The 72,089-nt window shown below is 35.2% G+C and overlaps 1 pseudogene; it reads left to right on the top strand.

Moving 5' to 3' along the window:
* Window positions 1-16,205: 16,205 nt before the first annotated feature.
* LOC131148429 (GLABRA2 expression modulator-like) lies at window positions 16,206-47,108 on the top strand (annotated as a pseudogene).
* The last annotated feature ends 24,981 nt before the right edge of the window (window positions 47,109-72,089 follow it).

Here is a 72,089-nt window from a genome sequence, read left to right as displayed (position 1 = left end):
ATTTACAATGTACTACATTAGCCATGCAATTGGTGTTCAACACAAGCATGTATTCCAGTAGTTCAATACACAATTCATATAACATAATACCATCCATCAAGAAAAATATTATGAGGAAACCTTTAAAACACAATTCAACTAAGGTTTTCTAGTTTTGTCCAAAAGGTTGCTTCTAAAGCATTCTTGATGCAGCTTTGGTTAACGTTGTGCATGAAGTTGTTACTTAGATCGTGAGAAGACTTGTGATAGATTGAGTTGGGGTTTCTTGGATTCAGTTATGGACATAAAAATTTTTGGTTATAGATTGAGGAAATAGAATATGATTTGTTTTTATTCTATTCAGTGATGGTGGTGGAATCCTGGTTTAGAACTTTTTAAGATTGCCTTTGCTTTGTTGGAGATTTTTTAGCTTGTATTTGGTCCTTAGGATTTAATTTGCTAACTTGAGTTTGACTATAAAAGTTTTCAATATATAGGAGGTTTTGAGTTGTGATTCTTCAATGGGTGTTGACTTATGAGTCCAATCCTGTTTTTGATAATGACAAATCACATGGTATTTGATCTGTGCATTGAGTTTGTGAACATGACTTACACTGAGCATGCACGGAAAGATAACGAGTCATGGACGCCATAAAGTAAAGCTTATACATTTTAGAAAGCACCATGGAACTCAAAGAGTATGAGAATCAAGATGCAAGCAGCAAAATTCAAGAATGTCTTGGGAATGGGTATTTAGAACTCATGTACTTACATTTTCGTATGATTTATCTTGAGGCTCAATACAACTTAGAATGATTTTAGGATTCATGCATTTCATGTACATCATTAGAGTACTTACATGGGCTTAGAAATGTTTTTAAAGTCATAAAAAACTTGTTTTATAAAAAAACCCAAGCAAAGAATCAAAGTAGATTTTAAACTGGAAATGAATATGTGTGAAAAAGGGGACTTCGGTAGCCTGAAGTTATCCTCAAGCGCCTGAAGAATTTTTTCGGTAGCCTAAAGATTAAGTTTGGTAGCCTGAAGAATTAAATAAGAAAGACAGAACCTGGAAGAGACACCTCGGTTGCCTGACCTTGGAACCTCAGGTGCCTGAAGTTGCCACTTCAGGAGCCTAAAGTCGAGTTCGGTTGCCTGAACTCGCGGGAAAGCCTAAAAATCATATTTTTATTAAAAAGACTCATGAGCTATCTTATTGATCCAACGGCTGAGATCAATCCTAAGGGTAATATACTATATATTATGAATATCTAAACCCTAGAACAAGAGTTAGACACACAAGAAAGAGAAGAACACACCTTGTTGAAAGTAGATTGAATTTTTGATCCTAGTGTTATACGATTGCCAACACGCTAATCTCTAATCTTCAAGCTTGGGCATATCAAATCAGATTTTCAAAAGGAACTTGTTTACTCTATTGTACTTCAATCTAGTATTGAGGTTTGATCTTTCAAGTTATTAGTCTTGTGAACTTTTCATATCATCTCATTATTTGTTCTTGACTAGTATTGAAAAGTATTGATCTTGAGTGTGCCTTTCGTACAAAAATTAATTTTCTAAGAGATCTTTACTTGAAAAAGTTTATCTAACTTGGTAGATTAAATTTTGATTCAAGAGAATATAAATATACATATATTTTCTCAAAGAGCTTATTATTGAAAAACCTAGTTTGATTAAAAGGGTGATCTTGAAAGTACCTATACATATACATAGCTATTTTAAACAAAATCATTATTTGATTTATGGTGTGTGATAGATTGAAAGGTTTGATTCAAGTGTGTGTTTTATAAAAGAATTTATTTTTAGATACATTAGAGCTTGATTAAATATCCTTGGTACTTATAACTATAATTTTAATTGAGGGATATTTTCTGAAAATTAATATACTCAGTTTGTGATTGAGTACATGAAATAAAACTTTGTGATTTTGATTGAGTTTATATCCAAGACAAAGTTTTTTCTAACTAGTTCACTTCAATTATATAAGTATGCATTTTGCAAAGTGAACCAAGAACCTTAGTTTATTCCAAAACAATTTGAATTTATCTTTACTTGAAAGTTTGTTAAAAAGGGATTCGTGTGTTGAAGCATATCATACATAAAATGATTTTATCGTTTTCATACATTCATGAACTTCAAGTTATATCATATGTTAATGTTTTAGGAATTTGAATTGTACTCACCAGCTTTTGTTAGAAGCATTGCTTTTGAGTGTATTTTCTAAATTTTATTGTATACACGGTTTGGTGTGTGAACCGGTGTGAGGGGAGAGAGTTGTATCTCTTGTAAGCAGCGGAGTAGGAGGAAGCTGTGCCTCTTGTAAGCAGCAGATTGTAAGGTAAGCTCCGTCCCACTTTAAGGAGCAGGGTTTTAGTGAATCCTTGAGTGGTTGCTCAAGGCAAGGACGTAGGCCAAGTAGGCCGAACCTCATAAAATTGTGTTTGCCTTCTCTTTTCCTTTTACTATTTATTTTCAGCATCGCATTTAATTTCCTACTTGCTTGTGTATGTTGAATAACTTTATACGTCCTTAATTGGGTAAAAAGGAATTCATTGATAAAATAACTTTGATTCAGTCATAAGTTCCTATCATTAATTAGTTAAACCTAGAAATAGGAATTGATTGGTAAATAGGTTTCAAAGAATTTTTTAAAATACCCAATTCCCCCCCCCCCTTCTTGGGATTACACATTAATCAACAATGGGTTTTAACATTCATAAGTGGCTTTCATTTACTTATATGGCATTTAGTTCTTGACCTTTCACTGTATTCTATACATTGTTATTCTTAGCCATGTGTTTTAGATTTTGAATGATAAGCCTAAGATCGCCTCTTTTCTTACGAATATCAACAATTGAGAGGCGTGAGTTAGAATGATTTTAAGTTTTTACTGATCATGCATACGTTTCTTTGTACATGGTTTAATGTGGAAAAACTTTACCAAAAATTCGGCAGCATGCCGTCTATAAATTAGACATTTTCCAAAAAATTCCTGCACTAAAACTTGTTATATTAGAGCAAACAAATCACAATAATACGCATCATGTAGATACCAGTGAGTTTGAGCATGTGGGAACCTAAAACCACTATCAGCAGGCAATTCACCATGTACTGCATCAGTCATGCAGTTGGCGTTCAACAAAAGCATGTATTCCAGTAGTTCAATGTACAATTCATATAACATAATACCATCCATTAAGAAAATATTACGAGGAAACCTTTAAAACACAATTCAACGAAGGTTTTCTAGTTTTGTCCAGAAGATTGCTTCTCAAGCATTCTCCATGCAGCATGGGTTAACGTTGTGCATGAAGTTGTTACTTAGATTGTGAGAAGACTTGTGATAGATTAAGTTGGGGTTTGTTGGATTCAGTTATGGATATAAAAAGTTTTGGTTATAGATTGAGGAAATGGATTATGGTTTGTTTTTCTTCTATTCAGTGATAGTGGTGGAATCTTGGTTTAGAAGGTTTTAAGATTGCCTTTACTTTGTTTGAGATTTTTGAGCTTGTATTTGGCTCTTAGGATTTAATTTGCTAACTTGAGTTTGACTATAAAAGTTTTCAATATATAGGAGGTTTCGATTTGTGATTCTTTAATGGGTTTAAATGTTCATAAGTGGCTTTCACTTACTTATATGACATTTAGTTCTTGACCTTTCACTGTATTCTATACATTGTTGTTCTTAGCCAAGTGTTTTAGATTTTGAATGATAAGCCTAAGATCACCTCTTTTCTTACGAATATCAACACGTGAGAGGCGCGAGTTAGAATGATTTTAAGTTTTTACTAATCATGCATACGTTTCTTTGTACATGGTTTAATGTTGAAAAATTTTACCGAAATTTCAGTAGCATTCTGTCTGTAAATTGGACATTTCCTAAAGAATTCCTGCACTAAAACTTGATAGATTCAAGCAAACAAATCACAATAATATGCATCACGCAGATACCAGTGAGTTTGAGCATGTGAGAACCTAAATCAAATACCTGCATGCAATTCACAATGTACTGCATCAGCCATGCAGTTGGCGTTCAACACAAGCATATATTCTAGTAGTTCAATATATAATTCATAAAACATAATACCATCCATTAGGAAAATATTACGAGGAAACTGTTAAAATACAATTCAACTATGGTTTTCTAGTTTTGTCCAGAAGGTTGCTTCTTAAGCATTCTTGATACAACTTGGGTTAACGTTGTGCATGAAGTTGTTACTTAGATTATGAGAAGACTTGTGATTGATTGAGTTGGGGTTTCTTGGATTCAGTTATGGACGTAAAAATTTTTGGTTATAGATTTAGGAAATAGATTATGGTTTGTTTTTCTTCTATTCAGTGGTAGTGGTGGAATCCTGGTTTAGAAGGTTTTAAGATTGCCTTTACTTTGTTCGATATTTTTGTGCTTGTCTTTGATCCTTAGGATTTAATTTGCTAACTTGAGTTTGACTATAAAATTTTTCAATATATAAGAGGTTTCGAGTTATGATTCTTTAATAGGTTTTAATGTTCGTAAGTGGCTTTCACTTACTTATATGGTATTTAGTTCTTGACCTTTCTGTGTACTCTATCCATTGTTGTTCTTAGCCAAGTGTTTTAGATTTTGAATGATAAGCCTAAGATCACCTCTTTTCTTACGAATATCAATAATTGAGAGCCGCGAGTTAGAATGACTTCATGTTTTTACTAATCATGCATACATTTCTTTGTACATGGTTTAATGTGCAAAAACTTTACCGAATATTCGGCAGCATGCCGTCTTTAAATTGGACATTTTCAAAAAAATTCCTCCACTAAAACTTGGTAGATTCAAGCAAACAAATCACAATAATATGCATCATGCATATACTAGTGTGTTTGAGCATGCGAGAACCTAAATCTACTTCCAGCATGCAATTCACAATGTACTGCATCAGCCCTGCAGTTGGCGTTCAACACAAGCATGTATTCCAGTAGTTCAATATACAATTCATATAACATAATACCATCCATCAAGAAAATATTACAAGGAAGCCGTTAAAACACAATTCAACTATGGTTTTCTAGTTTTGTCCAGAAGGTTGCTTCTCAAGCATTCTTCATGGAGCTTGAGTTAACGTTGTGCATGACGTTGCTAGTTAGATTGTGAGAAGACTTGTGTTAGATTGAGTTGGGGTTTCTTGGATTCAGTTATGGACATAAAAATTTTTGGTTATAGATTGAGGAAATGGATTATGGTTTGTTTTTCTTCTATTCAGTGATAGTTGTGGAATCCTGGTCTAGAAGGTTTTAAGATTGTCTTTGCTTTGTTGGTGATTTTTGAGATTGTATTTGGTCATTAGGATTTAATTTGCTAACTTGAGTTTGACTATAAAAGTTTCAATATATAGGAGGTTTCGAGTTGTGATTCTTTAATGGGTTTTAATGTTCAAAAGTGCCTTTCACTTATATGGCATTTAGTTCTTGACCTTTCACTATATTCTATACATTGTTGTTCTTAACCAAGTGTTTTAGATTTTGAATGATAAGCCTAAGATCGCCTCTTTTCTTACGAGTATCAACAATTGAGAGGCGCGAGTTAAAATAACTTTAAGTTTTTACTGATCATGCATACGTTTCTTTGTAGATGGTTTAATGTGGAAAAACTTTACCAAAATCTCGACAGGATATCGTCTGTAAATGGGACATTTCCATAAAAAATCCTGCACTAAAACTTGATAGATTCAAGAAAACAAATCACAGTAATACGCATCATGTAGATACCAGTGAGTTTGAGCATGTGAGAACCTAAATCCACTACTAGGATGCAATTCACAATGTACAACATCAGCCATGTAGTTGGCATTCAACACAAGCATGTATTACAGTAGTTCAATATACAATTCATATAGCATATTACCATCCATCAAGAAAATATTATGAGGAAACCGTTAAAACATAATTCAACTAAGGTTTTCTAGTTTTGTCAAGAAGGTTGCTTCTCAAGCATTCTTGATGCAGCTTGGGTTAACGTTGTGCATGAAGTTATTACTTAGATTGTGAGAGGACTTGTGATTGATTAAGTTGGGGTTTCTTGGATTCCGTTATGGACATAAAAAGTTTTGGTTATAGATTGAGAAAATGGATTACAGTTTATTTTTGTTCTATTCAGTGATGGTGGTGGAATCCTGGTTTAGAAGGTTTTAAGATTGCCTTTGCTTTGTTGGAGATTTTTTAGCTTGTCTTTGGTCCTTAGGATTTAATTTGCTAACTTGAGTTTGACTATAAAAGTTTTCAATATATAAGAGGTTTTGAGTTGTGATTCTTTAATGGGTTTTAATGTTCATAAGTGGTTTTCACTTACTTATATGAAATTTAGTTCTTGACCTTTCATTGTATTCTATACATTGTTGTTCTTAGCCAAGTGTTTTAGATTTTGAATGATAAGCCTAAGATCGCCTTTTTTCTTATGAATATCAAAAATTGAGAGGCGAGAGTTAGAATGACTTTAAGTTTTTATTGATCATGCATATGTTTCTTTGTACATTGTTTAATGTGGAAAAATTTTACCAAAATTTCAGCAGCATGCCGTCTGTAAATTGGACATTTCCCAAAAAAAAATTCTTGCGCTAAAACTTGACAGATTCAAATAAACAAATCACAATAATACGCAGCATGCAGATACTAGTGAGTTTGAGCATGCAAGAACCTAAATTCACTACCAGCATGCAATTCACAATGTATTACATCAGTCATGCAATTGGCGTTCAACACAAGCATGTATTCCAGTAGTTCAATATACAATTCATGTAAAATAATACCATCCATCAAGAAAATATTACGAGAAAACCGTTAAAACACAATTCAACTAAGGTTTTCTAGTTTTGTCCAGAAGGTTGCTTCTCAAGCTTTCTTGATGCAGCTTTAGTTAACGTTGTGCATGAAGTTGTTACTTAGATTGTGAGAAGACTTGTGATATATTGAGTTGGGGTTTCTTGGATTCAGTTATAGACATAAAAATTTTTGGTTATAGATTGAGGACATGGATTATGGTTTGTTTTTCTTCTATTCAGTGGTAGTGGTGGAATCCTGGCTTAAAAGGTTTTAAGATTGTCTTTGCTTTGTTGAAGATTTTTGAGCTTGTCTTTGGTCCTTCAAATTTAATTTGCTAACTTGAGTTTGACTATAAAAGTTTTCAATATATAGGAGTTTTGGAGTTGGGATTTTTCAATGGGTTTAAATGTTCATAAGTGGCTTTCACTTATATGGCATTTAGTTCTTGACATTTCACTGTATTCCATACATTATTGTTCTTAGCCAAGTATTTTAGATTTTCAATGATAAGCCTAAGGTCGCCTCTTTTCTTATGAATATCAACACCTGAGAGGCGTGAGTTAGAATGATTTTAAGTTTTTACTGATCATGCATTCGTTTCTTTGTACATGGTTTAATGTGGAAAAATTTTACCGAAAATTTCGACAGCATGCCGTCTGTAAATTAGAAATTTCCCAAAAATAAATCCTGCACTAAAACTTGATAGGTTCAAGCAAACAAATCACAATAATACGCATTATGCAGATACCAGTGAGTTTGAGCATGCAAGAACCTAAATCCACTACCAGCATACAATTCACAATGTACTGCTTTAGCCATGCAGTTGGCGTTCAATACAAGCATGTATTCTAGTAGTTCACTATACGATTCATATAACATAATACCATCCATCACGAAAATATTACCAGGAAACCGTTAAAACATAATTTATTATTGCTCATAAGACTTGCACATCTAATGAGAAAATGCATATAATGATGTTGATGCATACTAAGAATCTAACAAAGGATATAAATATTACCATCTAACAAAATTTATTCATTTTTTAAGCATACACAACATATTTGAAATGGATTTTTTTTAATCTTCTAATATTACTTTGCAAGGACACACGTACTAGCATACCCATGTATTTCATGTATAAGTTTGAAGCTCCTTGTCGTAAAATAGTTAAAAGTTCAAGGCCGCTTCTACAAAAAAAAATATATATATATATATATATATATATATTTATGTATATATGCACACATACACTATACAAATAAATTATGTGTAGTGTGATTCCAAATCTTTATGTGATGATGAATATATTTATGTATAGTGAGATGCCTAATTAATGTGCATGAGAATATGCAGCAACATGCATACAAAATTAAGTTAATCTTTGAAATTAATATGTAGCAAGAATATGCTATATATCATGAAATAAACTTTTTTTACCTATAAGTTCAAACATGCTTCTAGACGAATTTACCTATCAGTTCAAACATGTATTAGAGTATTATCTAAAAATTCCGACTCTATGAGGTATAGATGCTAATTTTTCAATGCACAAGAATAGAACAATGACATACCTTCTAATGAGAGGAACCACCTGCATCATCTGATCGAGATTGGCGCATCATTTCTTCGAACTACGCTCGCCTGTTCATCATAGCTGGGAGCATGGCTTCAAATGTGGACACCTTTTCTTTCAAACTCTGGTTCTCCAATATGACATTATACACCAAGTGTATTAGCTCCTGGTTCTCCAGCTCCACCGTTTGCACCCGTTGATCCATCTCGTCCGCACGAGCATTGGCTTGTCGACACGCTTGTTCTAGCTTAGCATGAGCTACCACACCCATCGAAGACGATGATGTGGGGGTGATGTATCCACTTCCAAGCACTTTCACCTAGTCCCCCCGCTCGTTCCCCAAGCACTTGAGTGGTTATCTGGTAATCCGTCATTTGCTGGCTCTCCTCTTCAACAGGTGCATCTCTCAGCTCGACCATCTGCACCTATTTTTAGTCATGAAAATGATAAAAAAGAAGAAATGAGATTACAACTTCGATGTTTTGAATCAAATTATAAACTACATTTTTAATTTGACTTACATGTTTGCTCTGCACACCGTCGCACCACTCCCTCGATGGTCGTTGGTGCGTTCTCTAATAAAGATATACCAGCGGCTCCTCGGCGCCAATTGTAGGATCACGCTACATTATCATATAAAGCATCATTAATATTAATGGCGTATGTATTCGTCATATAGTGTTATATATAGCAATTACCCATCGATGATTGATGAATAACCTTGACCCACCGCAATGCGTTGTCGGGAGTTTGCTGCGGTTCGCAGTATTTTTTACACATATAGCCTACAAAAAAGATGTCAAGACTTCTTATTAGCCACTGTAAAGCTTAAAGTAGATATTATAATACAAACACATCAACTGATAGTGTGGGTCGTGGAAATGGCGACACACCACGTCCCAATCCTCTTAGGATATCTTATTTTATGGGTGGGTTTCTGCTTCATCTCCCATCGCATGAAAATGTTCGCGCATTTTCGCATGATAGGACTTAAATATATTGCAAAGTTGGACGTCCACCACCCTCTTCACATGGTTCGCATGGAGAATGTCCATATCGAACTTCTCCTGCATAGGTAATACATTTAGAATGTAAGAAGTTGTTTGGCTAGTATATTAAAAGTTATAAAAGAAAAAAGAAGGTTTGAGATTACTTACCAAGATGCGCATGTAAAGAACCATGCTCTACGCCTCAGTCACCTGCAGCCAGCTGAAGGCGATGACTGGAGCATATTGTCGACATATAATGCCGAGCTCTCACATCCATGCTGGACACCAATCGTCACACGGGGCGCTAAAGCCTGGAGGAATGTTGATCTTAATGTGCTGCCTCGTCCTCTGAAGGTGCTTCTTTAGTGTCGTGTTCTTCATGACGCCACGACCTGACCTGGCCGTGGATGTCGATGCTGAAAGAATAGTTAAATTAAGAACAATATTTTAATCATACACGTGAATAAAAATTAATAGTTTACATCGAAATAAATAAAAGAAAACCTTACCAATGATGCTGATCATGGTGGGCAACTCACCCTACGTGTCATCTCGAGCTGGGGTATCCACATCTGGCCAAGGTGCCGATGGCTTAGACAATGGTGCCGCCACATCAGGACCGACGGGCTCCGTCGATCTCGAGGATGTCGGATCATCCTCATGCAAAGTAGTGGAGTGCCTGGAAGGAAGTCGGCCACGTCTACCTCTTGGTGCCATGTCTGTAAAATATTAGACAAGTAAATATAAGAAGTACAAATATTAGATGGATGCATAATGCATAAATTTTTAGTTATTTATACATGTTAGATACATAGTGACAAACATAACATACGTCCTCAATATTGGTATCATCTTCACTTTCTAAAGTGTCTTCCTCTTCACTACAGTACTCGACCCTTATTTCATCTTCCCCATCAGTTTCCTCATCATCGATGAAGTGAACGTCTACAGAAGGTTCAATTGTAATGTCAACAATCTCTACGTGTTCTGCCATGGCACCATCCCTATTCAATGGTATAGGATCGGCTCCTTTTTCGACAACATTGAAAGCAGATTACGCTGCTGCATTGACAGATGGCTCATCTTCTTGGAATGCAGCCTCACTGGCACTATTCTCCCCATCCGCAACTTCTGTAATAGCATACAAACTTCGGGGAGAAATCTTTTGGGTCACTTTCCATTCACCCTTCAATTTGGCGTCTTTAAGGTAAAACACTTGTTCTGTCTGTGTCGCTAACACAAAAGGGTCATTTTGATACCAGGTCTTACTAAAATTGACACTGGTAAAGTAGGCATCCGTGTTTATCCCAGTATTTTTATTGCCAATGTCCCACCAGGTACACTTGAACAGGTGGATGAGTCTGTTTGCTCCATAGTTAAGCTCTATAATGTCATCCAAGACACCAAAGTAGTCAATTTCTTCATCTCCTTCTGTGTCTAGCACCGCAACCTCAGAATTTTGGGTTCTTCTATTCAGTTTGAGAGAGTTTATATGAAATCGTAACCCATTTACAATGCAACTGCTGTAGCGGTTAACTCGTTGATCGGGGCCACATGCCAATGCGTACAAATCTTTACTTGCCGTTGGTTCTTCATTGTAATACATGACTTCCATCTATTAAATAAATAGGAGTTTAGATGAGTAAACCATCAACATTGAAAATGTACATTGCTTCATACTTAGACAATATTTGTTGCTTACACAGCTGCCAAACCAATTGACAAATTCCTTCTTATGTCTGTCGTTGACATTCCATTCATTTTGGGCCAGAAGTTCAGCTTTATGTTCGCTATATGCAACAATAGTACATGTTAATGTCAAGTAAGTACATAAATATGCATATGTAAATACATTGCAAAGTAAGGAGTTTCGAACCACGTATTTGTAGGTCGGGCATATCCATGAAATTGTAAACCCGTGCACCGAACGACCGAACATTTTTTCAAAATATAGAGCTCCTCGGTTCTTCATCTTCGGCATTAATAGCATGAACGTCTGCATTTTGCTCCTCGTGAGTAAACCTTGTGTCAATGTCATGCAGATACATTGAGCAAAATGCAAGATATTCACTGTCAATGCATGTCTCAATGATTGAACCTTCTGGTCGTGCCTTATTGCTCACATACCCTTTCAAAGTGGACAAGAACTTGTGCATTTTACGTAACATTATTGAGTTGTAGACACAAAAAGGAAAAAAAAAAAATGAGGTAATCACGTGACCATTATAGAAGGAGTTTAAAATTTACCTTTCAATAGGATACATCCAACAATATTGGACCGATCCTCCAATTATGGCCTCCCTAGGTAAATGGACGGTTAAGTGGACCTTCACATCAAAGAATGCTAGCAAAAATATTTTCTCCAGCTTGCATAGTATGATAATGATGTCATCCTCTAGCCGTTCAAGTACGTTTACCCTTAATTTTTTGGAGCACAACTATCGAAAAAAGATCCCCAGCTCAATAAGCACCAAGTGAACATCTTCGGTCAAGTGTCCACGAAGGAAAATGGGTAGAACCCGTTATAGAAAGACGTGACAGTCATGACTTTTCATTCCTAACATCTTCCTTTCGTTCGTGTTTATGCATCGAGCTATGTTCAATGCATATCCATCAGAGAACTTCACTGATTTCAACAATTCAAAGAATTTATTCTTCTTATCCTTCAAAAATGTGTAACAAGTTGATGACATGAGAAGTTTGTCCCCATCATGAAACAGGTGCAACTCAGGTCGTATTCCGATATCTTCCATATCCCAGCTTGCATTTGCAGTGTCCCTTGTCTTCCCAAATATATCCAACAATGTACAAATGACATTCTCAGAAATGTTCTTTTCGATACTCACATGAAGTTAATCAGTGGCACATTCAGAGTTAATGCAGTCATATAAGTTCGAGTATAAACAAGTCAACTATTGAGGTGTGTGTGATGTGTGTGACTCAGTACACCTAGGATACCAGTGGACACCTACAGAATGGTCGCTTTGACTCGGCCTAACTGGTATACCCTAAAAAATACTCAAAGAAGATGGGTTCACTCGTCATATGTGAGGAGTGTCGCGATCAAACATCCCACATATTAAAAGGAACAAACGCTAAGTATATGGAGTGGACTAGTCTGGAAAGGATCTAACCTATCTATGAGGTGTCAGGTCCTTCACCCTAGCATCTTCTCACCTACTCGCCACATCCAACCGAGACCACCCTAGATCAACTTACTCACAAACTTGTCGTGAATGCATCTGAGGCATTAATCGGTTGAAAAATCTTCATACGTGAAAAATGTGTGTCATGTCCTTGATTCTTTGTGATATGTATGTGGGTCAAGCATTAGCGTTTCATCTCATGCGCATGTTTATTTCTTTTTCTTTCTTCTACTCATTCTTCATTTTTTATCTTTTCTTGATCAATTAGGACAATCTTAACACTTCTTTTGTAATCTTCATACAATCAATGAGAATTGAGCTCGAATACTGGTCCATGAACTAAGTCTATCTCTAGGGGTGGCTCGGCCTTCACATTTTGAGTAGGCTACAAGACCTAGGTTTCTATCTCCCCATTAGGCATCACCTCTAGGCTAGCAAATCAAAGATAGAGACTAGTGTACAAAGGATATTAAAAAAAAAAAAGGAAAGTTGAGTTTCATGAACTCTGAGCTGATGTCAAAAACTCAAAAGAACGATAATTGACTCAACAATACCTCACAAGGTGTCATAGTCATCACGGGTGCTCTCTCAGTGCTCATAGGAATCCTAAGTGCAATGAATCACATGAATGTTTTTATTCAGCCTCGTGAGATGTCGTGTAAATACAGGAAATTATATAACCAAATTAACATGAATGTACTACCACTCAATTCTTCATGGAGTCATAAAATCATATAAAGAGAAACTACGTGTGATTGACTCAAGTGTGTAATTCGTAAGTTATACTCAAGTATATGAAGGGTATACGCAGTGTTAAGCATGGCATGGCATAATGCAGTGTCGTTCTTCAGTGCTCCTCCTTTCTTTCTGTCTCTTTCTTTTTATCTTTTTGAATTTTTTTTTTATTTTTTTTAATATAAAACCCGGTAAGTGTACGTGCACAGTGTCACATGTGAATGCTCACCCCCCCCAACTAAAGTGGAACATTGTCCTCAATGTGAAAGCATAGGGGAAATAGAAAAGATTGTGCACGGGAAAGGTAAGGCGTACCTGAGTGGCGAAATAATGGAAAACAAAAATCGAACTACGAGAAAATAGACCTGAAAACTAACTAAAAATAAAATAAGATAAAATAAAAGGAAAAGAAGGAAAAGAAAAACATCACAATTGTCTGGCGAAGGCTCAAGAGGAATTTCTTCTGGTGGCCACAGGTATATAAACTGCATCGGTGGGTCTCCAAATTTGAGCCGCCACAGTGGAACAGTCTTCATACCTGCACGAAAATCAACCTCAGATAAATTAATGCGTGTCAAAATACCAAACAATTTGTGTGCAGGTCGACCCTCTTGTGTTGACAAGAAATGGTCTTTATTCAACATCGTTTCCAGGAAATTTGCTTCTTTACGAACTAATGTGTGATAGGAAGTTATTGGAGCAATTATATGTAGTTTTTCAGAAGCATTAACATTAAAGGTTTTACCTGGTTCTTTGAAAATTTTATGCTCACCAGACTGGTCACCCTCTTTATTGGGTGTACATATCATCATATCACTGCAAGAGTTTGCCTCCACATTAGGCTCCTTAACATCTGATTCAGGCGGAAGTGACAATTTCACGGTTTCTAAGCTCGGAGTATAAGGTACCATAGGTTGGTACTCCATATGAGTATCAGTCTCCTCATCAACTAACTGCTCTACTTCTAGCCCCGTTTCCTCTGATTTTTCTTTGACCTCTTCTGGTTCAACCGTGACTTCTAGTGCTGGGACAACTGGTTGTCCGACGATGAGCATCTCAGGTTGGGGAAATTCTTTCTCGCTTCTCGAAGTAGTGGTGGTCTCTACTGTCTCAAGAGAAACATCGTATATTTGTTGGTGTGGCTGCTGGTACTCTTGAGGACTAGACTAAGGTTCCATGGGCAATTCTTCGTTTTCTAAGATGTCCAACTACGTGCTTATTGCATTAATGGTGTCCCGCAATTCATTATTATGATCGACTTGAGTTTGCATGAATTGCTGGAGCATGTTCGCCATCTGTGTTATGCTATCCTCCAAAAATTCTGACGGCGTACAACTCTGAGGGATCTGTTGTGGCTGGTAATGAGGCGGAGGAATATCTGGGTGGTTCATATGCATCACCACCACTAATTGTGCTGATAGGGTGTGCAGTCATGGGTGCCTGAGTGTATCGTGTGTTGCACTGTGGGACATTGTCAGCTAAGTAATCAAAGAATGATAATACTTGATCTGGATTCTCGCTGACGGGTTCTCCATTACACATTGTCTGGACAAAATACTTGCAATTAGGGGTAAGAGTAGTATAAAAATAATCAGATAACCTCCATAAGTCAAACCCGTGATGTGGGCAAGTACTTAGCAGATCCTTGAATCATTTCTAGCAAGCCCCAAATGTCTCATCATCCTGCTGCACAAAATTATGAATTTGTTCTTGCAAAAATTGAGTTTTTATAAGAGACAAAATGCATATAGGAATTCACGCTCCATACCAACCCAATTAGTGATAGAGTGAGGTCTCAAGGAATGAAGCCAGATCAGTGCCCTATCCTGCAAAGTAGTAAGAAATAAATTCAGTCTAATAGATTCATCAGTTCTAGCATGAGAGAAAAACATGTTGCAGGTTAACTCAAACTCTGTTAGGTGCTGATAAGAGCACTCAGATTTCGACCCGTAGAACTAGGGTAGCAATGACGTCCTCCCGCGCTGCATCATGAAATTAAGTTTGTCATAAGGCAAAATAGTGGAAGAGGATGCAGTGGCATATTCAAGCTACAAAAAGTCCATTATTGTGCACGGTGCAAGTGCAGCCATTTTTCAAAACTCAAAAAAAAAAAATTTCTATTTTTTTTTTATGATTTTTTTTTTCTTTTTCATAAAACTAATAAAAATGATGAGAAAAACGCGAAATTGAGACTAAGAATGACATTCCCCGGTAACGGTGCCAAAAACTTGACTCACTCAAAAAATGAGCAGCTCAAAAGCTATCCCAAGTATAGAAGTTACGTCGTGTAATATTCAACCAAAGGGCTAGATCGTCTCCTCAGGGAATGCGTTTTAATCTCAAAATTTACGTTCATCCAATCAAAAATAAAAAATGCACTGAACTTGGTTCATATTCAGAGTTTCAAGATTGTTGATTTTACTTTTACCAAATTAAATAACACGCAAATTAAACCCTAAAACTAACACACTGAATTAACGAGCAAAGATGGAAATTCTAATCTACTCAAGGAAACACTGAAACACGCATTAATCAAATATGACAACCCAGAACTTAGAATCAAAAACACACAATAGAAGCTAAACCAAACACACACACGCGCAATAAAAATCGCACCTTTCTAGAATATTTAAATGATGCGAATTAATTCAACACTAAAATTACTTGAGAAAGCAACTAATTAATTAAAATGCAATGATACTAAATTAATTTAACAATCCTCAAAACTCAATTTTTTCAATAAACTCCAATAATCAAAATCACTGTTTATGACTAACATAATAATAAAAAAAGAAAGAAAAGAAAAGCATAACCTTTAATAACAAAAATAAAAAAATAAAAAAGTATCCAACTGTAATTTAAAAATAAAGAGAAAGAAAAGAGAAGAAAAGAAAAGAGAAAAGAAGAGAAAACAGAATAGAAAAGAAATATAGAGATAGAGAAATAGAGAGAGAGAAGAACAGATCCATGGAGCTGTGGCAGCAGCTGTGGTCTCGGGTGGCTGGGCTTCGGCTGATAATTGCTATGCTGCGGGTGTTTGCTGCGATGAAGCCCGGAGGAGCTGTAGTGGAATGGCCGTCGAGAGAGTTGCAGAGGATGGTTGTCTGTGGTTGTGCTCTGTTCTGTTGTGGAGGCCGAGAGGCAGAGGTGGCCGAGAGTTGTGCTGTATGCAGCGCTCGGGGTGCTGTTCTGGGTTGGAGTTGGAGCTGCTGGTAGAGGAGGCTCTCAGAGAGGGTGGCTTACGGCTACTAGAGGGAGTTGCAGAGGGAAGAGGGAGACAGAGTAGGGAAGCTGAGAGGATAAAAGGAAAGAGAGATAAGAAAGAAAAACAAAGCAACAAAGAGGGAGAGAGCAAGAGAGAACAGAACAAAGTAAGGGAGAAAGAGAAGGGAAGAGGGAGAGTTTGAGGGAGAGAGAAGGGTGCCGGAGGCACACCCTACATAGGAGAAGAGGGGAACTTAAATAGGAGGGGCTGCCCTAAACCCGGATGGAGATAACCCCACCCAATTGGGTCTGACCCGGCTTGCATGGCCGGGTCACATCACATGACCTCATATATATTTTTTTCATTTTTTTTTGTTCTATATTCATCACCAAATTTGACCCTTCTAGAGCTAGTTTCTCACAAAACTTAAAACAAAAAAAGTTGTAGATAATCCTTTCCTCTTTCTCCATAAATTTGAATCGTCTCGATCGGAGTTTGGATAGAAAAGTTATGCACAAAATACGAACAGGTGTCGGTTTTGGTTCCCAGGAATTTTCCTGCGACAAAATATTGCCAAAAATTCATAAATTGCACAATAAAACTCAAGAATGATAATTTTGGAACTTTGTTAAAATATTGAACAAATTTGGATACTTAATTAAAAATATAAGTCGTAAAGACCGGGTAAAAGTGCTTAATTACGCAGTTTTGATGCGTAATCAGTGCATGACATCCAAGTTGTGGCATAGTGGAAGATCTTTCCTGTATGACAACTTGAAGAAGATGTTTCTCTTTGTCCAATTCAACTCCCACTCAGCATGTTTTCTTTTTCTACTGGTTGGTGGTTTCCCAAATTTCATATCTTCGATCAACCTGAGAATCTTCCCCACTTAGTCATTTTGGCTGCAACCTTCATTCAAGTTTTCCATTAAAGCTTTTGACGCCACGAGTCCTCTAAGGATGTCTAGGTCGTGGAAAATGATGATAGCACATAACGCATAACTTGTCTCCATGCTTCAAGGATAATGACCCAGCATCCTTATTATAGACTGAGCATGCTAAGTAACCTTTTATGCTCCAACCTGACAGGTTGTCATAAGCGGGGAAATCATTAATTGTCCACAAAACTACAGCATGCATTCGAAAGGTTGTCCCGCTTTTCACATCGAATGTCTCCACTCCTTTTTCCCATAGTTCTATCAACTCATCAATTAACGGACGTAGGTACACATCAATATCATTACCAGGTGCCCACGGTCTGGGAATAAGCAGCGACATATAAATGAAGGGTTCTTTCATACGCCATGGTGGCATATTATATGACATCATCATAACTGGCCACATGCTATACAAGTTGTTCATGTTACTGAAAGGATTGAACCCATCTGAAGCAAGGCCAAGTATGATGTTGTGAGGATCATTAACAAAACACAGATGCATTTTATCAAAATTGGCCCAAGCTTCAAAGTCCGCTAGATGACTAAAGGTGTTTCTGTAACGACCTATTACGTATATCATTTTTTTTATTCATATATATATATATATATATATATATATATATATATATATAACATAAAGCCAATCTGTCTGTAATACTTCTGAAAACATCTCAAGCCCAAAAGAGCACTTAGGAGACTCTATACTCCATACATTCCTAAGCAGTGGTATACAAGATACTGTAAACATCAATATACAATACTAGGAAACTATGATTCCCAAAACACATATATATCACAAAATTCCCAGTGACGTCAACAAAAACCTGGGTTCTACCCAAACCACTAATACCATAAAACACCTACCCTTCTAGTAAAGGCAGCGTAAGCAATCCTCTACTCACGAGCCTGATCCGCTCGCCTAACTGAATCTTTTGAAAAATAGCAAGTCACTAGGATAAGACAACGCTCAGTAAGAGAAAATATGTTATTACTAGTGTATGGCGGCTGTTTTACACATTTAATATACATATATAATTCTGATCCTGTAAAACAAGTATGCTAGTATACTGTACAAAACAGTCGTAATACAATTTAAAATACAACTGTGTGTCTAGGTTTTCTATTCATACATACTTTTAATACTATAATATAACTACTGTTGTATGATATATCTATACATAGGAACTTCTGTGATAATACCCTGGGATCTGTATGTCATGATTTAACCCCTCATGACAGGGTTGTGAGGCCCGTAGGTGAGACCTACTCCAGTTGGCCTACCTGGCAAGTCAATCCATATCTCTATCAACCATCTGGCCCACTGCAGTCTCTCCGGGCAAACTCCAAATCTATCTCGTCTAACTGGCCACCTCAACCCAGCTTTCTGGGGAGACTACAATCTCTCCTAGCACGGTTAGATGGAATCCACACACTATTTGAGATATGTGATTACACTTTATCTGAAATAGCAACGGTTCCATGCTCTGCTGTCTGAATCTGTCTAAAATATTCACAGGGATCTGATACTGTGTAATACTAATATATATATATATATATATATATATATATATTTATCTTGCTATTTGAACATGATTTCAAAATAACTATAACATTATAAATCTGAGCTGAAATATCTGAAATATTTGACTAAAATATCTGTAATATCTTTTTGTGTGTTATGGTTTTAGAAATCATGTCATTTTGAAAAATACTATAAATTATACTTTCTGCTAATATACTATATAACTGGATATCTGTAAATTGTATAATCATCATACTAAACTGTAATAAACTCGTGCCACACAAATGAGTAATTAAAATTTCATACTCAATTTCGGTAATTTCACTGAAATAATAAACATAATATTCTAGAAAATTGACCAATACACTAACATATATATAAATAACCATGGCATTCTGATATACATTCTAAAATCCCTAACATAGCATATTTCCCTTACTTGACTACTCGAAAGCCCTTGGTATGACTGGTCCTACACCAGCAGGATTCCCCGATAAACACCCTGAAAACAACATCCCCCAGAACAAAACTTCAGTATTTCTCTATATACTACATTTCTTATAACTATGGTAAAGTCAAATGTTGAATAAAAAGTCTTACCCTAGATTTGAGATGGAATTCAAGTTAGTCCCACCAACGATCCACTCGAGCAGACTTGAAGAGAACTCTCCCAAAAGTGTTGTGGTAGCAACGAATCGTTGATCCAGCGAAAAATAGAGTCGAAATTTAAGAGAGAAGGAGGGAGGGACGAATAGAGGAGAGAAAGGAGGGATTTGCGCATGGATTCCAACTGAAAAATTAAGTTTAGGCTATTTATACACTAGCCTTTGTCAACGAGCCACGTCACCTCGTTGACGAGGTCAAGAAGGAAATTAGTTGACGAATGCTTATCCTCGTCGACGAAATTCAGAATTGATATTTATCCTTTCGTTATCTTCTCGTCGACGAGACACATCCCCGTCGACGAGCCCCTTATGTGTGCTCGTCGATGAATCCCCTGTGTTCGTCGACGAGACCCTGTTTAATTTTCCAATTTAATTCCTTTTCTCTCCTTCTTCTATTATTAAATTATGAAAATTATCCGGGCCTCTACATTCTCCCATCCTTATAAAAAATTTCGTCCTCGAAATTTACTATACATACCATACACCACTTTCTGAAGAAAATTGTTTACTTATTTTATTACTAACCCTCACTTATGGCGGAGGAATACCGTGGTTACATTTTAAGTTCTGGGAGATTACACATATAAAACTAAAAGACTACTTACTGACTAAATTAATACATATACCTGCAAAAGAAATATTACCTAACTATTTACATTTTACCTGGTTATAACCAAACCTCTTGGAACAATTGGGGATATTTCTGTCTTATCTTTTCCTCGAATTCCCAAGAAACTTCCTCTATAGCATGATTTCTCCACAAAACTTTCACAAGCTGAATTTCTTTGGTGCGCAATGCTTGTGTCTTTTGGTTTAAGATCTGTACTAGTGCTTCCTCGTAGGCTAATGAATCTTTAAGCTCTATTTTTGCATAACTTGCTCTATTTTTTCTCATAATCCATCTTAGAGGAGCTACCTTCAAGAATACCCGATCCCCCACATCAAATTCTAAATCTCGGCGGCGAGTATCTGCGTAACTTTTCTGTCGAATCTGCGCAGTACTGATTCTTTCTTTAATTAGTCGAACCTTATCATACGCCTGTTGTACTATCTCTGGACTCAAAACTTGCCTCTCACCTACCTCATCCCAGAAAAGAAAAGAACGACACCTTCAACCATACAATGCCTCATAAGGTGCCATGCCGATGCTAGCCTGATAGCTGTTATTATAAGCAAACTCAACTAGCGGCATAAACTGGGTCTAGTTACCCCCAAAATCTAGCACGCACATTCGAAGCATATCTTCTAACGTCTGGATCATCCTCTCAGTCTGACTATCCGTCTGAGGGTGAAAAGCAATGCTAAATGCTATCTGTGTACCCATAGCTTCCTGGAAGCTTTTCCAAAATTGTGTAGTAAACCGAGGATCTCGATCTAAAATATGGATACCAGTACACCACGGAGATGAACTATTTCCTGAACGTTATTTCTTCTAGTCTGTTCGTGTAATAGCCGATTTTAATTGGGATGAAATGAGTGGCCTTAGTCAGACGGTCAACGATCACCTAGATAGCATTTAATCCCTGTCATATTGGTGGTAACCCAGTAATAAAATCCATAGAGACGTGATCCCATTTCTACTTTAGAATGAAGAGTGGCTGCAACTGCCCTACGGGTCTCTGGTGCTCAGCTTTTATCTGCTGACACGTCAAACACTGATTTACAAATTTTGCAATATCTTTCTTCATACCGCTCCACCAAAAGGATTCTCGTAGATCCCAATACATTTTAGTACTACTTGGATGTATGGTGTATAAGGATCTATGAGCCTCCTCTAGAATAGTTCTTCTAATTTTGACTTCTACAGGAATACATAGTCTAGTACGAAACCACAGAGTTCCGTCATCTGATTTACTAAACTCCTCTCCCTGACCGTCTCGTACTTTGCCTATTACCTCTGCTAATTTTGCATCATCACCCTGAGCAGCCTTAATATTTCCATATAGTGTAGGCTGCACCACTAGACTGGTAATAAATACCTAAGAACTATCCTCTACCAATTCTATACTAAGTCTCTCCAGATCCATCAGGATCGAATGCTGAACCTCCATAGCTGCTAGAACTGGTCCCACTGATTTCCTACTCAGAGCATCAGCTACCACATTCGCTTTCCCTGGGTGGTAACTAACAGTGCAATCATAATCTTTAATAAGTTCTAGTCACCTTCTTTGTCTTATATTCAACTCTTTCTGGATAAAGAAATATTTTAAGCTTTTGTGATCCGTAAAGATTTTGCACTTCCCACTATAAAGATAATGCCTCCAGATCTTAAGAGTGTATACCACTGCAGCTAGCTCCAAATCATGCAAATGATAATTCTTTTCATATTCTTTAAGTTGTCTAGAAGCATACGTGATAACCCTGCCGTGCTGCATCAACACACATCCAAGACCCTTCAAAGATGCATCACTGTATATCACAAACCCATCCTCTCTCGATGGAATAGCCAATACTGGGGCAGTAACCAACCTCTGTTTCAACTCTTAAAAGCTCTGCTCATAGTCATTAGTTCATTCAAACTTCACAATCTTCCTCGTAAGTCACGTCAGCGGACTTGATAAACTGGAGAAACCATCAACAAAGCGTTGGAAATAACCTGCCAAACCTAGAAAACTTCTAACCTATTAAACATTTCCTGGTCTCACCCAACTTACCATTGCCTCTATCTTACTCGGGTCAACTGATACATCCGCCTCGGAGATCACATGGCCGAGAAAAGAAACTTGCCTCGACTAGAATTCACATTTCTTGAACTTCGCATATAGCTTTCTCTCTCTTAGTGTTTGCAATTCTAGCCTCTGTTGGCCTTACAAGGCTTAAAATCTTGTTATCTTGTTTTGATGCTAACAAACAAGTGAAATTTAATGTAATTGTGTGAGTAATGATATTTCAGGATTCATATATGTGAAAGTAAGGTCAAAGTGCCCACACGGATCAAATATGATGGAAGCAAGGTCAAAGTGCTCACAAGGATCAAATGAAGCTTAAATGAGCCAAGACATGAATTACTTGTTGAAGAACATGAGGACATGAATAAGTTGTTGAAAGCCAAGGCATATTAAAGTCAAAAGATCCAAAGAAAGGCAAAGTAAGAAATCTTAAAGAATATGGAAGTTTGAAGAAAAGATGGATTCAATCAAAGGACAAAACATGAAGACTCAAGAACTTAGAATGTTAATATTTTAGAAGTCTCATGTAAGTGCTTTAATGTTTAAAATATCATTTGAAATATTTTGAAGCTCTTAGGTTAACTTCTTAGACCTAGATACTTTTTAAATTACCTAAATAATATTTTTATAAGGTCAAAAATTATTTTAAAAAGGTTAAAATTATTTTTGGAATAAAGAGCACCAAAAAGAGTTTTTTTTTTCCCAAATGCTGTTAGTTTTTATACAGCCGCATTGAGGTGAATTTTTCTCTATCAAGAACTCATTATTTTAAATAGTGATAAACACGAAAGTTGTAGAATTTTCTCTTATCTTTCGTTTGACACTAATATCACCTAATTTGGAGTTATAAAGAAAAGGTTATGGCTAAAATACTGAAACGAGGTCACTGCTGTCAGACATTTAAAAATTGTTCAACGGGCAAATTTTTAAAATTCGAATGTTTTAAATTATAGCCGTTTGAACCTTAAATATTCTAATAAATAGGGAAATTCTTTAAGGAAACTTTTGCAAGTTTGAAAGCCTATAAATACATGGTTTTACAAAACAAATAAAAAAAACCCAAGAATTGAAAAATCTGTTTTGAGAAGCTGAAAGTATTCTTGTTCTTCCTAAGTTCTCTTGCTCACTCATTGGAAAATTCTTTTGCTGAGAACTCTGAAGTGTTGATCCTTCTTCCTTTGAATTCCTACTGCTAATCCTCTTCTAAGAAGGATATTGGTGAATTCTACACTTGAGCTTTATTCTATTTCCTATTGATATTTTACATTTAAGTATATAGTGCTGAAATTGTACTAACTTGCTCTTTGAGAGAGTATACTTGTACGCAGATTTTATTTTATGTTTCTTGTATTTCATTGATGTTCCAAGGTGTTTGGATCGTTGGCTAAGCAAGGGGATATTGCTTAGAGATGCAGACTTTAGCCTATGTAAGGAGTGACCGAACGAGGGAATATCGTTTGGAGAAGGCAGACTCTAGCCTTAACCAAGGAGTGTTGTAATCGGTTTTGTTCCACCTGTCAACGGAACAGGTTTAGTGAATCCTTTGGTGATTTTCCAAAGGCGAGGACGTAGGCTGGGTATAAGCCGAACCTCGTAAAAATCTCCGTCTCACTCTCTTTTTCCCTATTCTTTAATTTCAGTTCATATACAACTGCGTGGATGATTTAAATATCTAAATTATACATACTATGCATATTTGGAAATCAAGTAAACTTAAAATCCAATTTTGATTTGGGTTGCGGAAACCGAAAGGGAGTACGTTGGTTACACCATATCTTGCGGAAACCATACGGGAATACGTTACTTGGTTAACACTCCAAAGATAAATTTACCAAGAGTTTATTTGAATTCTAAATATTTGGAAAGAGTGATTGGATTTATTTATACAGGGCTTTAGTTCAGTAAGCATAAATTATAATTCATAATCATAGGGCTTATATAAACAAATAAACTATCTCAAGATCTTATATTACCAAATTGCTGAATACTTTATATCTTGGTTTGGTTGTTTGTTGTTTAACTTGTACTTGGCAAATAAATTGATTGTTTGGTTTGAAGATTGTGTTTAATTGATTGGATAAAAGAACTAAGTTCTTGATTGATTAAGGAATTAAAAAATAAGTCAAGAATTGGTTAAAATAAATAAAAGAAGTTTAAGGTATTTTAAAAGGAATTAAAAGAAACTTTTAGAATCCAATTCACCCCCCCTCTTGGGAAGCTATTCCTAATTTCAGCCTCAAATGACGCTCGTGCTTCTCAAAACTCCTCGAGTAGACCAGTATATCATCAATGAATGCAACTACAAACTGGTCCAAGTATTGATGGAAGACTCGATTCATTAAATTTATAAATATCGCTGGTGCACTAGTCAACCCAAATGGCATCACTAAGAACTCGTAATGCCCATATCTCGTTCGAAATGCCTTCTTTGAGACGTCTTTTGTCCTAACTTTCACTTGATGATAACTCGACCGAAGGTCAATTTTAGAATAGACCTGGGTCCCCTGGAGCTAATCAAACAAATCATCAATTCTGGGATGAGGATATTTATTCTTAACTGTCAGTTTATTTATCTCCCTGTAATCTATACACATCCTCATGGTCCCATATCTCTTCTTTACAAATAGAATTGGTGCTCCCTAGGGCGACACAATGGGCCTGATAAATCTTTTATCCAGTAATTCCTGTAATTGATCTTTCAGTTCCTTTAATTCAGCTAGAGCCATTCGGTACAGTACTTTAGATATTGGTGCTGATCCCGGTTGAAGATCCACGGTAAATTCAATTTCTCGATCTGGTGGTAAACCAAGTAATTCTTCTGGAAAAACGTATGAAAATTCTCTGACCACAGGAATATTGGCTAGTCTCAGTTCTTCTTTTGGCAACTCCTTTATGTACGCAACAAATCCCTGGCAGCCATCTTAAATCAGTTTCTTGACCTAAATAGTTGACACAAATTATGGCGAAGAACGCACACAAGAACCAAGAAATATGTATTCCTATTCACTACGAGGTCTGAAAATTACTTCTTTCAAATGACAGTCAATACTAGCATGATTAACTGTCAACCAATCCATACCCAGAATTATATCAAACCCCTGCATATCTAATATCACAAGATTAGCTGGTAGTACTTTTCCCTGAATGGCCATTGGAAAATCCCTTAGTATTTCCCTACATCACACCATTGATCTAGTCGGCGTAGCTACAACTAACTCAACATCTAACCACCGTGCCTCATACCCCGTTAACTTAGCATACATTGATGAAATAAAAGAATTGGTAGCATCCATATCAAATAAAATAACAGCTTTATATGAAGCAGTAAGGGTACCTATAACTATGTCTCTAGTGGCCTTGGTATCGCCCGACGTCAATGCATAGACTCTCGCTAGTGCAGTGTTCCTCTACTGGCCTCAATGAGGCGCTTGATAACCACCCTAAAATGGTCTGGTATCTAGTCCCTACACCAGCAATCCCTGACATGACCAAGACCGGTGCCATGGTCTCCCACAACAATAGCAGACGTCCTCTCCCATTCTACATTCACCTGGATGTCTCCAGCCACATATAGGATAAGTAGGAAAAGTCAATCCACCTTGAGGACCACCACGCCCTATCATCTGCCCCTGACTACCTCCATAACGATCTCCTTTCCATGGGCCCCGACTGAAACTTGCATGAAAATCCTGTGGTGTAGACATCTTCCTCTAACTCTGAGCTACGACACCCCTTTGCAAACCACTCTCGATAACAGCAACTCTATCCACCACATCAATGAACGTCTGAGCCCGAAAACCAATGACTTGCTCATATAAATTATGTCTTAGGCATTCTTCAAACTTCCTTACTTTCTTCTCCTCATCTAGTGCCTAGTGTGGGGCGAAACGAGATAACTCAATGAATCGTGCGGCATACTGTGACACTGTCATCGGCCCCTGAACTAAATGCAGGAATTTCCTTTGCACTCCGAGCGAAAGTAGGTGTTGACTCTACGAGTCCAATCTTGTTTTCATAATGACAAATCACTTGGTATTTGATCTGTGCATTGAGTTTGTGAACATGACCTATATTAAGCATGCACGGAAAGATAACGAGTCATGGAAGCCATAAAGTAAAGCTGATACATTTTGGAAAACACCATGGAACTCAAAGAGTACGAGAATCAAGATGCAAGCAGCAAAGTTCAAGAACATCTTGGGAATGGGTATTTAGAACTCATGTACTTACATTTTCATATGATTTAATTTGAGGTTCAACATAACTTAGAATGATTTTAGGACTCATGGATTTCATGTACATCATTAGGGAACTTACATCGACTTAGAAATGTTTTTGAAAACATGAAAAACTTGTTTTATAAAAGACCCAAGCAAAGAAGCAAAGCATATTTTTAAACTGGAAATGAATAATTGAGAAAAAGGGGACCTCGGTAGCCTGAACTCAACCTCAGTCGCCTGAAGATTTTCTTCGGTTGCCTGAAGATTAAGTTCGATAGCCTGAAGAATTAAATGCGAAACACAGAACCTGGTAAAGGTACTTCGGTCGCCTGACCTTGGAACCTCAAGCACATAAAGTTGTCACTTTAGGAGCCTGAACCCCACTTCGGTTGCTTGAAGTCGCGGGAAAGTCTAAAAATCATATTTTTATTAAAAGGACTCGCGAGCTATTTTGTTGATCCAATGGCTGAGATAAATCCTAAGGGTAATATACTATATATATTTTGAATATCTAAACCCTAGAACACAAGTTAGACACACGAGAAAGAGAAGAACACACCTTGTTGAAAGAAGATTGAAAATTTGCTCCTAGTGATATACAATTGCTTACACGTCAATCTCTAATCTTCAAACTTGAGCAAATCAAATCAGATTCTCAAAGGGAACTTGTTTACTCAACTGTACTTCAATCTAGTATTGAGGTTTGATCTTTCAAATTATTATTCTTACGAACTTCTCATCTCATCTCATTGCGTACTCTTGACTATCATTAGAAAAGTTTTGATCTTGAGTGTGTATATTTGTATAAAAAATGATTTTTGAAGAGATCATTACTTGATTTAGATTGTGTGATTGATTGAAAGGTTTGATTTAAGTGTGTGTTTGCTAAAGGATCTATATTTTAGATATATTAAAGCTTGATTAAACATCGTTGGTACTTATAACTATACATTTAATTGAGGGATATTTTCTGAACATTAATATACTTAGTTTGTGATTGAATACATGAAATAAAACTTTGTAATTTTGATTGAGTTTGTATTCAAGGCAAAGTCTTTGCTAGCTAGTTCACATCAAACATACTTGTGCATTTTTGCAAAGTAAATCAAGAACCCTAGTTGATTCTAAAACATTTTAAATATATCTTTACTTGGGAGTTTTGGTTAAATAGGGATTTGTGTGTTGAAGCATATCATATATAAAATGATTGTATAGTTTTTCATACATTCATAAGCTTCAAGTTATATCATATGTTAATGTATTAGGAAATTGAATTGTACTCACCAGCTTTTGTTAGAAGCATTGTTTTGAGTGTTAATTTTTTAGATTCTATTGTATACACGGTTCGGTGTGTGAACCAGTGTGAGAGGAGAGAGTTGTATCTCTTGTAAGCAGCGGTGTAGGAGGAAGCTGTGTCTCTTGTAAGCAGCGGATTGTAAGGAAAGCTCCGTACCACTTTAAGGAGCAAGGTTTTAGTGAATCCTTGAGTGGTTGCTGAAGGCGAGGACGTAGGCCAAGTTGGCTAAACCTCGTAAAACTGTGTTTGTCTTCTCTCTTTCCTATACTTTTTATTTTTAGCATTGTATTGAAATTGTGTATATTGCATGAATAGGTTGGATAGTCTTACACATAAGTAATTGAGTAACAAGAATTCATTGGTAAATATATAGGAAGGGTTTAAGAGGTAAATCAGTGCCTTAGAATTTTTTAAATATCCATTTCACCCGCCCTCTTAGGATTACACCTGATTCAACATTTGGTATCAGAGCAGGTTTATATAGACTTGATAGTTAATTTGTAAAATGATCACGTGGCACACATTGGTGTAACTCCATTCAGTGAGGGACACTCATCCACTAGACCACGCATTTTGTGTGGTGTAAATTACACCTATTGGAAACGTAGGATGAGCATATATCTATTGAACGTAGATTGGAAGGTTTGGAAAATTGTGACTATGGGAAATCACATTCCCATGAAAGTAATTGATAAGAATAATGTACCTAAAACTGAAGATGAATATACTGAAGAGGATTGGAAGTCAGTTCAAATCAATGCCACTGCCATGAACTTACTTATCTGTGCATTAGATGTCAATGCATTAGATGTCATTGCATGTAACTCAGCTAAAGATATTTGGGAAAAACTAGAAGTTACATATGAAGGCACTAAGGAAGTCAAGGATAGTAGGATAGACATGCTCACTAGTGAATATGAAGCATTTAAAATGACGGTTGATGAATCCATACAATCCATGTACACTAGATTCACACACATCATTAACTCGTTAAATGCTCTTGAAAAAACTTACCCTACTTATGAGTTAATCAGGAAAATACTGAGGGGATTACCTCCAGTATGGGAAGCGAAAGCTACGGCAATAGCAAAAGGGAGAAATCTCAAGGAGATGTTGGTGGATGAACTCATTGGATCACTCATCACCTATGAGCTGGCAATAAACGAAAGGAAAAATGAGCGGAGTAAAGCTAAGAAGGTCACTGCACTTAAGGCATCTTCAAGCTATTCAAGTGAAGGAAGCGATTCCGAAACGGATGATGACATGGCCTTGCTAACAAAGAAGTTCGGGAAGTTCTTGAAGAAGAACAAAAAGTTCAACAGAAAATTCCGAAACTCCAAATCGAAAAGAGGAGAGCAAAGCATGAAGAAAAAGAAGGAGCATCCACCAACTTGCTACAACTACCAAGAAGTTAGACACATCAAGCCTGAGTGCCCCAAGCTCATAAAAGCTTCAAAGAAAAAGAAGAAGGCGCCGAAAGTTGGTTGGTATACACACAGCACTAGCAATTGAGAATCTAAATCCAGCGACGACGAAGTTGCAAATCTATGTCTAACGGCACATGATGACCTTGAGGTACAATCATCTTTTTCATCATCTTCATACTATTCTAGTGAATCTGAAAATGAAAATGATATGATGTCATATAATGAATTGAAACAAGAATACTTATACACTATTAAAATGCTTGAGAAGAAAACAAAGAAAATTTTTGAGTTGAGAAGTAAAGTCAAAGAACTTTCAAATCTAGTTGAACACCAAAATGAATCTCATGCATCTTCTATAAAAGATAAAGATTTGAAAATTGAGGAGTTAGAAAATGACTTGAAAGATAAATCTGAAATTATCTGTAAATTTACTGAAGGACAAAACAATTTTGAAAAGCTCTTAGGATCTCAAAGAAACTCCCTAGAAAAGGAAGGGCTCGGTTTTAATGGTAAAGAAAATATAAAGAAAAGACATCTTTACATAGGGTATTTTACAAAAGAAACAAAGTCATATGTTCCAACAAAGAATCATTATAGAAATACTATGTGTTTTAAACATAGAAGGTTAGGTCACATACAATTTGACTGTCCTTTCAAAAATAAAGATGCAAAAATAAAGAAAGTTTGGAAGGTCAAAGGTCAATCTAGCACTAACCCCCTTAGACCCAAGACAATTTGGGTATCAAAGCTAGTTGTTTAATTGATGACCTTGAGATTTGCTTAAGATCAGCATCCTCAAAAGATAGATGGTATATGGATAGTGGATGCTCACGTCACATGACCGAAGATAAAGAAAAATTCACATCCATCATACTCAAGGATGAAAGGTTTGTTACTTTTGGAGATAATGCTAAGGGAAGGATCACATGTGTCGGTAAAGTCGGTAATGATTCCTCACTCATTATTGATGATATTTTATTAGTTGAAGGTTTAAAGCACAATTTATTGAGCATAAGTCAACTATGTGATAAAGGCTACAAAGTATCATTTGAACATGACAAGTGCATAGTTGAAAACAAAACTAATAATAAGATAATGTTCTTTGCTAAGCATCATGAAAACGTATATACCACAACTTTTGATAACTTAACCTCACAAAGTGTGACATGCTTATCTGCTATGAATAAAATAAGTTGGATTTGGCATAGGAGACTAGGAAACGCAAACATGGATTTAATCTCAAAACTAGTTAAGAAAGAATTAGTTAAGGGACTGCCTAAGACCAAATTTGTGAAAGGTAAAATCTGTGATGCATGCCAACTAGGAAAACAAGCAAGAACAAGCTTTAAGAAGAAGAAGGAGATCTCCACTACTAGGCCACTCCAAATGCTACACTTGGACTTATTTGGACCAAACCCAATTCAGAGTTTAGGAGGAAAATCATACGCTTTTGTCATAGTTGATGACTCTCAAGATACACATGGGTACTATTCTTAGGTTATAAAGATGAAGCATGTGAAAAATTTATAAACTTGTGCAAGAAAGTACAAAATGAAAAGGGATACACAATTACCAAAATTCGAAGTGATGGGGGTAGAGAATTTAAAAATCAAGGCATAGAAGACTATTGTAGTTCATTAGAAATTGCCCATAATTTTTCAGCTCCTAGAACACCACAACAGAATGGTGTAGTTGAAAGGAAGAATAGGTTTATACAAGAAATGGCCAGAACTATGCTTAACGAACATAAATTACCTAAATACTTCTGGCCTAAGGCAATGAATACTGCCTGCTATGTACTAAATAGAGTTCTGATTAGACCATCACTTAATAAGACCCCTTACGAATTATGGAATGGCCATAGACCAAACATATCATATTTTCATGTCTTTGGCTGTAAGTGTTTTGTGCTTAGAGATAATGAGCATCTAGGAAAGTTTGATGTGAAATCAGATGAAGGTATCTTACTAGGGTATGCTTTAGATGGTAAAACCTATAGAGCGTATAACAAACGAACATTGACGGTCATAGAATCAATTCATGTAGTGTTTAATGAGTCAAATCCCTTCTCCAAAAGAACTGATGAAGATGAACTTGAATTAAACAAGGAACTAGAAGAACTATCAATTGAGAATGATTCGGAAAAGAAAAATGAACTTAAAGAGCCATCCATTGGAATTGATCAAACTACAAATGAGGTTAATGAACCACCTAGAGAATGGAAATACATAAAGAATCATCCCATAGATCAAATAATAGGTGAACCATTACGTGGAGTAGCCTCCCGCTCCTCTCTTAGGAACATGGTTAGTCATTTTGCATTTCTATCTCAAGAAGAACTTAAGAATGTGAGTGAAGCTATAGAGGATGAATCTTGGGTGTTGTCCATGTAAGAAGAATTAAATCAATTTGAAAGAAACAAAGTATGGACTTTAGTTCCCAGACCTAAGGATAAGTCAATCATAGGGACCAAATGGATATATAAGAATAAGAAAGATGAACATGGAGTAGTTATGAGAAATAAGGCTAGATTAGTAGCTCAGGGATATAATCAAGAAGAAGGTATAGATTTTGAAGAAACATTTGCCTTTGTAGCTAGTATAAAAGCCATACGAATGCTCTTAGCATATGCAGTTTTTAAAGATTTCAAGCTATATCAAATGGACGTCAAAAGCACATTTTTAAATGACTACATAAATGAAGAAGTGTATGTAGAACAACCCCTAGGCTTTGAAAATCATAAGAATCTAGATCATGTTTATAGACTGACGAAAGTCTTGTATGGTTTAAAGCAAGCTCCTAGAGCTTGGTATGAAATGCTAAGCAGTTTTCTATTAGAAAATGGATTTATAAGAGGAAAGATAGATACAACTCTATTCATAAAGTCTAAGAAAGATGATATTCTCCTAGTGCAAGTATATGTAGATGACATCATATTTCACGCTACAGATAAAGAATTGTGTAATGAATTTGCCAATACCATGCAAAATGAATTTGAGATGAGCATGATGGGTGAACTAAATTTCTTCCTAAGACTTCAGATCAAACAAGCAAATCATAAAATATTCATAAATCAATCAAAGTATATTAGAGACTTACTCAAAAATTTTAGTATGGAAGATGGAAAAAATACTAGGTACACCTATGAGCGCTTCATTGAAATTAGACAAAGATGAACAAGGTATACCAGTAGATGTCAAGCTATATCATGGAATGATGGGTAGCCTATTATACCTGACTACCAGTAGACCAGATATAATGTTTAGCGTATGTTTGTGCACAAGATTTCAGTCTGCTCCAAAAGAGTCTCATTTGCTAGCTGTTAAATGGATACTTAGATATTTGATAGGAACCGTGGACATTAGGTTATGGTATCCTAAGTACACATCCTTTGAAATTCTTAGTTATTCAGATGCTAATTTTGCGGGTATCAAAGTGGATAGGAAGAGCACTAGTGGTGCTTGTCTTTCTTAGGACACTCCTTGGTCTCTTGGTTTTCCAAGAAACAAAATTCAGTTGCACTTTCCATAGCTAAGGATGAATACATAGCGGCAGGTAGTTGTTATGCTCAAACGCCTTACATGAAGCAACAACTGAAGGATTTTGGATTAAGTTATGAAACAATCCCTATAACATGCGATAATATGAGTGCAATAAATATCTCAAAGAATCCCATATTACATTCACGAACTAAGCACATAGAAATACGACATCACTTTCTTGATGACCATGTACAAAAAGGGGGTGTAACACTAGAATTTGTATGCATGGATGAACAATGGGCAGATATATTCACGAAACCACTTGCGGAGGATAGGTTTATCCAAATTAGGCATGAATTAGGTCTCATGCATAGTCGAGAGGTTGTTTAGAATCATGTTAGATGATATAATTCAGGGGAAGCAACATCACTTAATAATAATCACTTAGTATTGCATTAATCAACAAATGGACACATTTAAAACCTTAAGATTTCTAAGGGGAGAAGAACATAAGGGTACGTTTATTCATGATTTATTTGTTTACACCTTTTTGTTGATGTCAAAAAGGGGAGAAAAATCGGGAGCAAAAATGATAACACACAAAAATAAAAAATCTGAGGCAAAGAAAAATCGGGAGCAAAAATTGTTATTGAAAGTTATGCAAAGGGTGAGATATACAAAGGGGGCGAAATCTAGCATATTCATCATAAGCATATTTCATATCTCATTTGGATTCAGCCTAAACATTGTGTATATGAATATGAGCATATTGTCATTTACTGATTATTTGATGCATTAATTGAGGGGGAGCCTTGTTAGGTGTAACCCATTATATATTTTTGCTCGTGCATTTGTCATCATCAAAAAGGAAGAGATTGTTGACTCTACGAGTCCAATATTGTTTTGATAATGACAAATCACTTGGTATTTGATCTGTGCATTGAGTTTGTGAACATGACCTATATTAAGCATGCACGAAAAGATAATGAGTCATGGAAGCCATAAAGTAAAGCTGATACATTTTGGAAAGCACCATGGAACTCAAAGAGTACGAGAATCAAGATGCAATTGACAAAGTTCAAGAACATCTTGGGAATGGGTATTTAGAACTTATGTACTTACATTTTCAAATGTTTTAATTTGAGGTTCAACATAACTTAGAATGATTTTAGGATTCATGCATTTCATGTACATCATTAGGGAACTTACATCGACTTAGAAATGTTTTTGAAAACATGAAAAACTTGTTTTATAAAAGACCCAAGCAAAGAATCAAAGTAGATTTTTAAACTGGAAATGAATAATTGAGAAAAAAGGGACCTTGGTAGCCTAAACTCAACCTCAGTCGCCTGAAGAATTTTTTCGGTTGCCTGAAGATTAAGTTCGGTAGCCTGAAGAATTAAATGGGAAACACAGAACCTGGCAGAGGTAGTTCGGTCGCCTAACCCTGGAACCTCAGGCGCCTGAAGTTGTCACTTCAGGAGCCTGAACCCCACTTCGGTTGCCTGAAGTCACGGAAAGTCTAAAAATCAAATTTTTATTAAAAGGACTCGCGAGCTATTTTGTTGATCCAATGGCTGAGATAAATCCTAAGGGTAATATACTATATATTCTGAATATATAAACCCTAAAACACAAGTTAGACACACAAGAAAGAGAATAACACACATTGTTGAAAGAAGATTGAAAATTTGCTCCTAGTGATACACAATACACGTCAATCTCTAATCTTCAAACTTGAGCAAATCAAATCAGATTCTCAAAGGGAACTTGTTTACTCAACTGTACTTCAATCTAGTATTGAGGTTTGATCTTTCAAATTATTATTCTTACGAACTTCTCATCTCATCTCATTGCGTGCTCTTGACTATCATTAGAAAAGTTTTGATCTTGAGTGTGCATATTTGTATAAAAATTGATTTTTGAAGAGATCATTACTTGATTTAGATTGTATGATTGATTGAAAGGTTTGATTTAAGTGTGTGTTTGCTAAAGGATCTATATTTTAGATATATTAAAGCTTGATTAAACATCGTTGGTACTTATAACTATACATTTAATTGAGGGATATTTTCTGAAAATTAATATACTCAGTTTGTGATTGAATACGTGAAATAAAACTTTGTGATTTTGATTGAGTTTGTATTAAAGACAAAGTTTTTGCTAGCTAGTTCACATCAAACATACTTGTGCATTTTTGCAAAGTGAACCAAGAACCCTAGTTGATTCCAAAACATTTTAAATATATCTTCACTTGGGAGTTTTGGTTAAATAGGGATTTGTGTGTTGAAGCATATCATATATAAAATGATTGTATCATTTTTTCATACATTTATGAGCTTCAAGTTATATCATATGTTAATGTATTAGAAAATTGAATTGTACTCACCAGATTTTGTTAGAAGCATTGTTTTGAGTGTTAATTTTTTAGATTCTATTGTATACACGGTTCGGTGTGTGAACCGATGTGAGAGGAGAGAGTTGTATCTCTTGTAAGCAGTGGTGTAGGAGGAAGTTGTGCCTCTTGTAAGCAGCGGATTGAAAGGAAAGCTCCGTCCCACTTTAAGGAGTAGGGTTTTAGTGAATCCTTGAGTGGTTGCTCAAGGCGAGGATGTAGGCCAAGTCGGTTGAACCTCGTAAAACTGTGTTTGTCTTCTCTCTTCCCTTTATTCTTTATTTTCAGCATTGCATTGAAATTGTGTATATTGCATGAATAGGTTGGATAGTCTTACACATAAGTAATTGAGTAACAAGAATTCATTGGTAAATATATAGGAAGGGTTTAAGAGGTAAATCAATGCCTTAGAATTTTTTAAATATCCAATTCACCAGCGCTCTTGGGATTACACCTGATTCAACAGTAGGGAAATATCGCTCGAAGAACAGTTCCTTGAATCGACTCCATGTTACTAGAATTGGGTCAAGCCTTTGTTCCTCAATCAATCGCGCTGATCTCCATCAGCACTTTGCCTCTCCTATCAGTTTAAACGAAGCAAATGACACCTTCTGTTCATCTATACATGCTAGCACTACAAAATCCCCTCAATATGCTGAACCCAATTTGCAGCCACAACTAGGTCAGCTCCTCCAGCAAAAGAGGGAGGCTTCATCCGCGTAAATTGCTCAATTGTGCAGGTACACTCTCCCCCGCTCCTAGCCATCTCAGCCATCACCTGCTAGGTGACGTTGCGCAGCACTGCATCTGTATCTCCACCTACTATACTGGAGGGTCCTGGTCTATCACCTCAAGCATTCATACCACTGCTACCTAGATCCATCCTAAAAATACAAAGAACACTATTTCAAAATCCTATCTCTCGTACAAAACTAATCTATTACATTTAACTAAAACTTCAAATTTTCTATTATCAATTCCCCTATTCCTAACCCAAATCCAATCCAGCAACCTAAACACATAGACTCGTCGATAGTTTACTATGAATTTCCTGAAATTGTCACCCTAGGAAAAACACAGAAACCACGATGAAAATCCTGTATCCAGATCATAGAACAAATCCTTAAATCTTTTTCCTATTTTCTAGTATTGTTTCTGTTGCATTCTAGAGTTTACAGAACTTAGCAACCTAGGCTCTAATACCAAACTCTAATGACCATTTATTTATATCATTTTTTTATTCACATATATATATATATAACAAACCCAATCTATCTGTAATACTTTTGAAAACATCTTAGGCCCAAAAGAGCACTGAGGAAACACTGTACTCCATACATTCCTAAGCAGCGGTATACAAGATACTGTAAACATCAATATACAATACCAGGAAACTATGATTCCCAAAATACATATTGTGACGCCCCGAAACCCACCAAGTGGGGCCCGGGTGCCACGTGTTCCAATCACCTGCATCTGATACCATAATTATCATGCACACAACGGAACATAATAAGTAACCTCAAATAAATACCAGAGTTCTATATAACAACCCAAAAACGAATACTAAAACATCCAAATATCTATCTCCACAACCAGTATTTAAAACATAATTTCGTACGAATATATCTATACATATTTTAGTATCTCACAATACCCCAAAAAGAAACTACCACAAACAGTCCCAGCCTAGGCCTTCAAACCCGGTCTCCAGAAGAACCTAAAAAATTGTTAATCCACTAGGATGAGACACTTCTCAATAAGGATGGAATAAATTATAACAGTGTGTGACAACTGAGTTTTAATATTTACATATCAAAATAAACTGCTTCTCATATAACATTAATAACAACTGAGAAAACGTATCACTGATAACATTACTAACATACGATATCATACGCACATCCAAAATGCACAAGTACATAATTTTTATGCAGTCGAAAGTCCCCAAGGATAGGGAAGATTACCCGCCCATACAAGTAGCTTCCCTTTGTTCTGATACTAAAAACTACATACCAGAACACTCACCTTACTCAGCAAGCCCTTAGATGAAGTATTACCTCGCTGCCAGTACACACATCTTTATTATTTTAAAGGCGAAGGTTTCCGAGGATTGGGATGTCTACCCGCCCATACAAGTAACATCCCTTTGCACTGATACCAAGAAACTACCTAGCAGAGCACTCGCCTTTCTCAACAAGCCCCCGATGGTATGTTTATCTCGCCACATGCACACACATGCATTCACAATATGCTATACCATTATTTTTAAGCTTTAATTAAACTCACATGCGTACAACACATCCACACAGGAATCAAGCATCTCATAGTTCATCTTCCAATGTCCTCAGTACGTGGCCCATAAAGAGCAACTGCGTACATGTTAGTACGTGGCCCACATAGGCACCTACGTACTTCTTATCTACACGTGACCCACACAGGTACCACTACCGACACAGGGTACATAACATGGCCCACACAGGTGCCATTATCCACACAGGATATAACATGACCCACACAGGCACCACTACCCACACAGGGTATATAACATGGCTCACACAGACGCCATTATCCACATAGGATATAACGTGGCCCACACAGGCACCACTACCCACACAGGGTATATAACATGGCCCACACAGGCGCCATTATTCACCAGTATCCAATCCCCATGACCTACCCATTATACATCAGTAGAACAAGCTCCTCGACCTGCCAATGTCCTATCCCATATAAATGACAATATGACAAGCTCCTCAACCTACCAATGTCATATCATGATTTACATCTAGGCAATATAACAACCTCCTTATGCCAACATTATATTGAGATGCATACGAATAACCACACCAGTTAGTTCACACAAACGCATCAAATCATTTCCACACCGGAATCCAATAGATTAATACATTCCCACATAGTATCCCCACAGATCAATATATTTCCACATAGGAGTCAAACATAACAATCAATTCCTCATGTCATCATCATTCCAAACAACCCCTCATGTAAACCCAAATACCACAGAAATTCATATTCAATTTATTAGAAAGTAATTGTTCTCATGCCACACGGTTTTAATATCATAAGCAATTATCCCCAAATATAACCTTAAACCAAAATCATCATATTTCCAATAATCAGGCTATTCCAAAAATCATATAGATAAATAATAAATTTTATACACTCGTAAATATCTGGTTTACCTTAATAAAATACTGATATAATTTTATTCCCCTTTACCTGATTCCCTGATTCATGCCTACAGGGCTCCCAAAATTATACCCGCAACACTCACCCGAACCCTGATTGATCAAATTAACCTCAATAAAATATTATTTTGACATTTCCTAATTTACAATAATTAATTTCAAAATAACTCATTTATCCTAATTTTTGAGCTATTCCCACAATGACCCCACGGGAAATTCGCTCCACTAGACTTGTAAAAAATCATCCCTAGATTCTCGTGGTGGTGTCCGATCGCCCATTTGGCTTAAAATTTAGGAAAAATTGAGATAAGAATGAGAATTTGGCTTACCCCACGAGATATGCCCACGTTACTTCTACGACAAATCCACTTCGGTAGATATGTCGGTGGCGAAGAATGGAGTTTGATGGTATTTTTGGATTTTCAATTGGGCGAGAATCGGTCGTGAAATCGTAGAAGAAAAGGAGTAGAGAGCATGAGAGAATATATTTAATTTTTTTTCCCTTTCTCTCTCTTTCTTTCCTGCTGTAGCGAGTGAAATTTTGTTTTTTATGTTCTTCTTTCCCTCTGTTTTGTTCTAGCAGAAAACGTAAAGACTAAGTTTTCTTTTTCTCTATTTTTGTTTTTTCTTTCCTTTATCATTAACTTTCCTTTATCCTACTTTCTTTAACCTTATCATATACTTATATATATATATATATATATATATATATATATATATATCCAAAATCCTCAAATTTCTTAATTTAATTAATTTTCTTAGTAATAATTAATTAAATAATAATAGTAATAATTTTTTTAAATTAATTATTTTATTTTATTTTTGGTCGTTACACATATATATCACAAAATTCCCAGTGATGTCAACAAAAACTTGGATTCTACCCAAACCACTAATACCATAGAATACCTACCCTTCTAGTAAAGGCAGTGTAAGCAATCCTCTACCCGCGAGCCCGATCCGCTCGCCTAACTGGATCTCCTGAAAAATAGCAAGTCACTAGGATGAGACAACACTCAGTAAGAGAAAATATGTTATTACTAGTGTGTGACTGCTGTTTTACACATTTAATATACTTATATAATACTGATCCTATAAAACAAGTATGTTGGTATACTGTACAAAATACTCGTAATACAATTTAAAATACGACTGTGTGTCTGGGTTTTCTATTCATACATACTTCTAATATTATAATATAACTGTTGCTGTATGATATATTTGTACATAGGAACTTTTGTGATAATATCCTGGAATCTATATGTCATGATTTAACCCCTCAAGACAGAATTGTGCGGCCTGTAGGCGAGACTTACTCTAATTGACCTATTAGGCAAGTCAATCCATATCTCTATCAACCATCTGGCCCACTGCAGTTTCTCTAGGCAAACTCAAAATCTATCTCGTCTAATCGGCCACCTCAACCCAGCTTTTTAGGGAGACTACAATCTCTCCTAGCACGGTTAGATGGAATCCACACACTATCTGAGATATGTGGTTGCACTCTATTTGAAATCATTAAAAAAAAAATTGGTTTTTAGTGATGAAATTATTAGTGAAGGATTCAAATTCGTCACTAATAGTATGGTATTAGTGACAATTTTAGTAACCGTTACTAATACAACACTATTAGTGACGAAATTGAATTCGTCACTAAAAATAAAAAAAATATCGGTGATTTCTGTGGTATTAGTGACAAATTTAACTTGTCACTAAAAGATAAACATTAGTGACGATTAAATAACTGTCACTACTATTATTTAAAAAAAATAAAAAAAATTTAGTTTAGAGTATTAGTGACGAATTTACAAATTCGTTACTATTGGTCCCTTATTAGTGACGGATTTAAAAACCGTTACGCTTCCATTTTCTTTAAAAAAATAAAAAAACTTTAAGTTCAGAGTATTAGTGACAAATTTACAAATTCGTCACTATTATTCCCTTATTAGTGACGGATTTGGGAACCGTCACTAATACTTTTTTTTTTTAAAAAAAATAAAAAACTTTAAGTTCAGAGTATTAGTGACGAATATACAAATTCGTCACTATTGGTCCCTTATTAGTGACGGATTTGAGAACCATTACTAATACTTTTCTTTTTTTAAATAAATAAAAAATTTTAGTTCAGAGTATTAATGACGAAGTTGTAAATTCGTCACTATTGATCCCTTATTAGTAACGGATTTAAAAACCGTCACTAATACTTCTCTTTTCTTTAAAAAAATAAAAAACTTTAAGTTCAAAGTATTAGTGGCGAATTTACAAATTCATCGCTATTATTTCCTCATTAGTGACGGATTTGAGAACTGTCATTAATACTTTCTTTTTAAAAAAAAAATAAAAAACTTTAAGTTTAGAGTATCAGTAAAGAATGTACAAATTTATTACTATTAATCCCTTATTAGTGACGGATTTAAGAATCGTTCCTAATACTTCTATTTTTTAAATAAATAAAAAATTTTAGTTTGAAAAATTTACAAATTCCTCATGATAGATTTGAGAACCCTAGAAATGACCCTAATGACCAAACACTAGCTTCTAACCTTCTTTGTCTCCATGAATCTTGTCTCCTAAAACATCAGCGTCTCCACCGCGTAGAACGTAGAGAGAGAGAGAGAGAGAGAGAGAGAGAGAGAGAGAGAGAGAGAGAGAGGGAGAAATGTTTTACAGAGGAGCCAATCGGAGCAGGTCAAAGACGTCAACATCTTTGTTCTTTCCAATCACCATAGTTTCGTAGGTCGTGATCCTTCCTACCCGTGTCTTCCTGCGTTCTCACCCATTCCCCTCACTAATTTCAACTAGCATTATCAGATTTTTCACTTCCAACGCAGTTTTTGATTCTCCGCGGGATCCGAAACGCCGCCGCCGGTGATGGAACAACAACTCGTCGACAACCAGCCCAACACCAAGAAATCGGAGTCAGAGCCATCTCCGGGTCACGACCCACAGCCGATGAAATCGGAGTCGGAATCTTGGCCTTTGGAAGATCCTATGACCCGTACGGCCGCGGCGGCGAAAAAAACGGTGCGTCTAACTGCTATATTAAGTTTTAAACTAAACTTATTAAGTTTTCTGCTCACTCTCTAAGAGGATCGATCGTTTCATGCATGCAATGCTAACCCACTCTCTTACAGTGAAGATCGTTTCTGGGTTTTGGATTTGGAGTTGGATTGCTTCGATTTCGTCTTGGATGGTTTCTCAGTGCTTTGCTCATATTAGTTTTTGTTTTGCTGGTTTCTATTTGAATCATTTTATATTGATTTTATCTTTTTTTATACTTGCTGAGTTTCGCAGTTCCTGATTTCCCTTTGCTCGGATGATTTCAGTTTTGTGGTTGGAAAAACTTGATTGAAATAGAGGACTTCGATTTCAGTCCTAGTTTTGTTTTCTGGTTTCTACCCCTAGAAAAATGAGAAAGTGTTTCTGCTTTTCTAACCCTGAGATTCAATTTGAGTTAATTCCCACATGTTGTTATTCAAAATCTGGGATTTAATTTTCTTTTTTGTCCAGAGATTTTACTGGGAAAAAATTCTAAGAGATTCACCAGTGTCGTGCACGTTATCAATCTACCTTTCGTTCTTTCCATTCCTCTGTATATTTAAAAATCATTAAGTATATCATATTTGGACCTAATTTCTTTTCACAATTTCCAAACCCAAATTGAATTTTGATGGTCATATAGCATGACAGATTTTTCAACATCAGGTCTTTTGTGATACATGAAATTGCTATATTGACTTGAATTTGTTTTTCAATTAGTGAAAATGGGCCCCAGTTTTGCTGATGCTGCCATGGGAAGAATTGCACAAGGAACTAAGGTTTTAGCTGAAGGCGGTTATGAGAAGATCTTTCGTCAAACTTTTGAGACTATTCCGGAGGAGCTACTTTAGAATTCATATGCATGTTACTTGTCAACATCAGCTGGTGCAGTCATGGGAATCTTATATGTATCTACAGCAAAGCTTGCATTTTGTAGTGACAATCCTCTTTCTTATAAAGATGGCGATCAGACTGAATGGAGCTACTATAAGGTATATATCCTCAAGCCCTACTAGCATATGTAATTTTAATCAAAATGATTGTTGTGTGAAAGAATATGTGTAACTGTGAGATTTATTTATTTGTTCATTTCAAACTTGATGAGGTTCATTGCAGTCATTAGTGATGGTTCATTTCTATTGTTGATTCATAATTCTTGTGAGGAACTTCGAAAAAATTGGCCTGCCATTTGATGATGATTTCCTCCATTTGAGAGCAGCACAAGTAAGGTTGAATTCTTCAAGAAGTGAAGTTATGAAGAATTTTCTGGATGTTCACTACCATTATTATCTTAGCTGGCAGAGTGATGAAAATTTGGCATCTTTAGTATGACATAAAATCAATCTCAGCATGATAAGATTCCACAAACCTGTAACACTTATGGCTTAATCTTTACCCTATTCCACATGATTGTGTTTGTCTGATGCATGGTTATCTTTCTGAGAAATTTTTTGGGCCATTGTCTGGTGGGAATAGAAGTTCCCTGATCTCGTCCATTAATGAGTGAGGCTCATGAAATTAGAATTCTTCTGAATTTTTGTGCTATACTAGCATCAACTAATGTGAGAATGTATCTACATGTCTGCTTTTACAATGAGTGTACTACATTTGGGTGTTGATAGGCAGAAGAGACTTGTATGTCCCAGCGCGAGGCCTTTGTTGAGCTGGTCATTGGCCTAAAGAACTACATATTCAATAAGCAAGTCATTTATATTTAATGCTTTGAAAGTGAGGCAATTGCATGACTTTGTCCCAACCTTTAATTTGTGAAGTGCAAAGGGCATTTATGAACAAAATGCCAGAATAGAATGGAACTACTGTTTTCTATCCAAATCTTTTATTAATTTGCAAAGTGCCTGGGACATACTGTTGCCACAATCTTTATTGCTGATGAAATTTTGTTCATATCCTTTATCTGGAGCTTTACCTATTATTAGCCACAGTAAATTCATTTATCAAACCAGACCTCCTTTTTTAACGAGAATGAAATTATGATCTGAATATGATTGATGTATTTACTGTTTATGCCTTAGTAAAAAGCAGCGGGTATGTGTTTATATTTTGGGAACATCTTTCTGATTTACAAATCTACACTGATTTGTTGGAAGAGCAACTTTGTTATCCCTGCCTTCTTTTATTTTTTATTTTCTATGTCTAAAAGCATATTATTTCATTTCTTTGAGAATTTTTAATTAGTTATCTTGGGAGTTTGATTATTATAAAAAGCAACTATTGAATTGTGTATATGATAAACATGTGGTGTCACAAATTATGCTTGTCGTCTCTTATTTGTGCATGTCATAGGGCTTTTCTTTTTAATAGAAAAAAGAAAATTTATTAAGAAACATGAGAATTATGCTGAGGAGACACATTAAGAAACAAGAGAATTATCCTCAGCATAATAACAGCAAACATCAAGCAAACAAAGCCATCCAATCCTGCTGAAAGTCTAAGAACCCAACAAAATTTAAATCCTAAAGAAGATTTTAAAAAAAATTTTTTTTAAGAGATCAAACCGAACTTTAATGATAAAAAAATAACCTAAGCAAAAATTAACCATGATGATAATATTAATTAAGAAGAGAAAGAAAATAAATTAGCTTTAGTAATAATATCCAAACAAGATTTAAAAGTTAAAACTTTAATCACTATTTAGAAGAGAGAGAGAGAGAGAGAGAGAGAATAAACAAGTTTGGGGTGGACTACAAAGTTGATTTTTATGTTGTCTCTTTTCTGAAAGATGCTAAAGTGGTTCATGAGTTGAAAGATTATCTCCTAATAAACTCTTCCCCCCGTCTTTTTTTTTTTTTTGGTTTTTCTCATCTTCTTTCTTTTAGATTCAATGTTCATCTGTTTATTTATTTATAGTTTTATATGGTATTCTCATTTATTAATTCTAAAATTTTACACACTTTGTCCATAGGCTGCAATGCAGATATCCATGTAATTGTGAAAATTGAAAGTGTAGACTCCATACAAAATCTTCATTCAATAATTTTTGCATCTCATGGGTTAGTTTTCAATATTTTTAAAGCGTTTCCATATTGTTTATTATTTACTCAATTAATATTTGAAAAAGTAATGCACATGTGTGTGAACAAACTATTCTCTGTTTTATTTCTTTAGCTTTGTTTTCTTAACAAGAGTTTTTACAATATTCATACTAAACTTGTTTAGTAAATGAGGGGCAAAAATTAGCTTGATGCAATTCTCTTTTCCTAGTATAACTGCACATCAAATTGGTGTATCCTCCCAACTTATGAGTTCCTTAAATAGCCATTTTTGTTGCCATTTTCTTCAATGAGTTGGGAGCTCATTAAGATTTTTATGACTGCATTTTTTAATGTTTTCATTCAAACTATTGGGAAGCAGCTCGAGCACACAACAAGAGCTTACTATGCATTCTTTTGCATTCAAAATGTCCTTGTATATCCTTTTTATTGGTAAATAATATTTTGTATCCTTCATTCACCTATAAGTTACTTACAGACTGTGTAATGTATAGTTATTTAGACAATGTAGTTTGTATATCTGTTGGGCTTGGGCCATTGGGTTGGATTATTGACTTGGAGGATAAAACAATTTGAAGTAATAATTATGAGTATAAAGGCCTCAAGGTATTGGGGGTGCTGGGTTCACTGAGAACTAGGTAACATTTTAAGGGGATTTTATCATACAAAGATAGCAACTCATTTTATTTTACATAGAGACAATTGTAATTTTAAAATAGGTATGGGCACTTACCTAGAATGCCTGTCAGTTCTTTCTCTTCTTCTTTTCCTTTTTGTTGTTTCTCTTTCATTATTATTTGAAAAAAAACTTTTATAGGATAAAATCATATAATCAGTGAATATCACACACACACACACAATGCATTGGAAGAGGATTGGGGGCAAAACAAATGCATATTTGAAAACAATGAATGGTGTATTTTTTTTCCTATATGATGATTGATAAGGCTTATATATATCACTGTGCTATGGTTGTAGTGCTTGTTTGTGTTGGTTTGATATATTGAGCCATGTTGAATCTCTAGTTTTGTGTGTTTTGGAATTGCAATTCCATTTGGACAATGATATTGAGACTGGTTCAGGTTTCCATTGAATATAGATATCATTGGTATTTGACTTGGGAAAAAGGGTGCTTCTAAAAATGCACAGTGGCTTCATCTCCTATAAAACAAATTAAATGCTCTCTTAATCTCTTTTTTTGCCTATATGCTTTCATAAGAACAACACTATAGCATACTATCCATATATTGTCGATTGATTAAATTCATCTGATGGATAGCTTTTGATCAATGCATTGAACTCTTACCATCCTATTTTGCTTAATGCTTATATTATCTGATGGATAGTTATTTCTGTTTAAATGCTTTTGAGCAACTGGATTGCATGCTATTTGTATGGAACGCCAACTGCATGGCGGATGTAGTATTGTGTATTGCATGCTGGTAGTGGATCTAGGGGTACATGTTTTATCTAAATGCCACCTACATGGTTGATGCAGTGTCTTTGTGAATTGCATGCTGCAGAAACTCTTAAGATATCTAGTGCATGTTTTTGTGAAATGCAGGATGGGAAAATGTTATATTTACGGATGACATGTTGCTAAAATTTTATTATATTTTTTTTCAAAATTATCAAAGTTCATGAAACATGCGCTAAAATGATTATGATATAATGCATACTAAATTTTTTTTTGAAAGGATGAGTGAATGATAAAAGAAGATTGATCTTCATCCTGGCTTGATATATCTTGTGAACTGCATGCTAGTAGTGGATATTAGGACTGCATGCTTGATTTGAACGCCACTTGCATAGCTGTTGTAGTAATGTGTATTGCTTGCTGGTAGATATACTTTAAAGTTGTTACATGTCTTAATCTAAATGACATATGTATGATGCAAAAATTTTCTGAATTGCATGCTTTTGTGGCTTGCAGGTTTGAAAAATGTTCTATTTATAGAAGACATATTGCCGAAAATTTATTGAATTTTGTCCAAAATAATCAAAGTCATATTTCATATTTGCGAGAATGATAATATTGTGCTAAATGTAAAAATATTTTTGAAAGGATGAGTGAAGTTCAAATGAATTTTGAACTTCATCTCTAAATTTACTTTTGCATATGCTAAGTGAAAATTCTATCACTCATGGAATCAATTGCATTATTTGATTATTATAGTTGTTTTTGAGTCCTAAGGAAACTATGTAAATCATGAACGTCACATCCTACTTTTTCATAAAATTATATTCTGATATAGATTATTTGTGGAATGCATGAATACATTACATTATGTAATGCTTATTATATGAAGCTCTTGTACACATAAAATTCAACACTAGTTGGATTATTGTGAACTGTTTATTATAAACACCTAGGTTTGGAGCATATATCTATCGAAAATGTCTTATTTATTAATGAAATGTTGCCAATTTTTTTATAAATTGATAGAATTTGACTATTTAAAATTATATCATTTTTTTTAACTATGTTTGAATGTTCGATTATTTTGCGATCAAATCATTGATACTTATAGTACGTATACATATATGTTCAAAAATTTTATACTAATTTTTTTTTTTTTATAATTCTTAATTTGTAGGGTTTGCAGTTGTCATAACATCAGCACGATGTCATGCACTACAGTCGGATGCAGCTACTGATTATTTTTTTGTAATCTTTTTTTGTTATCCGAACAAATGAAATTTTTGTATTTTAATTTGAATTTATATAATGTATTTGTATTTGAATTTGATTTTTTTATTATTATGAAATTTCTATATTTTAATTGAATTTGTATAATATATTTGTATTTGAATTAAAATTTTGAATAATTTATGAATTTTGAAGTAATTATGGTTTAACGTTATGTATTTGAAAATGTAATTATAGATTTTTACAGAAATTAATGATTAAAAAATTATTAATTTTAAAATTATTAGTGACGGCCTTAAAATCATCACTAACAATTGTCCATATTTTAAGTAATAATGAATGATCCAAAACTGTCACTAAAAGTCGAGTATTAGTGACGAATTTCAAAATCGTCATTAATAGTATAGTATTAGTGAATGATCCAAAATCGTCACTAAAAGTAGAGCATTAGTGACGAATTTTAAAATCGTCACTAATAGTAGAGTATTAGCGAAGGATTCAAAACCATCACTAATAGTAGAGTATTAGTTATGGTTTTGAAATTCATCACTAATGCACTACTATTAGTGACGGTTTTGAATCATTCACTAATACTCTAGTATTAGTGATAAATTTCAAATTCGTCACTAATATTCAACTATTAGTGACAGTTTTGAATCCTTCACTAATACTCTACTATTAGTAACGATTTTAAAATTTGTCACTAATGCCCTACTTTTAGTGACGGTTTTGGGTCAAGCCGATGTAAAATTTATAGTAACGGTATTAGAGTTTTAGTAACGGTTATAATTTGTCACTAATACTATATTATTAGTGATAGTTTCAAAATTCGTCACTAATAATTATTAGTAACGATATATTTAGCAACTAATTTAAAATTGTCATTAATACTTATAAATTCGTCACTAATATTTTTAATGACGATTTTATGATTATTAGTGACGGTTTTGATCCTTCACTAATACCTAGATTTTTTGTAGTGAATAGCAATGGTTCCATGCTCTTCTGTTTGAATCTGTCTGAAATATTCACAAGGATCTAATAATGTGTAATACTAATATATGTATATATATATATATATATATATATATATGTGTGTGTGTGTGTGTGTGTGTGTGTGTGTGTGTGTGTGTGTGCGCGCGCGCGCGTGCGTGTGTATTTATCTTTCTATTTTAACATGATTTCAAAATAACCATAACATTATAAATCTGAGCTGAAATATCTGACTGAAATGTCTATAATATCTGTCTAAAATATTTGTAATATCTATAATATTTGTAATAATATCTATCTGAAATATCTGTAATATCTTTCTGTGTGTTATGGTTTTAGAAATCATGTCATTCTGAAAAATACTATAAATTATACTTTCTACTAATATACTATATAACTGGATATCTGTAAATTGTATAATCATCATAATAAACTATAATAAACTCACAAATGAGTAATTAAAATTTCATGCTCAATTTTTGTAATTTCACTGAAATAATAAACATAATATTTTGGAAAACTGACCAATACACTAACATATATATATAAACAACTATGACATTCTGATATACATTCTAAAATCCCTAACATAACACATTTCCCTTACCCGACTACTGGAAAGCCCCTGGTATGACGGGTCCTACACCCGCTAAATTCCCCGATAAACACCCTGAAAACAACATCCCCCATAACAAAACTTCAGTATTTCTCTATATACTACATTTCTTATAATTATGGTAAAACCAAATGCTGAATAAACCCTAGATTTGGGATGGAATTCAAGTCAGCCCTACCAATGATTCACTCCAGCATACTTGAAGAGAACTTTATCAAAAGTGTCGTGGTAGCCTCAGATCGTCAATTCGGTGAAGAACGAAGCCGAAATCGAAGAGAGAAGGAGGGAGGGACGAATAGAGGAGAGAGAGAGAGGAGGGATTTGCGTGTGGATTCCAGCTGAAAAATGAAGTTTGGGCAGTAATCTTTTTGCACATGTACAATCGTTGTAGTCGCGGGATTAATGGACAATATCACAAAACTTTTTGGGGGATCTTTTTACCCTTCTTCTGATTAGTTGTGTACCTCGGTTCACGACATTCTGGGCACTCGTTCGCATTTTCATGTTCACCATAAAAGAGTGCACAATTATACCTACACGCATGTATTGGAGTGTAATTGAGACCCAATTCATGCATGTATTTCTTCGCCTCATAAAAAACCTTCGGAAGTGTTTCACCATCAGAAAGTGCCGCCTTAATGAGGCTTAAATGCATGTTGAATGCACTTTGATATAACCCATGCATTGTCCTTGCATGAAGAAACTTTATCAGAAACTCTAATTTTGAAAACTTTTTACAGTGTGGATATAGGGGCACCCGTGCATCCCCCACGAGATTAGCACATGGTTTACCGAATCGATTCAACGTACTAGGATCGCAAGGTATGCTATCTGCTGATGTAGATTCGTCACCAGTACGCGACACACTGACATTGTCTGTGTCCACTGTAATCTCCTTTTGCAAGTCACCTAACATTTTGATTAACCCTTCTGAATGTGTATCACCACCTACTATATTTGCCCCCTTATCTTCATCGTCATTATCATCACTATGAACTGCGTAATCTTCACCGTGGAATACCCATCTTGTGTACCTTTTCTCCATTCCAAAGTCTAATAAATATGAATAAACCAGATTAATGTGTTTGAATATTATGTTTTGGCATTTCACGTATTCAGGCATTTCTTATCCATGTTCGTTAATTACCCTATAACATGTTCAAGTAAATGGTGTTGATTACATTCTCATAATGTTTATGATGCATGCATCGTGATTCCTATAATCGACGACCTTCTATCTAAAGGGTATGGATCCTATCCCATTCAAGAATGTTGCATTTACGTTGCGATCAATCGCTCAAATTCCTTCGTTGTAGTCATTATAAATTTCGGCAGCATCTCCCCATGGCTCTCCAAGTACACGAGATGAGGGAAGTGAACATGTTGCTATTTTTCCATCACTAACATATTGTCACGACACCTTACTATGCACCTAGAGAACACAAGTAAAGACGCGCTCGAAATATATAATGACAATTGACAAAGCGTAAACGATGACAACAACGTAAATACAACTTCCTGAACTGTCCACGATGGACAATCCAAGAATGGTTGAAATACAAACATTACTAATCGTAAGTGAAAAAAATAATTAACATGTTCAATTGATTATTAGTCAATATAGTATGACTAATAATCAATTGAATTTCATTAATTGTTTTGTCTCACATGTATGATGAGACATGAATGTAAAGTAACCATTCTTGAATGGGTCTAAGTTTCAATGAATACAACAAATGACAGTAATTAATTTGATAGTTTACTTCATATGACATTTAGTTCTTGGCCTTTCACTGTATTTTATACATTGTTGTTCCAAAGATTTTCTAACCATGTTCTAGCTCAAATGAATCTTACAATAAGGATAAAAAAAATGAACACTTATCTGTCTACCTTATCTGTGTAAGTAACATCCACATAAATTCCAAAAAAGAGCTAGAAAAACGTAATGATATTGTGAAACACAAAATACAGGTAGAAACCAAAAGATTCATGTACTTTCATTAATTTTAGAGGCAATACAATGTAGATAAACACATTGAAACATGTGTATAGCCATTCAAAAGCATGGTAAAACATAATACAATAAAAGAAATAAAATAAAAGCAAAGGGTGCATGAGCACAGTACATAAGCAAAAGAGAAAGTGCATAAAAAGATCCCAAGCATCTAGTCTATCCTAATCAGAGTCAGAATCAAAATCGGAACTGCACGAGCAACAAGATAAAGCTATTGCTCTAGCGGCATCTCGGTCTCGTGCCATTTTCTCCAGAAGGCGACGCAATTTAGGGGTAAGAGGGGAGGGTGGCGGTTCCCTGTATGGGCGTGGCTTGAGGGCCTAAGGCAGCAAATGGTCAGGAATGTCCGCCGGAGATGGATTATCATAATCATACGGCATGGTCGGCCTAAAGTACGAAACAACACCAGATGAGCATGCATGTCCTCTGCTAGCCCTAGGGTAACATTGGAGGATTGCTCTCTAATGGGTGGCGCATCAGAACGTGCCGAGGGCAACTGCACATCCTCAAGAGTCACCCTTGGTGCTCTTGTCTCATCCGAAATCCTTTCGTGCTCACTCAGTACAGCTCGACCCTTGGAAGAAGACTTCCCCTTGGCGGGTCTTGAACCATCTACCGCTTTGCGGCTGCCTGAGGATTCCTTCGTGGAGGCATTGGCCAGTAAAGAGGAAACCCTACAATTTAAGTTCAAAACAAAATTTTTTCAGAGGGGCATACTTAATATTGAATTCTCTTGATATTTCTTTATTTATTTTTATAATCAAAGAAAATAACATAAATATGTGCTCATAGATTAGTAATCACCTGTTAGCTTTAAGTATGATAAAAATAATAACTAGCAATAATAAAAATTTATAAATTTAAAATTTTTTTAATTGTTATAGTATTTCAAGAGTAAAAAATATTTAAATTTTGACAGCTTGAAGTTTTAATGGATATTGAAAGCAAGTGTGAATGTATATCCTTCAATAAAAAAATATACACTAAAACACACAATTAATAACATTTTAATTTTACTTATCCTTGGCATTTAGTTTTTCTTAATTTTGAATCATATTAGAACAATTTTTTTTTATTTCAAATGGTATTCGATATTGAGAGAAAATTACGGTAAAGCCATTCAAAAGTTTGGTAAAACTTCATGAACTTGTGATGTAATTAAATGTAAAAAATTTACAATCCATGAGAGAGGAGATAAAACTAAGCTTGCCTATGAAGACTGAAATACCTGAATCAATGTAAAGACAATTAGCACTAGAACAGCACTAAACAGGAAGGGTCCTAGAAAGTTGAAATCTTAGCCTTTCCTTGCCGCCCAGAAGGTGTACAAAGTGAGGCTCACAACAACCACAGCTGTTAGAATCACAGGCTCCAGTATAACTTTTCCTGTTGTCAATTAAAAATAGTACAAATTTTTTTTGTCAAACCATATGGGGCATTAACAGTTAACAAACACACTGCACATATCAACCCAATCTATCGGGAAAAAATGAATCTTTCAATTATGAATTCTGGTAGGTGAAATCAAAAAGCAATTGCCACAATCAAAATAATCACAGCAATAACTGCATCATTTGGATTGTTTTACTTTTCTACATTTCCTTCCATGATGAAATAATGCTTATAGACTACTAATAAAAAAGTTATTCTCAAAAAAGATTACATTCTTAATAATTATCCCGATCAATTTTATCCTGTACCAGATAATGCCTAAATAAATTAAACAAAACTAAAAAGAGAATGCTACTAATTACAGCTCAATTCACCCAACGTTAAGAGCAACTTGAGATGAGCCTTCTTAATTATTTGACCATTCTTAAAAGTACTATGATTAATCCCGATGCAGTCCCTCAAGGACATGAAGCACTGATGATAAAAGTAGAAGGTTTGCAAAAATTTGCAATGGATTTATCTATGAGTATTCTATGATTTTTCTTGCTAAAGATACAAGGCACTTTCCACAAAGTTTTGATCCACAATCAATACAAAAATATGTGAATGTAACACACACACACACACATAGTCACATTCACACACACAAGCACACACAGTCACACTTAGGGGGTGAGCAAACGGTCGGTTTGTTGGCCTTACAAGGTTTAAAATCTTCTTATCTTGTTTTGATGCTAACAAACAAGTAAAATTTAATGTATTTGTATGAGTAATGATATTTTAGGGCTCATATATGAGAAATCAAGGTCAAAGTGCTCACAAGGATCAAATGAAACTTAAATGAGTCAAAGCATGGATTTAAAGATGATATGTTAAACCTTGAAGATTATGAGGACATGAATGAGTTGTTGAAAGCCAAGGAATATTAAAGTCAAAAGAGACCAAGAAAGACAAAGTGAGAAAGCTCAAAGAATATGAAAGTTTGAAGAAAAGATGAACTCAATCTAAGGACAAAGCATGAAGACTCAAGAACCTAGAATGTTAATGTCTTAGAAGTCTCATGTAAGTGCTTTAATATTTAAAATATCGTTTGAAATATTTTGAAGCTCTTAAGTTAACTTCTTAGACCTAGATACCTTTTAAAATACCTGAAAAATATTTTTATAAGGTCAAAAATTATTTTAAAAAGGTTAGAATCATTTTTGGAATGAAAAGCACCAAAAAGAGTTTTCCCAAATGCTGTCAGTTTTTATACATCTTCATTGAGGTGAATTTTTATCTATCAAAATCTCATTATTTTAAAATGTGTTACACATGAAAGTTGTAGGATTTCCTCTTATCTTTCTTTTGAAATCAAGAACACCTAATTTGGAGTTATACAGAAAATGTTATGGCAAAAATACTGAAGTATGGTCGAAGTTGTCAGCCAATCGAACACTGTTCACGGCAAAACTTCAGGCACCTAAACAGCAGATAGAATAACCTCAGGCAACTAGCCCTGTGAGTTCAGGCACCTGAACATGTACTAACTTTGAAAATCATAGTTTTATAAAACTTCAGGCGACTGATCCCGATACTTCAGGCGCCTGGACACTGTTCAACGGGCAAATTTTTAAATTCTAATATTTTAAAATATAGCCGTTTTGAGCTCCAATTTTTCTAACAACTTGGGAAACTTTTTAAGAAAACTTTTGTAACATGGAAACAAGTTTGAAAGCCTATAATTACATGGTTTTGCAAATCAAAAATCATCCAAGAATTGAAAAATATGTTTTGAGAAATTGAAAGCACTCTTGTTCTTCCAAAGTTCTCTTGCTCACTCATTGTAAATCTCTTTTGCTGAGATATTTTGAAGTACTAATCCTTCCTTCTTTGAATTCCTACTGCTAATCCTCATCTAATAAGGATATTGGTGAATTCTACACTTAAGCTTCATTCTATTTTATATTGGTATTTTACATTGAAGTATATAGTACTGAAATTGTACTAACTTGCTCTTTGAGAGAGTATACTTGTATGCAGATTATATCTTATTTTTCTTGTAGTTCTTTGACGTTCTAAGGATTGCTTGGATCGTTGGCTAAGTAAGGCAATATTGCTTAGAGAGGCGGGCTCTAGCCTAAAGGAGTGACCGAATGAGGGGACATCGTTTGGAGAGGCGGGCTTTAGCCTAAGTGAAGGAGTGTTTGAGCATGGGGTATCGTTTGTAATCAGGTTTTGTTCCACCCGTCAACAGAACAAGTTTAGTGAATCCTTTGGTGGTTTGCCAAAGGCGAGGACGTAGGCTGGGTATAAGCCGAACCTCATAAAAATCCCCGTCTCACTCTCTATTTCCCTATTCTTTATTTTTAGTGCATATTTAAATTGCGTGGATGGTTTAAATTTGAAAATGATATAAACTACGTATATTTGGAAATCAAACAAACTTAAGGTTTAATTTTGATTTGGGTTGCGAAAATCGAAAGGGAGTACGTTGATTACACCATATCTTACGGAAACCATACGGGAGTACGTTACTTGGTTAACATCCCAATAGTTTATTTGAGTTCTAAATATTTGGAAAGAGTGATTGGATTCATTTATACAGGGCTTTACATCAGCAAGCATAAATTCTCATTCACAACAGGGCTTGATTCAAATTTGGCTAATATAAACAAACAACCATATTGAGTTTTTATTTTACATAAGTGCTGTGTATTGGCTTGTTTGTTTACTTTCTAATTATAGTTGATTGGTTTGGTTGAATGATTGGATGTTTGTATGGTTAAAAATTAAATAAAGAAACTAAGTTCTTGTGTTCTTAACAAATTAAACAAATAAGTCACAAATTGGTTAAAAGGAATAAAATAAGTTTAAGAATTCTAAAAAGGAATTAAAAGAAAATTTTAAAAGCCACTTCACCCCCCCTCTTGGGAAGCTATTCCTAATTTCAATTGGTATCAGAGCGGGGTTATAGCAACTTTTAACTCGAAGCTATAAAAAGATCGTAATGGCTAACTTAGGCGTAGCTCCCTTTAGAGAGGGACAATGTTCAACTAGGCCTCCTATCTGTTGTGGTTTGAACTACACGTTTTGGAAAAAGAGAATGCAAATCTATCTCCAAACAATGAATTGAAAAGTATGGGAAATTGTTATAGATGGAGATCAAATTCCCACTGAGATAGTAGATGGAAAACAAATCCCAAAAGTGAAGAAAGATATGACCGATCAAGATTATAAAATGCTCCAAACAAATTCAAGTGCTATAAATGCTTTATATTGTGCCTTGGATGCTAATGAATTTAATCGAGTAATGGCTTGCAAATCAGCTAAGGGAATATGGGATAAGTTAGAAGTTACTTATGAAAGAACAACGGATGCTAGGGATAATAGGGTTGATATGCTCACAAGCGAGTATGAAGCCTTTAAGATAAACCCGGATGAATCAATTACAAATATGTTTACTACGTTCACTCACATAATCAATTCCCTAAATGCATTAGGAAAAACTTACACTACTTATGAGATGATAAGAAAAATTCTAAGAGGCCTTCCCTCCATGTGGGAACCAAAGGCTACTGCTATTACGGAAGGAAGAAATTTGAAAAACACTTCCTTAGATGAGCTTATAGGTTTTCTTCTCACATATGAAATGAAAATAAATGAAAAGAGTGGGAAAACCAAAGTCCAAGAAAAAATAGCCTTTAAAGCCTTAAAAGAAAACTCAAGTAGTGAAATGGATGAAGATGAAGAAGTCTTCATATCTAAAAAGCTAGCAAGGATACTAAAAAGGAGAAATAAATTCAAGAGAAGAAATCAAAAATTTGAATAAGATGAATCAGAAGAAAAAGATTTCAGCAAAAAGAAATCAAAGAATAAAACTCCTAAATACTACAATTGCAATAAAGCTGGACATTTAAAACCAGAATGTCCACTATTAAAGAAAGAATCTAAAAAGAAAAACAAGAAGGCCGTGAAAGCCACTACTTGGGATAGTACAAGTAGTTCGGAGAATGAAATAAGTGACCAAGATGTTGCTTATACGTGCTTTATGACATGGGATAACGAAGAAAGCTCCTCAATTAAATCTTCAAATAATTCTTGTAGTGATGAATCAAATGATAAGGGTATGCCATCTTATGATGAACTTCAAAATGATCTATTCAAAGTACGTAAGATGCTGGTCAAAGCAAAAAAAAAAAACACCTCATTAAAGAATAAGAATGAAAGTTTAATGAAAGAGTTAGAATTCCTAAAGAATGCTGAAAGAGATAAAGACTCAAAACTCAAGCAATTAGAACATAAGTATGAATCAGCAATGAAAGAAATAGAATCCAAAAATCTTGCTGAAAAAGAAAACAAATTGAAAATTGAGAAACTAGAAAACAAGAATGATCAAATGATAGAAGACCTTTGATCCTTATCCTCTACCGTATATGAGAAAGATATGTATATTTATGAATTAGAGGATAGAATCAGAAAATTATCTCTAAAATTAGAGAAATCATTAAAGAAGGTTGATAACAAGAAAGAAATAGAATTAAATGATCTTAAGAATCAAATCAAAGATAAGGATAAAATTATTTACAACTTCACAAAAGGAAAGGAAAACCTTGATAAGATGATTGGCTCATAAAGAATGTCATTAAATAAAGAAGACATTGGTTTCAATGGAATTGAAAATAAAAAGAAAAAGAATTCTTACATGGGATATTTCTTGAAAGAATCCAAAGACTATACTTGCACCATATGCTATCAATGCAAGAAAAAGGGGCATATAAAGTTTGAATGTCCGTTCAAGAGGAAAGGTATTAAAACCAAACAAGTATGGAAAAAAAAAAAAAAACCTCCGTTGAAAAATTCTCTGGACCCAAGAAAATATGGGTACCAAAAATAAAATAATGACTTCACACATATATAAAATAGAAAATGACATTGTTGGCCAAAGTCATAGGATGACTTTTTACAAGGCTTAACTAAAGAAAATATAAAGAAAATATCAAATCTAAGCTTATTATAAGCGCCTTGATGTTACATGCTACATGTGTATTAATTAAACTTGACTTGATTTATATTGAAAAGTATGACTCACTATGTTGAAAATTGAGAATGAGATTATTGAGCTTAAGCATAAAATTTTGATATAAGGATAATTCTTGAACAAGCATGATTTTAAATGAATCACATGGATAAACATACTGCTCTTTATCTATGAGCTATGAAAGATATAGTAGTTATATTGGTATCCATGAACTATACATTATGTGATATTAAGCTTTGGTATCTATAAAGTATTTTTGGTTTCACACGTTAAAAATTTCAATAGATATCAAATCAAAAAGCTCACTTGGTATCACAAAGTCAAATTATTTATGAGCATGATATGACATAGATGATCTTAGCATGATATTGATATTTGATACATGATATGATTCAATACATGGGATGATAAAAGCAAAATTAATAAACTGAATGTATTGAATTCAGGGGGAGTGTCATGAATCATTAATCACTTGATATCATGAATTAAATTTTAAATTTTAAATTGGTATCATAAAAACCATCAAATTAATATCAGCTGGTATCTTGAATAAATGCTGTGAGCTACACACTACCCATGCTATATTGAAAAACAATAACTTGAGTGTGTACATATGTTTGGAATACATGGTTATTGATATGCTTAAAATGATTTGTATTTGAATTTAAATCATTTCTTTTCTTTTTGATTGATGTCAAAAGGGGGAGAAGTTGTGAAGCAATAATTGAGCATAATTGAGCATGAACATTATATTTATTCAAAAGAAGTATTTAAGTATATAATATTGATTGAAAAAGCTTGTGAAAGCAAAAGAAAGTGATGAGCATAACTGATGAAATTAATATCAATTTTATTAAGATGAAACTTATTGAAAGGGGGAGCTTTTTTAAGGCTTACTCAACTTTTTGCTCCTTGTTTGTCATCATAAAAAAGGGGGAGATTGTTGGCCTTACAAGGCTTAAGATCTTCTTATCTTATTTTGATACTAACAAACAAGTGAAATTTAATGTATTTATGTGAGTAATGATATTTCAGAGCTTATATATGAGAAATCAAGGTCAAAGTGCTCACAAGGATCAAATGAAACTTAAATGAGTCAAAGCATGGATTTAAAGATGATATGTTAAACCTTGAAGATTATGAGGACACAAATGAGTTGTTGAAAGTCAAGGAATATTAAAGTCAAAAGAGCCAAAGAAAGGCAAAGTGAGAAAACTCAAAGAATATGAAAGTTTGAAGAAAAAATGGACTCAATCCAAGGACAAAGTATGAAGACTCAAAAACCTAGAATGTTAATGTCTTAGAAGTCTCATGTAAGTGTTTTAATGTTTAAAATATCGTTTGAAATATTTTGAAGCTCTTAGTTAACTTCTTAGACCTAGATACCTTTTAAAATACTTGAAAAATATTTTTATAAGGTCAAAAATTATTTTAAAAAGGTTAGAATCATTTTTGGAATGAAAAGCACCAAAAAGAGTTTTCCCAAATGCTGTCAGTTTTTATACATCCACATTGAAGTGAATTTTTATCTATCAAACGCTCATTATTTTAAAATGTGTTTAACATAAAAGTTGTAGTATTTTCTCTTATATTTATTTTGAAACCAAGAAAACCTAATTTGGAGTTATACAGAAAAAGTTATGGCAAAAATACTAAAGTAGGGTCGAAGTAGTCAGCCAATCGAACACTGTTCACGACAGAACTTCAGGCACCTAAACAGTAGACAAAATAACCTCAGGCGACTGACCCTGTGAGTTCAGGGGCCTGAACATGTACTGACTTTGAAAATCATAGTTTTATAAAACTTCAGGCGACTGACCCCAATACTTCAGGCGCCTAAACACTGTTCAACGGGCAAATTTTTAAATTCTAATATTTTAAAATATAGCCTTTTTGAGCTCCAATTTTTCTAACAACTTGGGAAACTTTCTAAGGAAACTTTTGCAATATGGAAACAAGTTTGAAAGCCTAGAAATACATGGTTTTGCAAATCAAAAATCATCTAAGAATTGAAAATTTTGTTTTGAGAAGCACTCTTGTTCTTCCAAAGTTTTCTTGCTCACTCATTGCAAATCTCTTTTGTTGAGATATTTTGAAGTGCTAATCCTTCCTTCTCTGAATTCCTACTGCTAATCCTCATCTAATAAGGATATTGGTGAATTCTACACTTAAGCTTCATTCTATTTCATATTGGTATTTTACATTAAAGTATATAGTTCTGAAATTGTACTAACTTGCTCTACGCAGATTATATCTTGTTTTTCTTATAGTTCTTTGACGTTCCAAGGATTGTTCGGATTGTTGGCTAAGCAAGGAGATATTGCTTAGAGAGGCGGACTCTAGCCTAAAGGAGTGACCGAACGAGGGGAAATCGTTTGGCGAGGTGGACTTTAGCCTAAGTGAAGGAGTGTTTGAGCGTGGGGTATCGCTTGTAATCAGGTTTTGTTCCACCCGCCAACGGAATGGGGTTTAGTGAATCCTTTGGTGGTTTGCCAAAGGCAAGGACGTAGGCTGGGTATAAGCCGAACCTCGTAAAAATCCCCGTCTCACTCTCTCTTTCCCTATTCTTTATTTTCAGTGCATATTTAAATTACGTAGATGATTTAAATTTGAAAATCATATAAACTACGTATATTTGGAAATCAAACAAACTTAAGGTTTAATTTTGATTTGGGTTGCAGAAACCAAAAGGGAGTACGTTGTTTACACCATATCTTGCAGAAACTATATGGGAGTACGTTACTTGGTTAACATCCCAAAGATAAATTTACCAAGAGTTTATTTGAGTTCTAAATATTTGGAAAGAGTGATTGGATTCATTTATACAGGGCTTTACATTAACAAACATAAATTCTCATTCACTACAGGGTTTGAATCAAATTTGACTAATATAAACAAACAACCATCTTGAGTTTTATTTTACATAAGTGCTGTGTATTGGCTTGTTTGTTTACTTTCTAATTATAGTTGATTGGTTTGGTTGAATGATTGGATGTTTGTATGGTTAAAAATTAAATAAAGAAACTAAGTTCTTGTGTACTTAACAAATTAAACAAATAAGTCACAAATTGGTTAAAAGGAATAAAATAAGTTTAAAAATTCTAAAAAGGAATTAAAAGAAATGTTTAAAAGCCAATTCACCCCCCTTCTTGGGAAGCTATTCCTAATTTCACGGTTAATTAACCGAATTAACTGAAATTTTTGGTTAATGAGAACTGTTAATCGAACCGACCGAATAGAGGGGCCGAACCGAACCAAACTCGACTGAATTACCTTTTCGGGTAATTCGGTTAGCCAAATTAATTAATAAAATCATAATATAATTGTAGATTTTTTTACCAAATACTAATTAACATATTAACAAATTAACATATACTAATTAATATATTAACAAATTAACATATTAACAAATTAGCATATACTAATCAACATATTAACAAATTAACATATACTAATTTATATTTAAATTTTAATTAATTTTTAAATCGGTATTTCGGTTAACCGAAATAATATTCCTCTTAACTGAACCGATTAACCGAACTTTGTAAAACCATAACCGAACCGACCGATCTTGTGTTCTTAATCGAACCAAACCGACCAATTTCGGTAGGTTAATTCGGTTGATTTGGGTTCCCCGAATTATGCTCATCCCTAGTCACACTCGCACACTGGTTTTCAGAAGAAGAAGAAGAAGAAGAAGATAACCTGCTCGTTCGTTTTATGACTGCGGCAGCGGCGGCGGTGGGAGAAGCGAACGGCAACAGGCGAACAACACACACACAAACGCACACAACACACACATTGGTTTGTAGCAGAAGAAGAGGAAGAAGAAGAAGAAGATGAAGAAGAAGAAGAAGAAGAAGATGAAGACTTGGGAGGAGCGAGTGGCGGCGGCGGCGGGAGGAGCGAATGGCGACGAGCGAGAGGAGGGAAAAAGATTAGGGAAATTAGGGAAATGAGGGAGAGATTGGAGGAAATCGGGTGTAGACACCCCATTTTTACCCAGACCCAATATAACAAAAGTTATTATTATTATTATTATTATTATTATTATTATTATTATTATTATTATGCCTATCATTCTTATTCTTATTGGTATTATTAATGTTATCATTATTTTTAAATATTATTATTGTTACTTTACTATTTTAGTTATTATTATTATTATTTTTATTGTAATTATTATTATCATTACTTCTATCATTATCATCATCATTATTATTATTATTATTACTTTTAAATATTATTATTATTACTTTATTATTATTTTACTATTATTATTATTACCATCACTATTATTATTATTATTTTTATATATTATTTTTTATTATTTTACTATTATTATTATTATTATTATTATTTTCATTATTTTTAAAAATTATTGTTATTATTTTATTATTATTATTATTCTACTATTATTATTATTACAATTATTATTATGTTTAATATTATTATTATTATTATTACTATTATTATTATTATTATTATTTTTTATATATTATTTTTTATTATTTTACTATTATTATTATTATTATTTTCATTATTTTTAAATATTATTGTTATTATTTTATTATTATTATTATTTTACTATTATTATTATTACAATTATTATTATGTTTAATATTATTATTATTATTACTATTATTATTATTATTATTAGGATTTTGGGAGAAAAGTTTATAAAAGGGGTATTGGGGCACCATAGGTAGACACAGAAACACAAACAAAAAAAGAAGAAGCCCTAACGCCCCCCACAGCCGCAGCCATCTCCCTCTTCATCTCTCTCGTTCACCCACGCCTCCCCGCAGCTGGAAGACCCGACGCTGGCAAGCTCCACGCCCCTTCTCCATCTCTCTCCGTCCATCCTTCCATTCTCTCACGCATATCTCCTCCCTGGTCCCTCTCCATCTTTGCATCACCTCACGGCCACCTTCACTTCACAGAAGCCCGCACTAGCCACCCTCACTCTCACTTACCCTCCCACAGCGTCACCAACTTCGCATCCCACAACCCTCACCGTTCTCCCATCTCCGGCAGCCAACCATGAGCCTCACCGCACTCACCTGCTCCGACGTACACAGATGCCAAACCGAATCCAGCAGCTTCGGCGACCCACCGCAACTCCATCACACTCACGCCGCCGGGGAAGTCTTCTTCTCCCTATTCCGTTCACTCTACCATTCCCTCACAGCAGTCTACTGCTGCAGGAGAGAGCCGCTGGAACCTCCACCGTCGTCGTCGTCTCCGGCAGCCCTTGCAGTCCCCCATATCCAGACAGCATTCAGCTCCCGTCACCGCCTGTTCCAGCCACGACCGGCCAGTGCCCAGCAGCCCAAGCTCTCGTCTTTCACACCACCCAACTCCGGTAACACCCAGCAACTCACGGCCAGCCGTCTACCTCTCTCTCGTCCCTTGCACCCACCATGAACACACACACACACACACACACACACACAGAAAACTCACACACGCTCACTGCACATATAAACACACAGTGCACATATATACATAATTTTATTGTTTATTATTTATTTATTTCTTGTATATTAGTTGTGATACTAAATATTCGTGATTATACTTTTATTTTGATTGTGTCTATAATATTGTTGCCGGATTTTTAAGGTATAATATTTGTTTCAATATTTAGTATTCAAGTTTGTATTTTTTTTATCAGTATTTATTAAAGTATTATTAATATATTTGTGGAAATTTTGGAGTTAGTTTTAATATTTAAAACTTGAATTTTTGTTGTGTCTATTATACATATTACATAATTAATACTAGTAGGCTTTTTAATGATTGTTAGTTCAAATCCCTGTTTGCATTTTGATTGTACTTATTATTAAATGATCATTATTCTTGTAGAAGTTTTTATGGTTGAAGGTTGTTTTAATATTTAAGTTAATTTTTTGATGTATCTAATATATATATATATATATATATATATATATATTTTTAAGTTTTTTATTTAATGTTACGGAGGGTTATTATTATTATTATTATTATTATATTGGTATATTACTAGAATTATTATTAAATATGCAATGCTCACGTGATATGTTTAATGTGTAGGTTTTGTTGTGTTTATTTATGTAATGTTCATGTGGTATGTTTGATGTTTAGGGTTTTAATTAGTTTGCATGTCTAGGGTTTAATTACTTCCATATAGTTTGTGAATTAATTTTAGGAATCCATATTAGTGTGTATTGGTTTTTAGGGTTTCCATATAATGTAGGGTAATTTTTAGGATTTCCATGTCATTGAATGTTGTTTGGTAGAATTTGATTTTCTTCCACATTTGTTTTTAGGGTTTCCATCGGATGGCATATTTATTTGTTATTATGTGTGTATATTTCATAGTAGATTCATGATTTGAATAGTTTCCATAATTTCATTCTTTTTCTTTCCATGCGTATATTATATGATTCACGTGGGGCTTAATTATTTCCATAATTGGTATGATTGTATTTATAGGACATTGTGTCTGTGTATCGTTATGATGATTATTATTAGTACTTTTTATTATTATTATTATTTTAATGTGTGTTAGGTGTTATTGTTATAATAATAATAATAATTATTATTATTATTATTATTATTATTATTATTATTATTTGTGTTATTTGGCCTTATATGTACTATGGTATTTATTTTTATAAAAATATTTTCTTAATTTTATCTCTATGATTTCAAAAAGGGGTACGAGCTTTCGGGCTTCACGTACCTTTAGTTCTGAGAGAATATATATATTATGCATATTTTTATGATTAATTTCTTTGCTCGTATATTTTGTAAATTCAAAAAAGGAGTAATTTTAAAGACTTTTTAAATTTATTTTGGGATAATTTCATAATTAATTAGGTATCGTTCGTAATAACAGGCGTGTAGGGGGTGCTTCTACCTTCCCCTCGCGTAACCGAACTCCCGATCTCGGCTTTGGTAACGTAGACCAATTCTACCCTTAACTGGGGAAGTAATTAAGTGTTTTAACCATACTAAAAGGTTAGTGGCGACTCCAATATTCCTATTTTTCCCGAAAATATAAAATAATTTTTTATTTCGCCTACCTTGGGGCACACACGCTCCGGGACGTTGCCACAGCTTGGCGACTTCGCTGGAGACTGTAGAGAGTCGAGCTAGTAATTAATTAGAAATTATTCCAAGTTCAAATTTAATAAATCTTTTAGTTGTTCCTTATTTTGTGAATAGTAATTGTAAATATTTTATTTCCAACTTTTTTTTTAAAATAAGCATAGTTATTGCAAATATTTTCTTTCCAAATTTTTTTAAATAAGAATACTAATTGTAAATATTTTATTTCTAATTTTTTTAGATAAGCATATTAATTGCAAATATTTTCTTTCCAAATTTTTTAGATAAGCATAGTAATTGTAAATATTTTATTTCCAAATTTTTTTTAGATAAACATCGTAATTGCAAATATTTTATTCCCAAATTTTTTAAATAAGGAAATTTTAATTGCAAATATTTTGTCCCCAAAGTTTTAGTGCAAATATTTTGTTTCCAAATTTTATTAATTGCAAATATTTTGTTTCCAAATTTTTTTAAATAAAGCATTTTATTTGTACATATTTTTTTTCCAAATTTTAACTTCAAATGTTTTGTTTCTAAATTTTTAGAATAGGTGTGTTAATTGTAAATATCTTGTTTTCATTTTTTGAATAAACATGTGATTGATTGTAAACACTTTATTTCTTTTGTGGTTTGAATAAACATGTGATTAATTGTGAATATTTTGTTTCCTTTGTTATTGAATAAATATGTGATTACTTGTGAATATCTTGTTTGAATAAGCATGTAATAAAGTGGGGGTAGCGGGATTAGGCTAAACAAGGATTCACACACTCCCACGTACTCTGTACCTGGGCTTTACCTGTTAGGGTTAGATAGGCGTGTAATAGCGTTTGTCTCTTCGTAGCTTAAGCTTGATGGGACCCACAAACCTCCCCGCTTAGTGTGAGTTTTGTCCGGACCCTTATGAGGGAAGATGAAATTTTAAACTAGGGACCTGTATATATAGGGAATAGAGCCTACTCACACGTACTCGTCTATAGCTTTCCCTAACTAGGATAGAGCCATGAAGAAACCCTGTAAAATAGGTGTATCTACCGTGGGTTGGAACAGAAGCCACATCCTTCTTCACATTATGTAATCAAGCCTTTTGTGTATATATGTGTATTTGTGTTGTACGTGTCATGCATTTTGCATCCATTTTAGACATGCATACCACTTAGCCAATATTCTAGAAAAACTCGAGGTAAGAGTCTGAATTCGGTTTCGGTTTGGTAGATCGGTAGTATAGGAAATTATATTGAAGTATTGTTCTTCAATTTTTAGGTTTTGGGGACCCCGAGTCGTTGTTTTGGATCAATTTGTTCGTGTTTCGATTTCAAGTTTATGGTAAGGGGATTTTTTTATATCAGCTTATTTTGAAAAGTAAACCGGTAAAACTGTAGTCTATACTATTACATACGTTATGACTGTTCGTTTGCAAAATTCTACCGGGTAAAAGTGTCGATTTAATTATTTTTACGGTTTTGGTAAATTTAGGGATTTTTTCATATGATCTCCAAACGTTTTAAAAACTTACCTAATTGCTTTAAACTACTAGTAGGAGATGCTTGAACCCTCATTTTTCATTTAAATGACTTTTTGAACCGATTACTCCTTAAAGCAGTTTTTGACGAAACGAACGTGATATATGCTGTTAAATGGACTTATAATGCATTGGTATATACAATTATGAACTACAAGAACTAAGGTTCCATTATATTATCTGAAACTGTGGAAAATAGGTGTCGATTAAATACCGAGCTTTATATGTGAAAAGGGGTAAACCGAGAGTACGTGTGCCGGTTGATACCTCGGTTTGAAAGAAAGAAAGAATGGTTGTTTAGTTCATTAATGAGATTGTGAAAATACTGGAAATGCACATGTTATTATGTTTTCATTGTAAATTGTATATATGATAAATGAGACCACAACTTGTTATTAAAGGAGTTGAAAGATACTCTAGTTTCTAAAGGTGCGGCTCCATTTCTAGAAAAATACCGTGCAACCACATATGTGAATTAGTGTGGGTACAGAGATAGTCAGTATGCAGGAATACTGGAACCACTGGTGAAATAATGGACTAGGGGTGGCAGTCGCCCTATAATAGATGCTTGACAGTGCCTTCCTGAACAAGGCAGGTTAAAGTTATTAGTGCACAACCCGTGCCACGAGGTAAATAGGCATATTATGACATTTCAAAACTGGTCATTGTTCTAAATATTCATATACATGATTTAAAAACTAAAATGGGCAAGGTCACAGGGTTGAGTACCGTGTGGAGGGATCGTATAGTGTATGGGCATGCACCTTAACCTAACCTCGGGAACTCTCGCTTGTAACGATGTTAAATTATATTTGTATATCTCTTATGGTGTAGTAATATGAATGTGGAATTGTGCAACTGTTTTAACTGGAATAAACTCATGTAATCACGTGCTGTTGTAATATCTTCCACCTTATTGAGAAGTGTCTCACCCCAATCTTACAACCTTTGTTTCAGGTCCTTCAGGGCATCGATCCTAGTCTTCGAGTGAGACTTTGGAGCTTAGAATCTGATTGATAGGAGTAAGTTTTTGTACTAGTATTGGGTTGTTAACCTGGTTAGTTTCTTTTGGGGATGTAATACAGTTTATGTTTTAAGTATGGATCCTATGTATTAAAGATATAGTTAGAACTCTGGTATATGTCTAATATAATCCCTGTGGATGTTTATGTTTTTCCACAACATTTGAATTACAGTTATGTTTGAGATACACCCGTATGTCCCTGTTTAGGGTGGGTTGTTTATGTATGTTTATTAGGTACAAGTATTCTGTATGTGTGGTAGCAATCTAGGTCCGTATAAAGGGCCGGGTTGTTACAGTAATATATATATATATATATATATATAGTGTATATATAAATTCCTGATAATAGATAAATCGACATCATTGTAAGTGAGAGTTCCCGAGGTTAGGGTAGGGTATAGGCCCATACACTGTACAATCCCTCCGCCCGATACTCAAACTTGTGACTTTGCCTATTTAAACTTTTAAATCATGTATATGCATATTTAAAACACCGTCCAACTTGAAACTATCATAACTACGCTAGTAATTTGCCGTGGCAAGGGTTGTGTGATAATAAAGTACTGATCGAGTCCTGTTTGTGCAGGCATTGTCAAGCATCATAACATACTGCAGCCCGACTTGGCCATCACCACCCTGATCCCTTTTGACCAGTGGCCCTTCTTACCAAGCCGACTACTAGATACCCACACTGAAAAATAACTACATGGGGTTGCACTGTACCTTTGTTTTAGCAACGGTACCGAGTCTATATAATGTAAGCCTTTTAAGGCTTCATATACTATTGAGCTTCTTAGGCTCTGTGTAACAAGTTGCGGTCTCAATATCATATATATAATTTATATTAAAACATAATAACCTGTGCAATTCCAGTATTTTCAGAATCTCATTCATGCATATTTTCATTCATATTGTGGAAAAAATCAGCTCATAACCTCTCGGTTTTACTATTTTCTCATACTTGGCACGGTATCTAACCGGCACCTGTTTTCTGCATTTTTCTGATAACCACCTAGAACCTTAGTCCCCATAGTTCATATCCATACATGTCAAATCAGTATAGATTCAATTCATATCATACATCACACTTGATGGATTAAATATACATTTCATATAAACAGGTTCGTAAAATATCATTTCTGTTGCAATTTAAGAGTTTCAAGCACCTCCTACTTTAGTATTAGTGCATATAAAGTAGTTTAAGAAATTTGGAGATCATATGCCAAAAACCCCATTTTTGCCAAAACCGTGAAATCATGAAGACCGTAAGAATCGACATTTATACCCGATAAAACTTTGCAAATAAGCAGTCATCAAGTACATATAAACATAAGCTACATATCTCATGGTTTCGTTTTTCTAAAAATACTAATGTAAACAAATCCCCTTACCTTAATCCCAAAAATCAAAACACGAACAAATCGATCCAAAACAACGATACGGGATCCTCGAAACCTAAAAATCGAAGAACAATACTTCACTATAATCTCAACTATTACATAACTACTGAACTAAAAACGAAGTCAAATCCTTACCTCGATTTTAGGGAAAACCCTAAAAATCCTCAAATCAAAAATTTAATCCGCTATAACTATAGAGATTCTCCTCCTAATCCACATAGCGACTTCGGATCGTTGATTTTGGAAATAAACGACACAAAATTTTAGAGAAAGAGAGGGCTGCCTCGTGTTCTAGAGAGAGAGAGAGAGAGAGAGTTGTGAGTTTTCTTAACCATGAAGCAATGAATAAATATTTATAATTAGGTTGACTTGCCCAGCCTCGTCGACGAGTTGGAGTTCTTGTCAACGAGTCGAAGAAGGGTGTTCGTTGTCGTGAGAGTGACCTTGTCGACGAGCCTAAGATTTTAGAACTTCCGAAAATCCCTTGGCATCTTCTCGTCTACGGGTCCCTACGTCTTGTCGCCGAGCCATAGAAGAGGCTTTGTCGACGAGAAAAGGACCCTCGTCAATGTGCTCTACTGTTTTATCCTTTTTAATTTCACTTCTCTTCTTTTTATTTATTTTCTAGATTCGGGTCCCTACAAGATCCCTTGTTTTTCCGATCATGGCATGCATAACATATGCGGTCATTGAACTGTTGTACCTTCTGAAGCAACAGTGTAAAAATAAGAGGTGGTTGTACCTACTATTCTTTGTGTTCTTACCTCCTCTTCTACCTTTGCAGATATGGAGTTTAACAAGAATGAATCTCTCATGGGAGAAACTAAAAAACAAAGGGTGAGCAGGAGTAAGAAGACGAGGAAGGAAATCGACGGAGAGTCGTCTCAGAGGGAAGCGACCACTATAGGCGAGAGTGAGGCTCTTGCTGTAGAGAATGTTGCAACAGCGCATCCTCCTGTACCGACCGTGTTTAATGAGGCTATTTTTCACGAGCTGACCTTTTCCACTCCTGCGCTGCATAGGACGGTTCACGTGGAGGATTTTGTGCAAGCTCAATGTACTCTTCCCGATGTCCTTTCGACAAAGATTAGACACACCACGTACCAGGTACCTCTGAAACTCATGCTTTTTTACTATGCCTGTTCGTCTTCCCCTTTTTCTCCTTAGAGTTTTTAACCTGTTCTTCCCTTTGTTTGTTCTCAGTTGGTGACCATGGCCTTGGCACGTGAAGAAATGGTTGCTGAGATGTATCGGCAGACCTTGGATGTCAGGGAAAAGTACATTGTTGCCCAGAATGAGCTCTGTGAGGCCGAGCTCTGTGAGCAGGCCCTTCAAGAAGAGATTGAAAGGATCCAAAGAGAAGAGGTTCCTGCTGCTGCAACTGCTGATGTTGATGCTGGCAGAGCTGTGGTGAAGGTGTATAAGGATTCAACATGGTTCGTCATGGACATCGCCAAGACTTATCGTGTAGGTTTCAGGAGGTGCCAAGAGCAGGTCAAGACTATGCATCCTGACCTTCCTGTGGATGGTGTTTGTTCACATGGGTACGACTGTGAAAGTCTTGAGTCCGTAGATGAGATGGACGAGGAGGCTGGAGAGGGGAGCAAAGCCAGCTGATCTACTGAATATATTTTATCTCGATAATTTTATTTAATATAGTTTAATGCACTTTTGAGTTTATTGATGGTACAACTATTGTATTTGAGACTTACTATTCCACTGTACGACATTTGGTGAAATGAAAAACTAAAGAGTAATATTTTTTTAGCATATTAAAGTTCCATGTATTTTTTATCTCCTTTCCCTCTACGTCCTCTAATTTGTATGTCCCTAGTTTTATTTCTGCTGTAACTCGGTATGGTCTCTCCCAGTTTGGCTTTAGCTTGTGCGGCCCTGGTTCTGCTAGGTTGGTTCGCGCCTTCCTGAGAACCAGGTCTCCAGGTTGGAAGGTTCACACTCTTACGTGATTATTGTAGTACTTCGCCACCTTTTGCTAGTATGCTGCAATTCTTAGGCGTGCCTACTCCAGCCTCTCTTCTAGCAGGTCTATCTTTGCCTTGAGCTCTTCATTGTTATCTTGCTCGTCAAAGTATTGCCTTCGCGAAGAGGAGATCCCCACTTTAGCAGGGATAACAACTTCTACACCAAATGCAAGCATAAATGGGGTTTACCTTGTTGCTACTCGTTGGGTAGTGTGGTACGCCCAGATTATAGAGGGGAGCTCTTCCACCCACCTGCCTTGCATAGACTCGAGCCATGTTCTTAAGTTGTACAATATCGTTTGGTTCATATTTTCCACATGACCATTACTTTAGGGATGTGCCATTGATGCGAACAAGAGTTTAATGGACAAGTCAGAGCAGAATTTATTGAAGCGCTCATTATCGAATTGTCTCCCATGATTAATGACTATGGCCCATGGGATTTTGAACCGGCAAACTACCGATGTCCAGACAAATCGTGTGATGTTTTGCTCCGTTATGTGAGCTAGGGCTTTGACCTCTACCCACTTAGTGAAGTAATCAATTGCCACCAACAGGAATTTCCTTTTCCCGATCGCTTGAAGATTAGACGGCACATGAGGTACTTCTGCGCACCGCTGGCACCTGTCACACCGTTTGATGAACTCAATCACGTTCTTTCTCATTGTGGGCCAGTAAAATCCTTACTGTAAAGCCTTGTGAGCTAGAGCCCTACTGTCTAGATGATTTCCACATACCCCTTCATGGATCTCCCTTAGTACGTACTCTCCTTCTTCAATACTCAGGCACCGTTGGTATGGTAGCGTTAAGGATTGTCTATATAACTCTTTGTCTATGAGTATGTACCTTCCACTTTCCTCCTCACCTTTAAAAACTCATTTTTGTCCTCTGGTAAGGATCCATTGCAGAGGTATCATACGAGAGGCGTCCTCCAATCCCCCTCGTTGACTTCAAAATCCAGCAAGTTAACACTGCCCTCCTCGTATGAGGATTTTTCGACTCTCTCTAGGTAAATAGCATCCCTCCATTCTGAGTCGGTGGCTGAGGCTAATTTCGCGAGTGCATCAACCTTTGCATTCTTGGCCCTCGGCACGCATTCTATATCAAAATGAGTGAAAGCTTTAGCATATTCTTGGGCCTTGGCTAGATACTTCTTCATTTTCTAATCTCTAACCTCAAACTCTCCTTTCACTTGCTCCACCACTAACTGGGAATCACTTGATACCTTAATTTGTGCTACCCCTAGTGCCTCTGCTAAGCACAACCCTACTAGCAAAGCTTTATACTCAACATCATTGCTTGTTGTTGAGAACTCCAAATTTAGTGCATATAAGGTCTCCGTACCGTTCGGTGTCGTGAGGATAAATCCCACTCCTCCTCTGGTTGCATTAGATGACCCGTCGACGTGTAGTGTCCATACCTCTGATTTTACTGCTACCTCGGAGGGTCTTTCAGCTATGAAGTCAGCTAGCACCTGGGCCTTAACAGTAGGCCTTGGTAGGTATTGTACGTCAAACTCGCCCAAATCAATGGATCACTTCATCATCCTTCCCGAACTCTTTGGTTGTTGAAGAATCTGCCTCAATGGTAGGTTTGTCAACACAATTACCTTGTGCGTCTAAAAGTAGGGCCTCAACTTTCGTGCGGCACAAATGATGGAGAAGGTCGCCTTTTATGCCATACTGTAATTATTCTTGGCTCAACTCAGCACCTTGCTAGCATAGTATATGGATCTGTGTTGCCTACCTTCTTCTCGGACTAGGACCGAGTTGACCACATTTGGAGTCGAAGCTATATATAAGTAGAGGTCTTCTCCTATCTTCGCTTTTGTTAGTAGTGGCGGAGTGCCAAAATACTGTTTGAGCTATTCAAAGGCTCTACTCTGCTCCTCCCCCCATTCAAATCCTCCTTTCTTCCTTAATGCCTTGAAGAAGGGTAGGCCTTTGTCCTTCGAGCAAGAGACAAATCTGCTGAGGGAGGCTATCCTTCCTGTCAAGATTTGGATCTCCTTCTTCGTTCATAGGGCCTCCATTTCTAATAGCGCCCTTATTTTTTCTA

The sequence above is a fragment of the Malania oleifera genome, chromosome 2 (assembly GCF_029873635.1).
Source record: "Malania oleifera isolate guangnan ecotype guangnan chromosome 2, ASM2987363v1, whole genome shotgun sequence".
NCBI lineage: Eukaryota > Viridiplantae > Streptophyta > Magnoliopsida > Santalales > Ximeniaceae > Malania > Malania oleifera.
The sequence above is the reverse complement of the archived record's forward strand: the minus strand, read 5'-3'. Positions and strand labels throughout refer to the sequence as shown.